The sequence below is a fragment of the Rosa chinensis genome, chromosome 6 (genome assembly GCF_002994745.2).
Source record: "Rosa chinensis cultivar Old Blush chromosome 6, RchiOBHm-V2, whole genome shotgun sequence".
Taxonomy (NCBI): Eukaryota; Viridiplantae; Streptophyta; class Magnoliopsida; order Rosales; family Rosaceae; genus Rosa; species Rosa chinensis.
This window is the reverse complement of record NC_037093.1, coordinates 46,629,307-46,700,886: the sequence shown is the minus strand read 5'-3', so window position 1 is coordinate 46,700,886 and position 71,580 is coordinate 46,629,307. Positions and strand designations below refer to the sequence as shown.

The following is a 71,580-nucleotide window of genomic DNA, read 5'->3' as shown; positions in this document are numbered from 1 at the left end:
GAAAATATTTTTTATCTTTATTTTTCAAGTTTTCAAAAGTATATAAGTCGCCGAAAGCATTTTCACCTTATTTTCATTTTCTAAAATAAAAATATAGGCATGAAAATGTTAGGGTGTGTCCTGTATCGTTTATGAAACTATTTTTGTAATACTAGATTGTAGAATGAAAAAGGGAATTAAACTAGAAGTTTTTAAGAAGTAAATACATTTTCGGCACAAGTATTTCAAAATTTGAAATATTAAAAACATATCTATCATTTAAAACAAACAAAAAAACTGTAGCACTGAGTTTATACAATCTGAAACTCTATTTTTTTTCCTCAAAGAGAAAAAATCATTTTTTATTTTTCCTTAGTAATCATGAAAGATTGACTATTTTGTTTGTATTGATCATAAATCCTTTATTGGTTGTTATGAGAAAAGAAACAGAGTATTGTGAAGGAGATTGAACAAGAAGAACCAAATCCCTCAATTTTGTTTATAAAATATATCATATGAAATTGCAAGCTCTTGAATCTTTAGTTCAAAATTATAATTCAATCAAATGTCTCAACCTTAGTTATTAATTCCAGCCCATGAGATGATCCAACTATATTGAAGCATAAAATGCCGAAGCTTTCACCCTAAATCATCCATATAAATTAGATCTGACACATGAAAGAGGAAGTTTCTAAATTCTTCATTCTTCTCCACTGCATGATTCTGTAAGTTTCAATTGATTGAGAAACACGGGAGAGAAGAAAGTTAAAACAGCAGATAAAGTAGATGAGATCATGAGAAGAGAGGATAAGTCTCAATGGAAATTGTGGGAGAGGAAGAGTTTGTGGATCTATGTGCTTAAAAGTAAAAAAATAAAAATAAATCATTTTCTCTAATTGTAGGGCGGGTTATTTTCATGAAACAAGGAAAACGTCATTTCCCATATTTATTTATGGTTCCTGAATTGTTTCTTAAAATTTGTTTTCCCTGTTTTTAAAATTTAATGCACCGAACTCAAATTACATAAGTTTTTGAATTCGTAAAATAAAAAGCAGTATCACAAAATGATACCCCTTACATCTCTTATTCAACAACTTGATCCTTTCATTGGCCAAAATAAAATATCCTTTCCAGTTGAGGGTTTTTGTTTTTTGTTTTTTAAGCAATCAAAGTATTTGATGCAATTTTAAGTTTTAGGTTATATATATGTGAATCATTTTCGCGTTTCAACTAAACTGGAATTGTTGAGAGACTTGATTTCGATCAAATATGAACCATTTAAATTTTTTGGCTCGGTTTATAATTACAAGGTGTAGCTTTTCACTTTTACCAAGCTAAATCAAAGGATATTGAGTAGTTCCATGCAAATTTTGAGTTTGCATGTATCTAAAACAAAATAAAATACAACTCATTAGAATCTTGTTTTTTTTCCTTCACATAGAGTAGTTGAAATTACAGGATGGATATGTATTTCTCAAACTTAAGGAACTAAGTCGATGTGCCAACAACAACTTCAAGGTTCAGTTTCAGGAGTACAGGCTTGTTTGAATCTTGATTGAAACTGCTGATATCAATATCCTTGGAAACATTGTGATTTACTTCTATTTTTTCAAACGACACATAAGCAAATTCATCACACACATAGCACAAAATCTGTTGACTCAGTAAAACTCTCTAAAGAGGTAAACAATTGTGGGCACTATGTCCGTGAACAATCCATTATGAATATGAAAGTACATAAAGTTCTCACACAACTCATCTTCTAGAACCAATCTAGTGGGTAACGGTGTCTCCTCGTCTTTGCTGCTTCCAGATCAATGAACTTGTTCTCTTTTATCAATCTTGAGATGGCACAACTCTCACCTCGGTTGTCAATCACCTTAAGGCACAAATCATGCATGTTCTACCAACATATATGAAGCATAAAATCAGGAAACTTTTTGATAGAAAAAGTTTTTAATTTTGATAATCCTTCAAGAGCTAAACAAGGAAACAACTCATGAAGAATTCTCACATAAAATTTTAGCTCAATGCTTTCTGAAGATATAGGCGTAAAGCTCTTTACAAACACCGCAATGATATATTCTTCATTATGGTGTACAACCTGAACAATGTGAAACTACATATTTATAAGAGATGAATGAACTAGCATATGCTTAGGGATGGCAATGGGGCGGGTTGGGGATGGGGATCACAATACCATCCCCATCCCCGGGGTCATTCTCTACCCCCATCCCCGCCCCAATCCCCAATAAAATTATATTGGGGATTCCCCATCCCCATCCCCACTGGGGACTAAACCTCCAAACCCGCCCCAAATCCCCAATAAAAATTTAATAAATAAAATATTTTTTTCTCATATTGCCTTTTTTAAAATCAAAATCTACAACAAATAAATTTAAAACATGATTAAATTCATAAATCATAATTCATTGAGTGCAAAAGTCAAAACACCATTAAAGTAAAAGTGTAGGCATTAAAGTAAAGTAGTAAATGTATATAATTATGATTTATATTATAAAAAATAAATTAATATATATATAGTTAAATATATGTATATATTATTGGGGTGGGTTTGGGGATGGGGATCTCAATACCATCCCCGCCCCATCCCCAATCTTAGATAGCGGGGATTGGGGATCCCCATCCCCATTCCCCATTTGTCCTCGAATTCTCCCCCCATCAGGGGCGGGTATCCAATGGAGCTCCGCCCCTCTGGGGATTTTTGCCATCCCTACATATGCTAGGACTTTTGCTACGGAAAGGCTTTTTAAAACAAGCTTATATCCATGAATAAAACAAATTAAAAGAAAAGCCCACAAACCATTTTATGAGACAATTAATTTTTTTGGATAAAACCTTCTAAAAATTCGCAGATCAACACATTAATTAGGACTGAAAAGATGTTCACATCTTACAATAGAATTTAAAGACAAGTTCAGTCATAAACATTTGACAAGCATGCACATGTAAGTAAGACGTACCTAATTGATGAAAGTTGTGCATGAAGCTTAAAACATGCCATTCTTTTAAGAATCGAAGAGTATAAATTAAATTATTACACGAAAACATGACTCTTAATTGTTGCGCTATAAGATGTCAACCATATAAATATTACATTAATAGTAGTAGTCGATATTATAATAAAATGAATGCGAAGAAAAAAGAAAATGGACGAGTTGTTCACATGATCATAACACCAAACCTGTACTGTATACAATGCACGCGCTTTAGCTTTTTCACTGATATTTCTATAAGAAATTCCGAAAGTTGGAAACAACTTTTTCAAGTTTCCCAATTGATGCATGCAATTATGTGATAGTACATTTCTCCCACTAGGAAGCTATCTCGACAACTTTATATCTGGTCGATCGTACCTCGACACTTTCTAGTCGACCTTCACTTCAAGGCTTTAAACCCAGCCATCTAGCATAATTTCAATTCATCGGACACAGCCAATCAAAAAATGGGAGCTCCCAAATTAAGGAGAACCATTGCTTGCTAATAGTCTAATACAATTAGCCAACAGTTTTACAAATCACAGATAAAGAGAGATCCACTTTAACAAACGTACTAATCAAATCATTCAACAGAAAGACAATAATTTGGAAATCCTACGGTTTAGAGTCTTTAGACATTGAAGGATTGTATTCGCACTTACTGATGAAAGCATAAGAGAATTGTGAATTGAGACCCATCACTTGAGCAGAGAAAGGGAGATAAGACCAAGCATAGAGACGAGAGGAGTCGACATCCTCTATTTTTTCGTTTTTAATGAACTGAGAATGTGTTTCTGTAATGTAATCAACATCGTCTTCTGAGGGTTTGGAAATGAGAGATGGAGAGAGATATAGGTAGGCCTGGGTTCGGTTCAGGCCGGGCCTGAAATTTAGTAAAATCGAGACCGAGCCCGAAATAATCAGTTCAGATTTTTTTGAAAATGGAAACCGACAAAAACCGATCCCAAATGGGCCGGTTCGGTCTTCAGGCTTTTTGGGCCCAATATGCAAATTATACAAAAACTCAATAAGAGGCGAGGTTCAAACCCCCGACCTCTTACACCAAATCCTTGCTCCCAACCACTGGAGCATAAGATGCTATGGGAACATTATGTTCAATGTTTATATTTATTTGTCCTAAGCGGTAGAAATAAAACAAAACAAAAGGCTCTGCCCTCTTTTACTTTCTATTCTCTCTTTCTTTTCTGGTCTTCTTCGACACTTTCTTCTTCTTCTTCTTCTGCAGTTCTATACTTCTATTCATATATTCTTCTTCTTTTTTCTTCCTCCCTCTTTCTTTTCTAGTCTTCTTCGACACTTCTTATTCTTCTTCTTCTGCAATTCTATTCATATATAAATAAATATATATATATATATATTTTCTTCCTCCTCAATCCCCATTATGCAGTTCGTCGGTGGCACGTTGGATGGAGGGGAGAGTGAAGACGAGTTCGGTTAGGAGGAGTGAGGATTGGGCTGGGTTGACCCGAGGACTTGGGTGAAGAGGTGCCCAGATCTCTAGATCTAACTATTCTGTTGTCAATTGGGTACCGCCGCCGCCGGAGCCCAAAGATGGAGTTGCTAACAGGTTTGGAGTTTTAGGCTTTCAGCCAAGATTGCTAACAGGTCTGGGGTTGAATTGTTGATAATGGGGCTGGGTTTTCAGAAATTGGGGAAGAACAAGGGCTGACTGGCTGAGATGGTTTCGAAACTGCGGTGATGCACGCTTCTTTGGCTGAGGAGCTGAGTGCGACAACTGATGAGGAAGAAGCTAGAGAGGATAAAATTAGATAAGAGAGAACAGAGAAGATGCTTAAAGAAAGGGATGCAATGCTGGATTTGCAGATGAAGCCATGAACGGGTTGACTGGCTGAGATGTTGTCAAGAGAGACAGAGGCTGAGATCGTCAAAATGGAGGAAAATCGAGCCAGATCGGGCTTTCGATCTCCAAATATGTGAAGCCCGAGACCGAACCGAAAAAATATATTTAGGTCGGACTCTAAACCGAACCGAATCGGGCTTTTTTGCTCTGTTCGGGTCGGGTCTTCGGTTTTTCGGGTCCTGACGCCCAACCCTAGATATAGGGACTTAGGTTGTCTTTCAGTCAAAAGTGCAAGGATAAAATAGGTCTTGACGAAAGTTTTATTAAACCTCCGTTACAGTAATTTGGAAGCATGCAGCCTAAATAATATACCTCTTCAGGCCCTTTTCAAAATTGCTAACCCAGACCCGTAGCTTCTTGAATAGGCTGATCGATCTGTGGAATAGACGAGTTCAACCCCATTTCTTCTACAGAAAGAGCTTTAGTTAAATGCTAAATGACAGGACCCGCCCCGGATTTCACCCCGAAATCTGGAGTGGCCCTGCGGGGCCCACCTTAGTGATAACTCTACCGAGAACTGGTCGAGTCACCCCTAAAGTGGACTACCCAAAACAGTAACCCACAATAGATCAGAGCCAAACAAAGAAGTGCGGAAGCTATTCGTCAACTATGCCTCGAACCACGTACGCACGACCTCAACTAATAACGCCTGCAAACTGGGCATTAGAAACCGAAAGGCCCAGGGGAAAGTAGATGAAAAACGTTAGCGTGAGTGGACAAAAATAAACAAATTAACAAGAAAAAGATTTCATACTTCCCCACATTTATTTCTTAAAAAAATTCCCGATGCATGCAACATTTATAAAACGTATGTCTTTAAAACTCGGAGTCTCGTGAAAACATACCAGTCCCCGCTGGCTAAAAGAATCGGACTAGCCCCGCTAGTCAAGTAACAAATAGTAGAATATGGGGAAGGGACGTCACCATACGGGTAAAGGAGCCCCTTAGGCTCAACCTACCCTCGACTACCACTCACACATAGATTGTGTGAGGAGGAGAACTAATAACCTCGACTGCCACCCACGTGAGGAGGAGAATAAATCACCTCGACTGCCACTCACAAACACAAAGTAAGTGAGGAGGAGAATAAGCTACCTCAACTGCCACTCACAAACGCAAAGTAAGTGAGGAGGAGACCTAATCGAATGACCCGAGTATGGTGAGGAAATCATTCAAAATCCATAAAATCCGAAAGGCTTTCCCAATATCTCACGAGAAAACAAATAAATATTCCAATGACGTGACCCCGCACGCCAAATACTATCAATTTCAGAACCAAACCCGGAAATTAGTACGAGCCCAAATTCCTTCGGAAAAAAATCTCATTTCCAATAATATTCCAGAATATCTCTAACTTGACTACTAAATATAATATGTAATCCAAAAATCATCTCGGTAAAATAAGTCGTCGAAAAATCTCGTAAATCATATTTCCAAATAATAATCATATATTCCAAAACCAATTCCGAAAGTCATACCGAAATAAATCATAATTAAATTCCAAAAATCAATTCATATGCTCGGAAAGTGATAGGTTAATTAAATAGAACGTACTTTAGTAAATGCATGCATCACTTATTTAAAAAAAAACAAAAGTCCACTCACAGTACTATTGGGCGACCACGCAAACGAGTTCCTTCATCGAGCAATAGCTCGGTACGTCGTCATGTACACAATTATGTTTCCGTAAACGGCAATCCGATAAAATAAATACGAACCTAAACGAAACTCGAAAATCCCTATCTCCATTACTTCTCAAATTCCACCCAAATCTCTTCCACAACACTACTTCCTCAATTTACATATTCCACAATGAAAACGAGGGAAATCCGACGGCCGGATTTCACACAATTCCATCACAAAACTTCAAACTTCGGAAATTCACCAACAATTCCAAACTCCTCCAAAATTCACCAAACTTCACATACAAGCTCTACAACAATATACACTTTAATGGGCTAAAAACTGAAATTAAAACACTGCCATATAAGCCTCCACGCGCCACCAACAGTGGCAGCGCGTGGGCCCCAAGCGCCGGCGGCCACCACCTCCAATGGCCACCAAACTCCGGCACTAGCATCAACACAACAAGCCCAACCAACTTCCAAACTACAACATCATCCAATTTTACCTCAAAGTGGCTGAATCAAGCTGGTGAAGGAAAGCCCCGAAGCCTCAAGAACCCTAGAAATGAAAAATCATCAATTCGATATCTACACTGCAAATTGGATTGAACAACCTTAGGGGAAATGATCACCATCAAAAACCGAACCTTCGATGCTAACCTAGTGGCCGGAGGTGGCTGGAAATCGGCGAAACCCCAAAACTGCAACCGGAGCAAACCTTGCTTCGATCCGAGCTTTTCCGGCCAAATCGTCGAAAACTAAGGGCACCAGCGTGACCAGAGGGAGGAGGCGATCCTGTGGTGGCCGGCTTTCTGCCGGGTGATGGCCGGACGGCGGCCAATCGAAGGGAAGAAGAAGAATCCGAAAGGGAAAGAAGAGAGGTCGGGGGAGAGGAGAGAGAAGGTAGATTTCCGGAAATGGAAATCTACCACAGTAACTTTCTATATATATAGAAAGTTACCATGAACAGTAACATTCACATTTCCGCTTATAACTTTCGCATACGAGCTCTGATTTTTACGTACCACATATGCACGCGCTCGGTTTAACGTTCTCTACAACTTTCATGAAGAACATTTTCTCAAATTTTGACCCGAACAAAAAGTCAACTTTTAGGGCCACTAAAAGTATCGAAACAAAGTAAAAAGTGAAAGTAATTGTCGTTTACCGTCCAAATGACTAGTAAACTGGTAAATTGAGGTACGGGACGTTACACTAAACCCTCCCAAACGCACCATAAGCTAACTGAGTTAGGTTTGGTTTAAGGAAAACTATCAACGTTTGACTATCACCTGAAATTAATGCTACTGTAATGAAAAATATATGATTGGTTTCATTATGAATATTCTTTAATTCTCAAGAATATTGAATCAATGTAGCATTAGTTTAATATAAGTGTGTAGAGTACGTCATAAATGATATTGGTCTAACAATTTAAATTTCAATATTAAGAAATATTATAAAATTTTCAGTTTTTGTTCAGTATATGATAATTCATGTCAACAGAGTGTCGAAATCATGTTGACATCCATCTTTTTGGCCCCCGATTAATACTATGATTGACGTCTACACTCCTCTATCGTATTCATTGATGTAGGCCATGATCTTCAAATGCCAAGTTCAAACAGACAATCATCTCTAAATATTCTTCTACATGGGTTTCTCAAAAAAAAAAAAAAAAAAGTTCAACATGCACACTACCAAAAAAATTAATGCATGCAAACCAACATTGAACAATACTAACTCGTGAACTTTAGGTGAGATAGTTAATGTTTAGGGTTTACAATTTATGATACAAAAATTAAAGTCGAAAATGGGGTGAACTTTATAATAATGATTATATGAAGACTTTTAAATGAACGGTTGGATGAGTGTTTTCAACTTTAATTGATATTCTAAAATTTCAACTTACATGTTATTCAACTGTTCATTTAAAAGTCATTACTTGGTCATTATTATAAATTTCACATTAGAAGATTTCTCAAATAAAATGTACTCAACGTTTCAACTTTCGTACCAAGCTGCTAGAAGGTTTTCAATTTTTACTATAATCTTTACCTGTTGGAAATGAGAATAGATCCAGTTTTGATAAGAACTGATAACGCACGAAATTTTTCTCTAACAATCTAGTTGAACTGTTACTACGTACTAGAGGTGGCAAACTGGCCGGCCCGGCCCATTTTAAGCAGGTCTAGTCATGCTTCGTGTCGTGCTTGGGCCGGCCAATATACTTAAACATTAAGCCCGATCCGGCCCATGGCCCGATCCCATATCATGCAGGGCTGTGCTCGTGTCAGGTCAATAAATGGGCCGTGCTCGTGCCTACCCACTATAAAGCACAATTTTAAAATCTTAATTTGAACAAATAAAAATTAATTTTATTTAACTATTTAGAAAATTTAAAAAAATTAAGTTCTACAACGTTTTTCTTAATTTTAGCTTTTTAAGATTAATTTTCTAATAATTTTTTATATTCCACTATAAGAAATAAAGAAAGAAAAAAATAACTCAAAATATATTGTTTTTAGTATATTATTGTGAGATTAATTTTTATTAATATAATGAAGATTTAGTATCATATTATTATTTCCTTCATTCTATAGTTGTATTATTAAGAGATTAGTCTTTACTAATAAACATATATTTAATATTTAGAAAATACTTATGTCAAAACAAGGATATAATGTTGTATTTTAATATTTTGACAACATACAAGAAATAACATTGGTGAAATTGTCATGAGATTTTAAATAAAGAGGTCTAATATTCAAATCTCATCATTGTAGTTTTTTAATATTTTTAAAAATAAAATAAAATTTTGTGTTTATAACGGGCCGGTGCACAATATGTCGTGATCGGGCCGTGCCAGGCCCATTACTGGCTTGGACCAGGCCGGGCCGGGCCAATATTTCCAGTCCCGACCTGACTCGTTATTCTAACATACTCGAGTAGTGCCGAGCTGCTTTTAAGCGTGTCGAGTTCGTGCCGTGCTCGTGCATAGCAGCCCATTTGTCACCTCTACAACGTACTCATTTTGGAAGTAGTAGAACTGAAAATTTAGGGTTCCCATAAGCATAAAACAGAGAGCATGCACAGTTAAAGATAATCCAATTGGAAATATTAAACCCCAGCTTCGTAATATAATTAATCCTCAACCTTTCCTCTCACCCAAGAGGCAGTACATGTGTTTCAAGTGGATTGACTATAACCGTCTCTCCAGTGTACTCTTTCAGGCAAAACCAGCTTCTAAAAATATTCATCACAGAACCCCCACTTGAAGAAAAAAGAAAAAATAAACATGCATCTAGCCCTTATTCTCTTTATTCATGGATTATTTATGAGATAATTAATCAGAGTTCGTTAAAGAATTACAACCAAACTCATCAATCATTCCCCCAATCAGAGTTCCTTAAAGAAGAGCAACTCGTCAATCTCTTGAGAAGAAGCCGAAGGTATCGTCCTTCAAAGTCCAAAACCATACCTCTCCCTCTCCCAGTCTCCCTGATATCTTTTAGTTTCATCATAATCCAGTTGATAAAAAAAAAAAAAAAAAAAACTCCAAATTACGTATTACCTACTACACTTTCACCCTTATCCACGGGCCAGCGGTTTAAGAGTAGCCGGGCCCAGCGGCCCATGACTCATCAAACACGTGCCAGTCCCGTGCGCGAACAACCCTTCCCGTACGAATGGCGTGAGCCAGATGAGATTTTAAGAGTAGTGACTGGTACTTCAACCGGTCAAGACCCACCGCGTCACATACTGGAATAAGCCCAGCATATGCTTCCACGTGTACAGTCTCCCTCGCATATCCTCTTCCTAATTCTCTCTCTCTGTTTTTTTTTTTTTGGTCAAACTCCAGGGGACTCTAACCCTCACAGTTTTTAATCTTCCCAAGGAAAGCAAACAAAAAACCAGAATTTTTATAACAAAAAACAGCACCAGCTTTTGAAAAACCGAATATTCCCAAATTAAATTCCCTCAGTTATCCTCTCAACAACAGCACAACTGTAGGGCACAAACCCTTCTATATAAAGCCTCCCCCACTCCTCCCCTTCTTCCTCAAACCGCTCTAATCACAGGACCATCACTACAAGCTTCTTCAAATCCTCCAAAAGAGAGATCACAATTTACAGTCTATCAATGGCTGGTCTCGTCAGAACCAGAACCAAGAGAGTCACTTACCCGCTCGACGACAAGGTCAAGGCACGACTCGTCGGCCGGGAGAGCTACGTCAGCAGCGGCAGCGAGCACTCCGGCGGCGACGTCTCTCCTTGTCTGTCCGAGCTCGTTCACAGCTTTCTCGAGGAGGAGGAGGAGGAGGAGGAAGAATCGTCGACCTCGTCGTCGGAGCCGCGGTCGCCGGACAACCGCGACTACGACTCGGACCGAGTCGACTCGGTCTCCGATCGTTCCGGCGCGGTGGAGTGCATTTTGAGATATTCGGCGAATGCGGACGCCTACGCCAAGGTGCTGCTCGCTGACATGGCGGAGGCGGTGGAGGCGTTCTCGTGTCTGAGATCGGACAAGTCGGCCCTACAGAGGAGCGTCATGTCGTTTCTGAGGGGGAAGGGGCACAATGCGGCGATCTGCAAGACCAAGTGGAGCTCCGCCGGCAGCATCACCGCCGGGCACTACGAATTCATCGACGTGGTAGCCGCCAACTCGTCCGCCACGTGGCGGCAGCAGCAGCAGAGCAGCAGGTACTTCGTGGACGTGGACTTCGCCGCCGAGTTCGAGATCGCGCGGCCGTCGGGCCAGTACTCGCGGCTGTCGCAGTCGCTGCCACGTCACTTCGTCGGCGGCTCCGACGACCTGAAAAAGATCGTCCGGGTCATGTGCGACGCGGCGAAGAAGTCGCTGAGGAGCCGAGAGCTGTCAGTGCCACCGTGGCGGAAAAACCGTTACATGCAGAACAAGTGGTTCGGGCCGTACAAGCGGACGGTTAATCCGTTACCGGAGAATCCGCTCACGCGGACCTCGCCTCTGTTCCCACAGGTGTCTGGCGCCAAATGCCGTTGGGTCGGGTTCGACGACGTCGTTTCTGAGACCAGCGCCGTCACCGGCCGCGTCTATATCCGTACTTAGATGAGAGTGATTATCCATCCAATGGAATAAAGATAAATTACATTTTGCGCTTTTGTTTACTTATGGTGTAACGCGGCAAACGCACATTGTTGTACATGACGGCGGATTAAATTTTTGACTTATTATATTTGACCAACACTTAAATCGGACGGTTGTGGGATGAGGGGTCACCGGAACACCGTGGGGATTGGAGTGGGGAATTTTAATTATTCTGGAAGGGATATCGATGAGGATGACAGGGCACCGTTTTCCTAGTGTTGCTTTCAGGTCCGGTGATGGTGTCGATGAAAATGATGTTGGGTCGCTTGGATTGTAGCGGGGAGTCGACGTGGTGCGACAGATGAGTGAGGTGGTAGGACAGGAAAAGACAGTAGTTTTGTTTTGAAGATTTGGATAAGATTGTTTAGTAATATAATTTGGGAAAGTGATTCAGATGGCTATGATTGTCAATTTGTCATGTCTATCACTAGAGACCTTTCTTTAAACATCAAAATATCGAGTATCGAAGTCTGAAAAATGAAAAATTCGGCAAAAATATTGAGGAAATATAGATATCGATAATTTTCGAAAGAAATGGTGAAAATTGAGAGAAGATTATTAAAATTTTAAGTGAAATTTTGTGAGCTACTTATTTGTTCTATTATCTATTATATTTGAAAAAAAAAATAGTGAACAACCTTCATTTCATAGTGAATTATTGTAATTTAGAGTTCGTATGCCATTGCCAGTAAAATATATAGTACAAATTATAATTAGAGATTTAGTAAAGTTGTAGAACTATTCAATCAAGTACAAACAAATTAATATTACTAAAACGGGGCAAAAGTATTTTAGAGATCTTGTAAAGCATTAAATTATTTAGAAATGTTAGAGTCAACAAATTAAAAATACAAAATTGCTAGAAATTATATTTTAGAAGTTTAAATTAACGGTAAAAAAAAATGGTAATCTTTTCCTTGAAAAATACATTCTAATATAAAAAATAGTATATTAGAACTAAAACCAACTGTCAGTCGAGTCGGTTGGGGGCTTGAGGCGTTCCCTGCCTCCCTTTTGGTAGGGGTCTAGGGGACAAGTTCGAAACCTGTCAATGTTCAAGGTTTGGTTGGTTTTTCTTTGGGAATATTCCCTAAATTTCGAAAAATATCGCACATTTCAGTAAATATCAAGATATTTCGCGAGATTTCGTAAATATCTCGCGATATTAAGGTGATAGGTGACGAAAATTTCAGGGACTAAAAAAAATGATATTATCGTCGAAATATCGGTGAAAATATCGATATTTTAGTTCTTGCTTCCTTGTAAGGGAGGGACATAAATGGAAAGTGGAGCAATGATAGCTATGATGGTCATGATTATCACTAGAAGATCATGGACTGAAAAACTATTGGGAATTATTAGCAAGTAAAACAAATTTTTTCGTTAAAAGGTTTGAAAACCTTGTACTCAAATCTAACTCAGCTTAGAGCATCTTTAGCAATGCTAGCCATTTTTTAGTCAAATTTTAGCTAAAGGAGCTAAAAAGTCATTTTGGCTAGTCACTTTAGAAATACGTCTGCATCAGTGCTCTCCATTATAGTTAGTAGGAAGGTTAAATAGTTTAAATGTATTTAAAAATTACATAAAATAACTCAAAAAGAATATTATAAATTATAGAGAGCTTCATATCGCTCTCTATATTTATGAGCGAGATAGCTAAAAGTTATAATGAAGAGCCGCTTAATTAGGAGGTTGGTGCGGCTGTTAAAATATATAAAAAGTTAAACATGCTCTCCAAAATAGCTAAGGAGCCAAAATAGAGAGTCTACTAAAGATGCTCTTATCTATTAAATCAAGTGGCCCAGTGATTGAGCGTCTTGGTTGAGAACTTTATATCCGTGTTTAATTTACGAAATTGTCAAAGTCATCAGACACTGTGTTGTATGTACAATTGAAGCATTAGCATTTCACACCGTCAATGTATTAGTTCTTTTTTATTTTTTTTTTATTTTATTTTTTTTATATATATATCTAGGAAGCCTTTAGTATACATTCCTTGATACCCTAAAAAAAAAAATCTATGGTTGCCTTTTTTTTTTTCTGGACACTGTAAAAAATAATCCATTAAACCGTATTTCTTTAGATGACATGTAGCCCCACGTGTATTTTGATGGTTGAATATGAATGTACAATTGTTGTTCTTGTCCCCTCTTTGATTGCTAATGAATGAACGAGCAATGTGATTGAGTGAGATTTGACGGTCTCTTATTTCTATTCACATGGTTGTTGACTTGTTCAGGAAAATTTAGTTGTAACGTAAATTGGGGCTGGGTTCGGATCGGTCCGGTCTGAAAAAGTTGAAAACTGAGACCGAAACTGACAGTGTCGGTTAGGTCCAGATCGGTCTTTTAAGCAGGTTAAAACCAATGAGAAACCGACCCGAACACAATCGGTCTGGTCTTCGGTTTTTCGGGCAAAAAAAACACTGTTTTTCCAAATTTCAGTGTTTAGGCAACCTACTTCCAATTTTCAAAATTTCAAATGACAATGATGACATTTTTAGTTGCACAACACAAGTGAAAATCTACAAAACTATGCAAATTGCAGAATTGCGTTTTCAATTATTCAAAGACTGCCAAGTGCAAACTGCAAACTATGCAAACTAAAGTAGTAAAGCCATCCAATCTAACTATGCAAACTTAAGTAATTAAGTCATCCAAATCTGCACTGAAACCAAAGCTATAAACAGATAAACTCAAGTAACTCAACATGCTAAACTCAAGACATAAACTAAAGCCATAAACAATCACTAAAAATCTACAATGCAGTTGACGATGTCATCGTAGATGGAGCTGTTGCAGAAGATGATTGGTTTGATGCAGTTGCAGGGATGACAACATTCTCGGCAACTTCGGTGTTAGAATCAGAATTGGGGTTTGCATTATTCAAATCGGAATTTGAATTGGGTTCATACTGGGATTGGGATTCGGTACGTTTATGGTGTGTTTCCAGTGGAGGAATCCATGGGTGAATGGGTGATTGATCGAGAAACAGAGTGAAGAAGAACAAAAGAAGTGAAAGTGATCGATAAAATGAACTGAAGAAGACGGCTTCGTTAGGGTTCTTTAGATCGAATGAAATTGGGTGATTGCTTGCACCCAAGTTCAGGGTATTCTCTATAAGCTTGACTGAGAGCCAATTAACAGGCGACACATATACAAGTACAAATATCGGTCTGGATTAGTCCTAATCGGTTATGCGAATATTGAAGCGAGACCGAACCGAAGGACATGGGAATCGGTTCAGTTTAGCCTGAACCGAGGATTTTAGCTTTCAAACCTAACCCGAATGGTCAGTTTCGCTCCGAATCGAGGCGGTTTCTCGGTCTCTCGGGTCAAAACGCCCAGCCCTGTCATAAATTACTGCAAAAGAGTGTACAATTGTTGTTGTTGTTTTGTCTTTTAATAGCTAATGAATGAACGAGCAAGTGAAATTTGACACTCTTTTATTTCTCATCACATGGTTGTTGACTCATTCTAGAAATTTCAGTTGTAACATGAATTACTACAACATTATGTTACGTTCAACAGATTTAACTGTCTTTTAAATCATTGAAAATCAATCAAGCACTAAAATCCAATCTAAACGCTGAAGTGTTTGTCTAGGTTGGAACTTGTTTTTCTTCTTAAAAACTACAACAAATGACTTATGAGTCCTCCACTCAACCCCACTTACAAGTTACAACAACAACAATCCTCATTAAATCATCTACCAAAAGCTTGCGTTAATAATTTTAACAAAGATATATAGGATCAGTTTAAGACTGGATGGAATATTCATTTTGTTATTGTCACAAGAGATGGTGATAAGTTCTGGCTCGATCATGAGGTTTATACCACATATTCACACGACACATCAATTTAAGCCAAGCTGCCGTGCCATCTCGAATGTCAGAGTTCTTGTAAAATACAACTAAGTGATTACCGAAAGAAAGATAAATTAGTGAAGTTAGGAAATTAGGAATGCAGGGAGATTAATTAGACTTTCCATTAATTCATTCTCATACAAGAAGATTACTTGAAAATTTACGGTTGCATTTTCGCCCACTTGAAAGTAGCTAGTTTGATATACATTATTAATTTAATCTTTGTTATCTAGTGGATGAGTGATATATTATTAAAACCTAAGAAACAGTGGAACCTAATCCAATCCGCATTATAATTGTTATATTATCTTACAAATAGTGTGTAATTAAGATCTACTTTGCAAACAGGTTGGTCTAGGCCTCTTTTTTATTGTGGCTTTAGTTTTTGTAATTATATATTGAGGGAACTATGCTTTAATCCCCATGTTTTTGTCTGTTGTGCATTGTTTGTTCCATTTAAAGCGACTTCATTTGTGTTGCTATAGAGGTCTTGATTGCTTTTCAATTAATTTTGCAAAATATCTCGTTTATTTTACTATTAAGCAATAGAATACAAGCAAAATGGTGAGGTTATCACATCCTAAGTTGGCATATATCTTTTTGTTCCTTGGGAAGTGAGTTCCGCAGCATCTAATCCAAGGTTCCATTACCACTTGGCAGTGTTATGCTCCCATCACCACCGTCGTTCTTGGTGTTCACACCGATTATTCTTATTCCCCTATCACTATTATAATCTTCTTCTCCATCTGTTTTATACATGACATTGTGAAATTGGACTGCGACAATATTTGGAGGGGGGAGTTCTGGGTAGTCAATCATCATCAGGACTACAAGATGAAGGCTAGAAAAAACAATTCCAACAACATGAACATGATGATGAATGGAAGTCCTCCTCCACCTCCTCCTCCTCAAATTGAAGGCAATGCCTACGCCAACTTCAACCACAACAATCCTTATGTTCAATATTCCCCAGTCCCCACGTCGAATTCACCTACCAAGAGTTAGTATATGTTTCTCTTGCTCGATCTCTCTGTAACTTTCATTCATCTACTTCAGTTTAATTTGCTGTTCCTAGTAACTGATAAGTATGAAGAAGCCACCTTTCCCATGCTTAAAGTTAATTTTGACAGACTCATCATTTGTTTGTGTGCTCATGATGATCTTTAGGAAACCTTAATTTTAAGTAAAGGAAACCTCTTGATAAGTCATGTGATTTAGTTTTACCCGTGTGCTGAAGACGTTTTCCTAATTGTGTAGAATTAACTCAATTAAGAACATTTAATTTCAGTGTTTACATGGTATCGAATACAGACCTTGTATGATGTTGGTTGTTTTCGTTTTTTTTTTTCATTTTGGTCCAGGTCCCATAGATAAGGTGCTTGACACATTGAATCATTGTGGTAAAAGGGTTGAAGGTGCCTCCAGAAGAGCAGACACCATTACAGACAATGTCTGGCATCACTGTGAGTTTCTCTGTTTTAAACTCCTATCTCCCAAGTCCCATACTTAATTGTTAGATGTAAATTAAACATGAAGTTTGTTACTTAAGTTTGCTTCCCACTGGAGCCTGATCATCAGTAGGTATGTAGGTGCATAGTTGCATACATCCAAATGATCCGATCTCCTTAATATCGAATCAGTAGGTGCATACATAGTTGCTCATATGGTAAATTCCATGTTTACAAGAATATAATCTAGGTAGTTTGTTCCGAAATGTGTCACCTGAAATCCTACAGAATTAGCCCACCATTGAATGCCTCTCCTCTATATAAATCTAAGCTTGTTGTAGGACTTGACTTGTATCAACTTTGCAGTAAATTACTTCATAAGCATTTTTCTCACATCTCTTGGAATTTTTGCATTTGAACAGTGAGAATGAGTCCTAGTCTTGCAGACGCGGCAATGGCAAGGCTTACTCACGGGACAAAGGCTCTTACAAGAGGGGATGATAAAGTATTCCAGCAAAAATTTGAGACTGTGATGCTACAAGAGAAGCTCCTGCATTCATATGCTTGCTATCTCTCAACTTCTACTGGACCTGTAATTGGAGTGCTGTATATTTCCAATAAAAGAATAGCCTTTTGTAGTGATTTCTGTCACTATATTTCCCCAGCGCATCCGAACACATATTTTAAGGTACTACCTTTTTTTTTTTCCCTGAATTTTAAGGTACTGCTAATTTTCTGTTGGACATGAAACCAAATTCTAATTCTCTCGTCTGTTTGTGTAACTTAAGACTATAACCTGCATTTTCAAGAGAGCATCTTAATTTATTTATTTTTTGGTTTTGTCACCATTACTAAGATTAAGGGTTGTTACAAGAAGCATAAAAAACAAAGACATCTTTGGGTTTACCCTGAAAATGAATTCTGATGATACACAACTATTTCTGATAAGTAGAACCTGGCAAACTTTTTTCTATGAAAAACAGGGGACGAAATTAAGTTGAGTCTCAAGTGTGATGTGTTTTGTTGGGCAGCCTCTCATAACAACAACCTTTGGACACATTTGATTCCAGCCTCAAAACAATGCCCTTCCGGCCTTCTCTAAGCATTTTAAGGTGTTTACCACAATGTATATGTTGTGACTTGGCATTGTCAACCTTGAATTGTCTACCTAATTGGAGATACGATCTTTGTTTTGACAATTGTTTTACATGCATGTCTTTGTGCTGACCCTGATTTGCACTTAGGTGTGATTGAAATCAAGATCCCTAAATTTGTGAAGTTGGGGCAAAGAGTAATTAAGCATCGACTTGTGCATCTACTACTTGATATCGTTCTTGAATAATTAACCAATATCCGAATATTTGATCAATTTGTTGAATATGTAGGTGGTGGTGCAGCTTGATCAGTTAAGATCAGTGAATCCTTCTGCAAACAGATGGAATCCTTCAGAGAAATACATACAGATAGTAACAAGAGATGGTCATGAGTTCTGGTTCATGGGGTTCATATCATATGACAAGGCCCTCAGTAACCTAACCCAAGCTCTCAACCCTAGTTCTGGTGGAACTCATCTCAACCCTAAATAACTTCAGTTAACTTCTATACATTCGAATGTAATGCAACATATCTTGCATATCCAGAGTTCACCTTGTGTTAAAATTCCAATAATGAGAGTACTTTTCCTTGATCCCATTGTATTTTGATTGTGGAAATGATCAAGATGCATTAAGAGCTTCCCACATGATCCTGGGAGACTTGTACTTTGTTATGCATCTGATGCAGTACTTTGAGTTTTTTTTTCCCCCTAGAGTTGAGCTACATTCGATCCACACATGGCACGTTTGTGGAATAAGGCTTTGCATTACTTGGTTATACGTGTACCGACGTTGTAGTGCAAATTAATAGCGAAAAATAAGATGAGTTGAATATGGTGATTGAGTATGCTAAATTGAAGCTTAACTCCCCTTGTAAGTGTTTTTCTTTAGGCTGCCTTGTGAGATATATATATATATTGTCCAAGAAACTGGAGAGTTGGAAAGCTAAAATTCTGAGTTGTGCAGATAAATAAAGCGGTTGCTCAAACTATGCCGCTTTATGCTATGAATTGTTATCTGTTGCCAAAGACATTTTGTGATGATGTCCATAAGCTTTGTGCTTCTTCTTTTTTGGGGTGACACAAATGAAAAAAAGAAAATTCATTGAAGAAGTTGGGAGAGGCTATGTCTCACAAAACATGAAGGAGGTATGGGCTTCAAAAATTTATATGCGTATAACCTTGCTATGTTGGCTGAACAAGGTTGGCGGTTGGTCACTAATCCTACTTCACTTATTGCAAGACTTTATAAAGCAAAGTACTTTCCCAGTTGTGATTTTTGGCAAGCAGAGCTTAGGGATGCTCCCTCCTTCTCTTGGAGGAGTATTCTTGCAGGAAGACCTGTGTTGAAGGCAGGAACTCGTTGGAGAATTGGTGATGGCACGAAAGTGCACATTTGGCAAGATCATTGGGTTCCCAACTGCTCGATGCTCTTTATACATAGGCCTGCACTTTCTCCGGTTGAGTATGTGGCGGACCTTATTGACTCCCACACTAGGCAGTGGATACCTAACTTGGAACATGCAGTCTTTCACCCTATAGTGGCTACTAAAGTCCTAATTAAGTATCCCTCTTAGTCGACAACATAATCCTGACAAGCAGTTCTGGGGGTTGGAACAAAGAGGTTGGTTCACTGTCAAGAGTGCCTATTGGGTGGCTAGAGAACAAGTCTTAGGCAATGTTCTTGCGTCATCATCTAGTGGTAATCCATTCCGAGAGTTGTGGAGGAGACTTTGGAAGGCTAAAGTTCCTGGCAAAGTGCAAATATGTGTTTGGAGAGCTTGTTCACCTTGTTGTGATTTGTTACCTACAAGAGCGAAACTAATGTCTAAAGGCTATGAGCTAGGGAGAGCTCATTTGTCCTCTATGTAACCATCAGCTGGAAGACACTTCCCATATTTTCTGTAAGTGTCCTATAAGATCTACTCTATTATCTCAGGCTCCTTTCCATCTCCAAAATTCTTTGCTTCCTCAAATAAATTTCAAAGAATGGATGCTGGAACAAGCGTTGAGTCTTAAGTTGGAGACTTTTGAAAAGCTACTGATGCTTATATGGGGACTGTGGACAAATCGTAACTCACAAATGTGGGAGGGTACTACTCAGAGTCCTACATATATTTTACTCAGTTGTATGACTTGGCTAGAGGAATTTCAAAGCTCACGAGCTAGTGATGAAATACCAAAACAAACTCGTACACAACTTTGGAAGCCTACAACTATAGGTACATTAAAGCTGAATCTTGATGGAGCCTTTGTGCCTCAACTAACTAAGGGTGGACTTGGAGGCATTCTCCGAAACTCTAGTGGCCAAGTTATTGCTGCATTTCAGAAAGTTGTCCACTTTGTGAGTTCTGCTCTTCATGTTGAACTTCTGGCTATACAGGCTGGTCTAGAGCTTATCAGGATGAGAAATTACCAGTCTGTGATTATTAAAGCTGACTGTCTGATTGATGTTCAAGACATTTGCAGTTTTTCTCTAGTCCTCACAGAGTATGGGACTTTAATTGAGGACATCCAGGCTACCATCCAAAGCTTGCAGCAGGTCCATGTATGCTTCGCTCCCCGAAGTTGTAACCGAGCAGCGCATTGACTAGCAAGCTTAGCTTTTGAGTCTGATCTATGTTTCAATTGGTTGAACTCAACCCCAGAATGTATTCGTGATATTGTACTAAGGGAGACCCCTCCTACTTAATCCAATAAAATCAGTTCTGTTTTCAATATATATATAATATTGTACTAAGGGAGACCCCTCCTACTTAATCCAATAAAATCAGTTCTGTTTTCAATATATATATATATGTTCAAGGAAAACCTAATTTGTGTTTAGCCCAAACTCTAGGTTACTTGACCTAGTGGTAATAAGATTTTATTAGAAGGATCTAGAATCCTAATCAATGTAGAATTACTTTTCTTGTATGATTGAGATTCTATGTATTGTAATCCTCTATATAAAGAGGCCCCTATTATCAATGAGAATACACAGCGAATTTCTCTTAATTTCTGATTCCCTAAAACACGTTATCAGCACGAAGCCCTAACCCTGAAGCCCTAAATTTGTAGCCATCAAATCCCAGAAACCACCGCCGCTCACCTTGAAGATCTCAACTCCAGCAGTCCAGAACCGGCAGGCAAACCACCGAACCGGCCACCGGAAGTATCAAACGTTCTCCTGCCCGGTTCAAAGTCTTCCTCACCACCTCCTGCAGCCATACTCGACCCCCTGCAGCATCTCCACCCCAGGAACCCGGAACCGGAAATTTCTCCACCGGAACCGGCCTAGAAGCATTCGAACCGGCCACCAGAAAAGGCTGAAACCGAACCGGTAGAAAGAAAGAAAGAAAAAAAAAAGAAGCAGAAGCCGAGCCCAAGCCGCAGCCTGAGGCCCAGCAGCCGGACCCATTTGACGTCATCCTTGCGTCATCTGCCACGCCAGCATCCACGTCAGCTCCAGTCAGCGAGCCACGTCAGCACTCTGGTCAACGTCGGTCAACCACCGCCGACAACTTTTCCGGGCGACTTCCGGTCACTTTTCCAGCGACTTTTCCAGTCAGCTACAGTAACTCCGGCAGCTACAGTAACTTCCGGTGACGACTTTTCCGACCATCTTTTAAGGTAATTTTTCTAAAAGTTCCCGTTTTTGAAATTTTTTTCAATTTCTTCTTCTTTTCTCGGGGACTTCCAACATCCCTTCTTCTACCCCCCTTTCCTATTCATAAGGGAGACCAATAGCCGAACTGTGGGGGTTCGTGCTCACTCCAAGCTTAGAGCTTGTAGAGTCCTCCAAACTTAGAGTTTGTTGAGTAGAAAACGATCGACCACATACATCGTCGTTTCGATCTAATCCAAAACCCCTGTTGGAATCAGATTTTCTTAGAAGCGACTACGCTCAGAAAATCCCTAATTTCTTGGAAGCGACTACGCTCAGAAATTATATAGTTTTTCGTGGTAGCCTTCTTCGCTCCGAAACTAACCCTATTTTCTTGTTGTTTTTCAAGATGAGTAACCTGAACAAGTTGAGCTTCGCTCCACTAGAGACAACAGGCGCAGGATACCACAAGTGGGTCCGTGATATGCGCCAGCATCTTAAGGCTGATGGGATCCTGAGTACGATCCAAGAGCCAAGTCAGGACGTACGTACTCCTCAACAAGCTACTGCTTTTGAAGCAAATAGAGCTACGAGAGAGGCGAATGAAGCTAAAGCCATCATTCTCATGAAAAGGCACATGAATGACGCGCTCCAAAATGAGTACCTTAATGAGGAAGACCCAAGAAAACTATGGGTGGAACTCGAGCAGCGTTTTGGCAACGTCCATGATTCCCTGCTTCCAGACTTAGAAGTGAGATGGCATAGCCTCCGCTTCTGTGATTTCAAATCTGTACTTGACTACAATTCAGAAGCACTTCGTATCAAGTCTATGATGGAATTCTGTGGATAGAACATCACTGATACGATGTTGATCGAGAAGACTCTCTCCACCTTCCCCGTCTCTGCATTGATGATAGCCAAAAACTATCAGATTGATGTCAATGCTAGACGCATCACAAGATTTCATGAGCTAATTGGTGCCATGAATGTAGCTGAAAAGAACGACAACATACTTGTGAAGAACTATAACTCTAGACCCGTGGGAACCAAGTCAATTCCGGAGTCTAATTATAGTCGCGCCCCCAAGGGAGGACGCAAGGAGCGAAACCCTAAGAGTAGGGATAATTCTGGACGTTCTGGTCCATATTCTCGCCCTAAAGAGGAAGGAAATCGCTAAGATAGGCGTGCACGGAACTGTGGAGGTAAAGGTGTGAAGAGAGAGAGAGGTCAAGCCTCCGGTTATGGTGGCAACGCCACCAAAGGCAATAACCGTCTACAAAACGCCCCCAGAGCGCCTCGATCAAGGGAACATGACCATAATGATGCTTGTCTCAGATGTGGATCAAGTGGACATTGGGCAAAGAAGTGTACCGCATCCCAGAATGTTGCAAACGCATACAAGATGTATCGTGAAGCAAGGGAGGCAAATTACATGGAACAAGAAGATCAAGATGGGAATCTCGATCTAAGGGTGGAAGACTACAAAGATCAAGACTCAGAAACTGGCGATTTTGATTAAGTCTTTTTATTTTCCAAGAGATGTAGGCAATTGCCATATTACTTTTGTAATAGATGCCAATGATATTAGTCTTTCTTCAAAGTAGGCGTACTCGATGTAAAAGTGATGTCTAGAAAGGTTTTGAGATAAGTGGTACTTAAGCGAGCTTTGCTCCACCGACATCTCTCTACTTAACTGGTCACATTTACATTGGAATTACCGAAAGAAGTTAGACGACTACCATTGTTTTGCATTAACTAGTTTATTGGATTAGATTTTCTTTGGTTAAGAGAAACGATGATGTAATTCCGTTTGGCTTATTAATAAAAGTTGAGTTCTTTTCTTTATGACTCTTTTTTAATTACGAGCTCTTTCTTTTAGGAATGGATGAAATTCAATGTCTTGCGGATAGTGCGACTACGCACACCATTCTACGACATAGGCAATTATTCTTAGAGATGTTGCCTACCTATTCATCTGTGACTATGATGGCTGGGCCATCAAGTTTAGTTCAAGGACATGGAATGGCCCAATTCCTTTTGCCTAATGGCACCTTGATTAAAGTCACTGAAGCTCTCTACGCTCCTAAGGCGAATCGAACCTTATTGAGTTTTAAAAATATTAGAGCCAACGGATTCCATGCGGAAACGCATAGTGAGAACGGAATAGAATTCCTTTGCATTACCTCTAATGATTGCGGAAGAAAGCGTATCTTAGAAAAGCTTATGTGTCAATCTAGTGGACTTTATGTCACTACAATTTGACCTATTGAATCCAATAATATCATAAGAGAAGATCTCTTGGATTCAGACACATATTGGGTTTGGCATGACCGACTAGGACATCCTGGTCGTGATATGATGCTCCGTATACTAAAGACTTCACACGGACATCCATTCTTCAGAGTGAGAAGAAGCAAGAATCGAAAATTGATTCTAGGACTTAGCAAGACCGCAACAATTGCAGCATCTGGAGCTGTAGCAGTCTTGGGGTGCCATAAGGCCGCCCACGTCCCATGTGATGACACCATGGTTGTTCCTCCTAGTGGCCATGACGCCACACACACCAATTTCCATGGCTCTAATGCCATCATAGGAGATGTAGTCACACACTTTGCTTCTAATAGCGCTACGGACGCTCAGGCCCAACCAAAATCCTCATTGGTTGCTTCTAAGGCCCCTCGCTCTTTCTGCAAAGCCTGTTCCTTGGGGAAATTAGGACCGAGACCATCCTACGCAAAGGATCCCAAAATACTCATTCCGTTCTTACAAAGAATCCAAGGGGATATCTGCGGACCAATTCAACCATCATGCGGACCTTTTAAATACTTTATGGTATTGGTTGATGCGTCGACACACTGGTCACATGTCGCGCTATTGTCCACTCGAAATGCTGCTTATGCTAAACTCCTCGCCCAGATTATTCGTCTACGGGCTCACTACCCTGACCATCCTATTAAGTCCATTCGACTTGATAATGCTGGGGAGTTTACATCGAAAACATTCGATGACTATTGCATGTCACTGGGAATTGATGTAGCAGAAGCCGCTATCAAACGACTACAGATGATAGCACGGACATTGGTTATGCGCACCAATCTCCCTGTTTCTGCCTGGGGATATGCAATATTGCATGCAGCGACGCTAATTCGTCTACGACCCACTACCACCCAATCTTACTCTGCGTTACAGCTAGTGACTGGGTACGAGCCTGATATCTCGCACTTACACATATTTGGGTGTGCCATTTATGTGCCTATTACGCCGCCACAGCGTACTAAGATGGGTCCACAACAACGAATGGGCATTTATGTTGGATATGAATCTCCTACGATCGTCCGCTACCTTGAACCCTTGACAGGCGATCTCTTTACCGCTAGATTTGCGGATTGTCACTTTGATGAGACAGTCTTCCCATCGTTAGGGGGAGATAAGAACACAGATGTTCAACAGGAACGACAGGAATTGTCGTGGTCTGTCCCCACTATGTCTCATCTCGATCCCCGTACCGCACAGTCCGAACTTGAAGTGAGAAGAATAATCGAGCTCCAGAACGTAGCAGACACTCTACCTGATGCGTTTTCTGATGTTGTCAAAGTGACGAGATCACACATACCTTCTGCAAACGTGCCTGCAAGGATCGATGTCCCAAATACTGGACATCACGCCACTCATGTGACATCAGGGGATGGCGCCATTGCCCAACATGGCAATGATGTGGCATCTATGGCCGCAAGTCCCGCAAGGAAGCGCGGTAGACCAATTGGTTCGAAGGATACTCGCCCTAGAAAGAGAGCGAATGAGGCACAAACAAATCCTTTGATCATCGATACTCAAAATCTGTTCTATGAGAATGTTCCGGATTATGGTTATGTCCATGAGACATCATTGGGGGACGCCTCAATGTCAGAACCTATCCCTGGGAACGAGAGATCTCTGTTAATTACACTAGTGTACATGGGACGTGGGAAAGAAACTCCATCATCATTGATGATGTATTCGCGTATTCAGTGGCGCGTGAGATTATTGAGACCGATGACATCGAACCACGCTCCGTTGATGAATGCCAACGTAGAGCTGATTGGTCAAAGTGGAAAGATGCGATCCAGGCAGAACTTGATTCTCTAGCGAAAAGAAAGGTATTCGGACCAGTTGTGCCAATACCGCCTAACACCAAACTAGTTGGTCACAAATGGGTATTCATTAGAAAGCGTAATGAGAAAAACGAGATTGTAAGGTACAAAGCTCGCCTTGTGGCGCAAAGTTTCTCACAACGCCCTGGAATCGACTACGAGGAGACCTATTCTCCCTTAATGGACGTCATAACGTTCCGCTACCTTGTCAGTTTGGTTGTTTCTGAAAAACTGAACATGCAGCTTATGGATGTGGTTACTGCGTATCTATATGGGGATCTAGATACAGAGATATACATGAAGATTCCAAACGGAATTCAGTTACCCAAATCAAGTGGCTCTAAACCACGGAGCGCATTTGCGATTAGATTGAAACACTCACTATATGGATTGAAACAATCTGGACGGATGTGGTATAACCGTCTAAGTGACTACTTGATTGGAAAGGGATATGTCAACAATGAACTATGCCCATGTGTGTTCATAAAAAGGACAAGTTCCGGATTTGCAATAGTAGCGGTTTATGTTGATGACATGAACATAATTGGCACCCTTAAAGAGTTAAGGGAAACCGCTGAACACTTGAAATCCGAGTTTGAGATGAAAGATCTTGGGAAAACACGGTTTTGCCAAGATTTAGAACTCGAGCACCGTAGAGATGGTATCCTGATTCATCAATCAGCTTATACCCAAAAGATGCTTAGGCGTTTTAACACTGATAAGATTAAGCCTTCAAGCACCCCAATGGTCGTCCGTAGTCTTGATCTAAAGAAGGATCAATTTCGTCCAAAAGATGACGATGAAGATGTGCTAGAGGCAGAAGTGCCCTACCTAAGTGCAATAGGCGCATTATTGTACTTAGCACAATGCACAAGACCGGATATCTCATTCGCTATGAACTTGCTAACTAGATATAGCTCTGCGCCTACACGACGCCATTGGACTGGTGTTAAAGATATCTTTCGATACCTAAGTGGTACGATCGATATGGGCTTGTTCTATCCCTACAGAGAGAAGATGGATTCGGACCCATCAAGTGCCAGGGACTCCACACATGGTGGACTGTATTCCCTCTCCCCGTCCCAAAACGATATAAGTGTTTTGGAAGGTTTTGCTGATGTTGGGTACCTCTCCGACCCACACAAAGGTCGCCCCCAAACTAGTTATGTTTTCACCATGGGAAAGACCGCGATATCTTGGAGGTCTACAAAGCAGACCTTAGTCGCTACCTCTTCGAATCATGCAGAGATTATTGCTCTTCACGAAGCAGTTCGTGAATGTATATGGCTTCGATCCATAGTTACGCATGTTCGAAGCAATTGTGGTTTGAAGTCTACCACAGATGAGCCAACGAGCATTTATGAGGATAATGCTGCTTGCATTGAACAAATGAAGCAGGACTACATCAAAGGCGACAACTCCAAGCATATATCACCCAAATTCTTCTACAATCAGCAACAACAGAAGTGCCTCAAGATCAAAGTGAACCAGGTTAGATCTGAGGACAATGCGGCAGACTTGTTTACTAAGTCATTGCCTAAATCCATGTTCGAGAAACATGTGGTAAGAATTGACTTGCGGAAATTATCTGAACTCCCATGATCGTAGTCGTCAAAGGGAGGCGTAGACATCAGGGGGAGATGTCTACATGTTCGTCTCGAATTGTGAACGGTGTGTTGTGCTCTTTTTCCCCTTCGACCGAGATTATTTTTGTCCCACTAGGTTTTTGTTACTCGGCAAGGTTTTTAACGAGGCAACGAGAGAAGCACCACGTTTGGGCAACACAAGGGGGAGTGTTTAAGGAAAACCTAATTTGTGTTTAGCCCAAACTCTAGGTTACTTGACCTAGTGGTAATAGGATTTTATTAGAAGGATCTAGAATCCTAATCAATGTAGAATTACTTTCCTTGTATAATTGAGATTCTATGTATTGTAATCCTCTATATAAAGAGGCCCCTATTATCAATGAGAATACACAGCAAATTTCTCTCAATTTCTGATTCCCTAAAACAATATATATATATATATATATATATACAGATCCTATCCAGAGCGAGGCATCGCTTTGAAATTTCAGAGCGAGGTTAGGGTTTAGGGTCACTTTTCGGTCGCATATCCACATCTCAACCGTTCAGTTTCTAGGTACTAATGTATAGATCATCTCTACAAAATTTCAGCCAAATTGATGGTCGTTAAGGCATTGATAACGGCCTTAAAGCTAGTACAGTTCAGGTTGGACAGATTCAGTTCGTCCATTGGTTTAAGCGAGTTAGATACCTTAAAGACCATCAATTTAGCTGAAATTTTGTAGAGATGATCTATACATTAGTACCTAAAAACTGAACGGTTGAGATGTGGATATGCGACCGAAAAGTGACCCTAAACCCTAACCTCGCTCTGAAATTTCAAAGCGATGTCTCGCTCTGGATAGGATCTGTATATATATATATATATATATATATATATATATATATATATATATATATGCGCGCGCTTATTTGAATTGATAAAATCAGTTATGAACATGTGGAATGAATTTTTGTTACAAGGGATCGTTAAATAAATGTATCCTTGATCCACCAAGATAAGGGCGGGTTTACATTTGGACCAACATAATCCTAATTATCGATCTATTATGTAATGTGTCTTGAAAGTGTTCAAGTAAACCAAATTCTATACACTCATCCGAACTCCAAACCTTCTAGAAACGAAGATAGAGCACCTATAACTTATAGCTCAATCATGAAGTTTAACCTTATTGATTAAAACAAAGGTAAAACCGTAAAACCAACAATTAGAATTTAGGAGGCGAAGTAAATTCAAAAAACACGTACAGACATGGTAGAGAACACAGAAAAAACACAAAGATGAATAGATAGAGTATATAAGATAGAGTTGATGTCAAGACAAAGATATTGCTGTCCATGGTGTGGATTTACAAGTTCATCGTATTGCTAGTGGTGAGCATTATTGGTTTGGGTTCGCCTGATTTGGGCATTTGGAGTCTGCGGTTGGGTTGGCTAGATTTGGATTTTACTTATTTTCTTGTACTCTGTTTTACAACTTTTATTCGGCCCTTACGTTGGGTCTTTTTTTCGGTGTGCGTTTGCAACCAGTGGGCTGGCTTTTGGAATGGTGTTTTTGCGTCTGGGCCAACAATATATTTTTTTCTCTTTAACCTGCAGGGAAGAATTCATTACTGCCCTGGGGAACGGAAGGCTCTACTGAATAATTGAGAAATTGAAGAATTTTTTTTCTTGTTTGGTCGGACAAGGGAACAAATGAAGACCTCAGGGTCCTCAGCAGCTACAAGAACCAAAATTAGGAAGTGTTAAATAAAAAAACTGTCCTTGTGTCTTTGGGCCAGGTGTAGTAATTATGGAGCTCATTATTGAAGTAATTACCATATGTCTATAATGTATAAAAATGATATAAGAAATTCAAGTCCGCAGTGTATAAGCTGATATACATTTGGTAATGATATATCATCTTTCTGAGAAATTTTTATCCAAATTTTTTTTTTCTCGGAAATTCAGCTGCATTTCTTGTTGCTGAATTACTTTTGATATTCTTATGCTTCTATTCCAGCTGAATTTGGACTTGAGGTTCATTTTTGGGTTGGAGTACCCAACACAAGTTGTGTTTTACTTGAGGTAGATTCTACATCAAGCAGAGTGGAAAGCTATATATTTGATGGTGTGCTTCAAATTTAGCGAACGAGCATTGTACGCCATAGAAATTCCAGATGGTTTCATTCATATTAATTTAATGTTGTCACTGTCATGCACCATATATATGAAAGTCTAGAGTTCCATAATATTTACATGTCAGCTCAAAATCAAAGTCAGCAGCTCCAGATCATTTCCAGCTATCATGTTAGCAACAGAAAGCTGTTGGTCCGAATTGCCGTACAGCAAACTTTTTTTTTTCCCCATTCCCTCTGCTATTCTTCCATAACAGACTCAATTTTCTCTCTGGTTCACGGTTTTCAATCTCTGTGTACTTGCGACAAGAAATGAATTCTAATTTTAGAACGATAGACCTTTTTAATCCAGTCCATATTGTTGTGCTCACAGCACCAAATAACAACTAAACAGAAAGACTAGAGAACCGCTGCGTGGAAAATCTCATAGTGACCAAATATATGCAAGAACGATAGACTAAAGAACACAAAAGATTGTTAACGCGGTTCGGAGAAAGCCTACGTCCGCAGAGCAGCAGAGGGAAAGATATTCACTATTAAATGAGAGTTTACAAAACAGCTCTCAAACATTTTGACCAGTGGCGGATTTAGGATTTGAAAATGGGGTGCGCTACATTTTTAGATCTCTTTCTTTGGGAGAAACCCAAATTTTTTTTTTTGAATACAACTATACACAAGTGTAGGAGTTGAGTATGTATCATTGAAATGGGCATAACAATCACAATCCCAACAACTAGTGCAGAAAGAGTAGGGTTGATTAATGTGTGTATATTGTGGAAATGGTAGAAGAGTAGGGTTGATTTGTCTTCTCAACCATACTTCATTTCCACCACTACGTTAAAACTTCATACCAAATTACTCATTTTTGCTCCATCTAAACCAACCCAGATGAAGAACAAAGAAAACGGAAGATGAAGGCTGATTCACACATAATTTTTTTCTTTTCTCGAAGTAACTTGATTTTACTTGGTATGGGACTGCGCTATAGGTATACTTAAGAGATTTTGGATCGAAACTTGGGTTGGGCTATACCCTTGACTTAGTTACGCCCCTGGGTTTGACTGCAGCTCTAACTCAGACAACAACAACTCTCTTACTTGAGAAACCTTATTGCTATCTTTTTATAATCTTATAATAGCTTTTACAAGAATGCCCTTAAACCAATAAAAAAAAAAAAACATATAGGACACTAACAAATTAAGCCACTAAACTACACATTGATGTTGTTTTCGGAGTAAACATAGTGACTTAAGCCATGCTATGAATCCTACATTCTTGTTCTTCTTCATATTTTTACTTAAATGTTTTCGGAGTAAACATAGTGACTTAAGCCTTGCTATGAATAATGAATGTGTGTGTGACCAAAAACTAGACACGTTTCTTTAGCCAAATTAACATAACCAAAGCTTTCTTAGTGGTCAGGACTGGAATTGATCAACTAGCTAGCTAGGGCATGTATAGGGAAGGAGGTGGTTCAAACCTGAAAGAGGTAATTTATTGACTACTAGAAACGACTACAATATATCAAGCGACGACACCAAAATGAAACCCAAAACATGAGTCAACCACTCATCATGAATGTCAAAATTACAAATAATATGAGGCTATTTGCCTTACGAGGCGTATGATGAACCGATAACCGCAACAAGTCTCCTAGACGAACTTTGACAATTAATACTATCAATAATGTTGCCCAAACTGAAACCAATGGCCTAGCCTGCCCCCGCGCGCAAGCAAGTAGTCGTAGTTGTAGTCATTGGTAGCTAGCTTCATGCACCCCCAAGGCCCCAACACTATATTCATATCTATTTGTAGTCAACCCCCCTCTCTAAGATGCAGATTTTTTTTATATATATAGCTTCAAGTAGCCCATGGGCATATGTCTAGCAACTACCAAATCCGTGCACTATAGATCACATTTATGCCTCAAGTAGTCAAGTCATGTAACAGTCTCAGGCTGATGAACTGGCTTATCCGCCTATATAAGCCTCAACCAGCTCCCTGCCCATTAATCCAGCTTCATAACAATGTCTTTTCCCAAGCTTTTGAAGGCTGTGTTCGGAGCCTTCTTTTCTTACGTATTCCACTTCTTGTGGAATTGAAATCAAGACTGTAACTGATCGAGTCTTGAGTCCTCCATTGGCTTACTACTTAATTTCTTCTGTGAAATGTAATTAACCGTAATTTGATTGTTTTGATTGAATATGTAGGTACCGGTGGGCAGCTTAATCAATTAAGAACAGTAAATCCTTTCGTAAACAGACGGAAAATCCTTTAGAGAAGTCCATACTTCACAAGAGAGTCATGAGTACTGCTCGGGAATCTAGCTAGTACTACTGGAACTCATTCTCAGCAGTAAATATATAACTGCAGTTAATTTCGACATAATGCAGTACGTAACACAATATATATGCGTATACATTTAGAGTATTTAACCTTGTCTTAGAAGTTCAATAATGAGAGTATGAAACTATTACTTATCCTATCATGGTTTTTGGTTGTGGAAGTGAATCAAGTGATTGAGAGGCCATTAAGAAGCTTGAGTCGAGTTTCACATATGCGTCTGTTTGGGGTTGTGCATTATTTGTGGTGTTAATGAAAATGACAGAGAGTTCTGGGGACAGTTGGAGAAGGCGGGCATCACAACATGCAATTCACAAATGAGGAACAGGTAGGCAAAGTTTGTAGCGAGGTTGAGTCCCCTGTTTGGCATATCGCTGTTATGTGCCTCCTCATAGCTCTCCAGGCACTGAGAGCGACGGCTGGGCATGCATAATAATAAACAGAGCCCGCCGAAAACTAATGCAATCATTGATGTGACAGATGAATGGTGACAAACGTTGTGTCGCTTCTCTGGGTTCCACGTACATCTGTCCTCATTGCCTAGCAATGGCTTACTAATTCGTTTTCTTTTGGTAACTGACCCGATCAGTTATCAAGTACAGCAAAGAAAGTGAGTATACATCGAAGCTGAATTTGGAGTTGAGGTACGTAACATACATTCTTAGGCTGGAGTCCCCAACGCAAGTTGTGTTTCACTTTTGTATCGATTCAACATGAAGCAAACTGAAAAGTTATGGCGTCTAGGTATTGGGGAGATATATATAGATCTTACGTACTCATGCATGTTCCCACTTTGTTTCATGGTGACGCTCCCACTCTAACTCGTTATAGTTACTTTAATGTGTATATTAATGGTGTTTCTAATTAATCGAGGAACCTCCTAATATTTTTGGGGATATTCTTATATATAGTATTTGTAAAAAAAAATATTGGAATGGGGCTGGCTAACATAGTTTTTTGTTCTAGAGTCTGATGGATCATAGATAGCTGCAAATAGTTACAGTGATATATACTTGTTCAAACAAATTGAAACTAAAATTAATCATAGAGTTGAGACCACTTGGATCGGGATGTACAAGTTGAAATGTTGAATACTGTGTCCTTTGATATCGTAAACATTAGACATTATTGGCGTAGGTCCTTTGATCTATCGTCTTTTGACATATATATACAGGGGGAAAGCATTATTCTTTGCTTGATTCATAAACAATAACATTACTCCAGAAATGAAAAACAAAAAATATCCAACCGAAATTCGTAAATGGTTGGTTTGACTTTAAAGTGGAGCCTTCATCTATACTCTTCAACAAATTTTTATGAGTTCTAATAAATAGTCGACTGGTGAAAAGCATTGTGCATTATAAATCTCTCAAAATTCATGCGGGTTTATTGAAAATTAATTTAATGCTGTCACAGTCACACACATAAGATATTTGACTAAAACTTGACACAATTCTTCGCCAAACGTAAGCAAAGCAAAGGTTGAATTCTTTTTCAAGTTTAAGCCACTCCTTCCCTATGCCCTAGTTGCTCGATTAATTCCACCAAGATGTATAGGAGTTGGTGGTTCTTGTCCACTAAGTAAGCTTCTTGGAAAAGTGTAATCGAGACCTCTAAACTAGGCTTTACCAGCTAATTAGGGAAAATATCATCAACTTAATTAATCCTCCATTTGGAAAAGAGACCACCAAATGAACTTGCTTTTGCTTGCTCTGTTTCCCATTCACACTCTAGCGCTAACTATACATTGCATTCAAAATTTGCCAAACAGTTCACATTGGATAATTAAGAAGGAAAAGAAAATCAACATGTAGTTCACATTTGTAGTGCATGACTTTCTATACAAGAAACACTTTCTAGCTTTCTTACTCTAGAAGTTGCTTGGGGTAATCAGTTAGAGACAAAAAAATCACGTTAGAAAAGTGATAAAAAAATAATATAACTTATAAGTAGGTGACTCACACCTAATTACATCAAGGCATTTTGTGTTAAAATCTCACACCTAATGGATAGTTAGATTGAGACAATATCATTACAATGATGGACCACGGCCACGCGCTGTTAAACATAATCTAACTAGCTTTTCATGGGGTATTTCATCTTTCAACTTGCTTATACTATGATCGAGGACTTTCAAGAAATTTCTTGACCTTAAACATCGATAACCGTCAAAATGACATTGTTGAAACTTGCTTGAACATAAATAATTCTATTTAGTATTCTACATGCATTCTTACGTGAACTAATACGTCGATTTCTACATCAATTAATTCTAAACTCTCATGGTAACTTCGTCACATATATTGCCTTTTTTTTTATTATTAATTATGAATTATGAGTTATGAATATATGCAGTAAAACCTCGAGAAATAAATGTCCAATAAATTAATAAACTCGATTGAATAATAAATTTCTCTAGTCTCAATTCAGGACCAGTGTATATTACAAAAAATCTAGCTAAATGCATAAGATAATAATTTTTTTAGACATCCTTAAGGACCCACTGAATATATAAAGTGATAAGAAATATTGTAAAAAATATTAATAATTGGTGAAATACATTAAAAAAAAAGTATATAAAAATTCAAAATACATAATAAGTAAAGAACTTTTAACAATTTATATTTTCTCAATTTAACTAATTCTCAAATATTCTTTTATAGTCCTTTACTTTTTCCTTGTGTTTTAGCCGAATTGAACTTCATCCTTAATTTATTGCAATGCATGCACCAGATTTAGTATATTATTTTTTATTTTGTAGCAAATAGATTTAAAGTTATCACCGCTTGAATGTCTCATTCGAATAAAATTTTGGTATAACGTAATTGTCATTTGGATCTTGATTATCTTCGATAGACAACCTAATTAAATTATACTATGTTATATAATTCAACTATGAATAATATAAAACTTTCTCTAAAGTAATAAATATTCATTTATCAACAAATAGATAAATTATTAATTTATTAATAATATAATAATTCATTTTTAGATTTTTCATGGTCCCAAATTTATTTATAGATGTTTGACTGCATGTTATTAGTTTTGATTGATAATTTAATATCATAACAGTTAACTGGTATATAAGTGGCAAAAAACCATGTACATGTGTATGTACCTAAATGAAACACGAGTCCCCGGAGGGAATTAAACGACTGACATGATAGTTTGATTTGATAGTGAATGTTGAATTGTTGATGTCGTTGGTTTTCTTTTCTCGATCCTCAAGTTCCATGCATCTCTCAAGGGCTCGAGCTCGTTGAAATTGATCAAAGCTAGAGAATTTGAATTGAAGTTGTTGTCTTATTCATGAATGATGGTCTATGGGAATGACACGTTTCGAAACACATCACACATGTCCTCCAAACTTTTCTCACATGTAATGATGCAATTTCCCATAACAACTTTCGTGCCCTGGACCCAAATAAATAATCAAGCAACTAAGGTCAAATCACTAATCCGATCTACTCTACTAAAATCGTTGAGGTAATTTTTTTTTTTTCGATGACCGAAAAAAAGACAAGAATAAAAACACAAAACCTCTACATTCCCTCTCTCAACTAATCCAGATAGAATGTTGGAGACACAGATAGGGGTAAACAGAAAAACTGTATAGAAGTGTTCTGAGAGCTATGAGCTAGTGCAGTTAAATGATCTGCTACAAAATTAGCTTCTTGATATATATGCCGGAAAATAATGGAGTTGAAATGTTGAGCCAAAAGTTTGATATCATGTACGAGGATCCGAATTCTCCATGGAATCTCACATCTTCCTTGAATATAATCAATCAGCAGCTAGGAGTCACCTTCAGCTATCACATTAACATGATGATGAAGCATGGCAATGTATAATGCATCCCTTAAGGCAGTTGCTTCCGCCATGAGAGTATTAGTGCTACCTAATTTCTTATGTGTAGCAAACAGAGGATTACCATCTGCATTTCTAATAACATAGCTAATAGTAGCAATGACATTTCGAACCGAGCCATCAAAATTAACTTTACCCTAATTTGAATTAGAAAGCTGTCATTTAATATGAAAGTATTTAGAAAGTTTTGGAGTAGAAAACTTCGAATTTGCCCTAGCATAATTCAAACCGAGCACCACAGCTTGAAAAAAACATTGGTGAGGAGAGAAATGGAGATTTGAAAAATGGATTTATTTCTTGAATGCCAAATGGACCATATATGCAATCATTAATATAACAGGGAGATGTTTTCTATTTTGAGAATCATGTGATATATGATCAAGCCAAGCAATGAACGAACTACTCCAATTAAAAGGCTTAGGAGTAAACGATGTAGACCAAACATTGGATGAAAATTGACAGTGCATAAATAAATGGTCAACAGATTCCACATCTGAGGAACAAAAATAATACAATGGAGAAACATGTTGATTATAGTGAGCAATTTTCTCTTTAGTTTTAAGGCCGTTTCTATCAAAGTCCAAGCAAAAATTTAAACTTTAGGAGGAAGGTTTAGTTTCCACAATTGAGTTAAAAGCGAAGTTCTAGAATGTTCAAGAATTGATTGAGTTTGAATCGAAGAAGCACTCTTGATAGAAAACGTACTTGATCCCGAAGGACCCCAAACCAATCAATGTTAGCTCTTTGATCTTCTGGAATAATTGAAAACAAAGAAAATGACATAATCCAATTAAAGGACTAGAATAAAATCGAATGGCCATCACCAACAATCCATCTCATTCCTTGAGTAAGAATGTCTCTAGCATCGAGAATGTCTTTCCAAGCCAAGGAGTTTGCAAAAGAAAATGATTATGCTTAAGATATTTTTTTGTGACCATATGTGTTCTTAAATTTCTTTATTATAGTTGAAGTTGCACAATTTCTTTTTTTTTTTTGTTAAACCAATGTATCCCCCACCCGTAGGTAATGACTATTCTCTCTCGAGCCGGGTCGGACCCCATTTAGGGGGGAAGCTCTCCCAATACTGGCTGCTCCATTCACAAGGCTCGAACTCGAGACCTTGTTTAAGGGGAACAAACTCCTTACCACTTGAACCACCAAGCATTGGTAAAGTTGCACAATTTCGCTAGAATAGAACTTGAAACTTTTTAGTTACAAAAAAAGATTAATAATTTTAATTGAACCACCTTTTTGAATACTACCCACATCTTACTTTATGTGGTAACTGATATGGCAGAGCTACGTCATTAATTGAAATACTGTGATAGGTTAGATTTTCTGACACATCAGTTGCTACACATATTAGGATACATGTCGTATCCAAAAAGGTAGTTCAGCTAGTATTACTAAAAAAAGATTAATATTTTTCGGATAATTAGCAATGAGGTTTTGACATGTTGACTTTGAAATTGCTTGCATATTTTGTTTCCTTTGTTCTTTTCTATAAACATATAAAATTGAAATTGTGTTTGCTTTCATCATTGAAATGATTAAAGTGATAAAGTTGAAGTTTGTGTAAAATCATAAAATGCGCTAATCTGCAAGTTTCTGTGTGGAAAAAAAAAAATCTCAACATATGGGAGAACAGCCGTGAGAGATTGGCTACGACAACCTAATAAAACATATTATTCGAAGGTTTTAGAATAATTGTTTATTTGATTAAAAATGATTGTGTGTTGAATAAGTATAAGATATTTTAGACATATTCATTTTGCTGTCACATAAATTTTCTCTGTCTTCTTCCTTTGTCCATATTGAATTCAAGCATGTCTTTAACGGTGCATATTTTTAAAATTTTTTTATGACAATATAAGATAGAAAATTTGAATTGCATAGTCTTGATTCATAATCGTTTTCGTTTACGCTTACGTTATATTTTGACCATATAAAGTAGCAAATGTTTTGCCTTAAAAAAAAAAAGGAACAAAAGATAAAAAAAAAAAAAAAAAAAACCAGAAACTTTTCCATTACAAAACTAGCTAGCTAGTGTGGCATTCTACACCCTTCACTTCGAATACTTTGAAAATTTTTTCTCTAGTGGAAGTTGGGCCAGACTAAGTGCATCATCTACTATTTTACTTGGAGAATAAGCAAGAAGAACAGGGGAACCATGTGAATAAATATATTAAACCAGCTATAGCTAGCTGCATTGAATGTGTATATATATCGTATCCCCCAAGCTTTTCCTTTTTTCTGGTCGAAGCAGCCCCAAGTTCATAGGCATCTATCTGTTGCTACTGTTACCCATGAAAGACTGATCGAGATCGATCCAGAGCCTCTGGCTTACACTATACTCTATGCACAGTAATAGTAAAACACACAGTGACTATGGAGAGTGAGTCGGTCCGAGTTGGTTAGTTTCTGGTTGACGCGTCATTCCAGCTGGTTAGGCCATGGATTCCGTGACAGCAGACATATATATGCATGCATGAATAAGATCGATCATCATGGGCCATCTGATTCTGATCTGATGGTCCCATTGATCAAAAACACAGTTCTCGGCATGTCTAATTGAGGTCATAAGCCTACCAACATTGATCACATTATATTATTATAGGCAAATGTGATTTAGTTACATCATCTTTATCGAATTTTCTATTATAATCTGAAACTCATCTGGCTTGTAGAAAGGAAGGCTCTACAAGTGTAATACTAGATCTCAAAAAATATCATAGATCTTAATGGTTTCCTATTTTGTTTTTTTTGGGTGAATAGTGGTTCTCTACAATAATTGGCCAGACCCAACATTTTATTATTAGGGGAATGCAATATTGGATCATTGTTGAACTACTTGTAAACAAATCCATTTTTAATGTTGCCAAGTTGCAAAAAATCCATAAGCCTTTGAAATTTGAGAGTTTCTATTGGGACCTCTAAATCTGCTCACTTGACCTCACTCTATTATAAATTATTAAATGACATATATAACCTGCTATAAAATGACTATTAAGGACAATAATTATACCAAAAAAATTGTTATATTTATTTTCTCTAGACTTTCCAATTCAATAATATTATATTGTATTCTTTATTATTTTCCCTATCTATTTTCATTTTCAATTTCACTACATACTCATTAAAGCATTCATATATATATATATATATATATATTTAATAAGAAATAAAACTATGATTAAGATAAAAATGTATGATATGCATATTGAACGCATATTGGTCAGGGAGAACAAAATAAATTGTATTATGACCTAAATCTAAATCTATCCATTATATTTGCAAAAAGAAGAAAAAAAATAGAGCTAGCAAATAAAAATAAATAAATAAAAATTTAAATAATTAATCATGAGGTACAGAAAATAGAGAAACATTAAGTAAAAATGATTAATCTTTTTTTTTTTTTTGCACAGCTAAAAAAGAAAAAGTAAATAAAAAAATCACATACTAGTTCATGTTATTTTATTTTTATTAATTTTTAAAACTCAATACCTTGTGTTTGATTTTTTTTTATTGGATAAGAGATTTATGTTGTCTGATTAAGGAATAGAGATGTAATTAAGATTTATAGAGTAATTAAATCATTGAAATGACTAAGTTTTTTATTATAAAGATCTTAGTTTGTATGTAAATTATATGTGTGAGGTTATTTGAGAAACTTTAATGAGTAAATTTAGTATTTAAAAATTTGATAGGAGGTGTAAAAAGCATAGAGGTCAAGTGAGTAAATTTGGAGATTCCAATAGAAAAGCTCTTGAAATTTAGCACAAATTTCAAACTTTAAGTTCTAAATAATATTACAATGTTTCATTTGTTAAAAGAGGAATGCTGAAAATAGTACGTTTTACTAACATTGCATTCTTGGAAGATTAATTCCATAACAGGATCGAAAAGTATGCGACTAATTATTCAAAAAAATATGACGATGTTCCATTTGTTAATTTATAAATTTTTCTAATATTCTGCTTAATAATCTAAAAGTATGTGACGATATTTATAACTTGAGTTAGAGTTATTCAAAAAGATATGACGATTTTTCATTTGCTAATTTATAAATTTTCTTAATATTCTGCTTAATAATCTAACTTAAAAGTGCTTCTTTTATTTGATCAGTAGTGCTAGATAGCTAGGGGGCAGAAACCACATATTACACGGAAACCCTAGACTCTAAGGAGGAAAACAAAAAACAAACGGCGAGCGTGCTCTCTCCTGGCCCGGGAGAGGATGGTGTTTCTGAGTAGTGGAGGAGTCTCAAGGCAGCGGCGTGGCTCTGGGAGAGAGGATGGGTCGTTGTTTCCAGTATGAGCGGATGGAGGGCGACGACAGCGGAGGTGCAGCGACGGAACTCGGAGTTCCGATGGTGGATTCGAAAGTCAACGTCCCTGCTTTTTGGGCTGTGGCTGATCAGATCTGAACGTAGTGATGCCGAACTCAGAAGGGATTTATTGCGGTCTCGGATGAATGGGTGAAAACAGTTCATCTTAATGTTGGTGGCGGGTTGGTATCGTTATACATAGGTCTGGTTATAGGTTAAATTAGGTTGGGGTTGAGCTTTTTTAGCTCATGTAAGTCTCTGACGGTCCGGAACTTTGGATATGATGATTTGTAACTTGTTTAGTTATTAATGGATTGTTTATTCTCTCAAAAAAAAAAAAAAGATAGCTAGGGGAGGTTGAACTTTCTGATATCATCCTCTTGGTGCTTCTTCAATTAAAAGTTCCCACCTAGGTTACCAACCATATTTTTTTCTTTATAACGAATATCTTTGAAAAGATTCTAAACGATATCACTCAAATTAGAAATTTTTAACTCGAATAATAAAGTATTTATCGTTAACATGGCTACAATATTCGATTCTTGATCACCCTCTCATTGCAGGGAAAGTAAATAAATTTATGGCACCTGCAAATCCTCAGAAACATTTTCATTTATTACTGGGTCAAATAATAAGTAAAAAAAGCTGCTTAAACTTAAATACCATTTATTTCATTTCCCAAGTCGTACCAAAGAGAATTGGTTTTGAAATTTTTTACCATTTTAACAGGTGGTGTTTTGTGGTTACTTGCTAGTTTTCAGTTTTTTAAACGTGTTGACGAGGCAAACACCGAGTAAAAAAAAAGGGGGATATGAGGATAAAAATCACAAAGTGACGAAACCGTAAAAAAGAAGTTGCAGACTTCTATAGATTAGGAGAAGAAGAGAAGAAGGATTGCGTGTGTGTTGTGTGTGTGTCTCTGGCTTTTGGTATTTGACTATTTGTGGCTTCCCTCAGTTTTGCTCAAACTTTCATACACAGTTTTTGAGTTTTCGAGTTTTCTTTCCTCCTCGTTTTTAATTTTACTGAGAATAAACAGAACACCAAAAAAGAAAAGAGCACAAGGACAATGGCACACCCCATTCCCACTTTGCTTTGTTTCTCCATTCTCAGAAACAAAGATTGAATTTTGAGTCCGACCCAGAATCCAAAACGGAAGACCCAGAAAGAGGAACCAACCCAATGGCGAAGACGGGCGTGTTTGATTCTGATCCGGCGGTGGTGGCCAAAGCAACAGAGTTGAAGAAGGAGTTGCAGAGACTGGTGAGGTCTATTGTGGACGATGAGGATTGCAGCGCCCAAACTATTGATCAGGCCAACGAGACTCTTGGTGCTCTCAAGGAATTGAAGCTGCGGAAGAGATCGCTGTCTCTGAAGCTCAAGGACATTCTGGCTTGCCCTGAGGAATTTAGGTGCCCAATTTCAAAGGAGTTGATGAGAGACCCTGTGATTGTCTCTACAGGACAGGTTTGTTTCACAATTTGGTTTTGGAAATCTTGGATACCAGTTTTGCAAATGCAAGAAAAGATTGGTTCTATAGTACCAATTTTGAGTCTTCTCTTTTTGTACAATTTTCTTTCTTCCTCTGGAGTTGGCCTAAGAAAATGTGAGGAAGAGAAGTGGGAATTGGAAGATGAAATTTTGGTTTTTCTTTTGTTTTCTTTCACTTTCTCAGCAACCAAACTGAGTTCTTGAGGTTTTCTGGTCTGCTTCCTTGGTTTGAATTCATTACTGTTGACAGTAATTTTGATTTATGGTGGTTAAAATATGGATTTGAGTACCGTGTTGTTGATGCTAAAACTGAATGACTGTTTGATTGGCCAAAATTTTGAGAATCTTTTATTTCAAGCTTTGGTAGATGAAGCTTATTGTATGAACCAAGTTTTTGTTATGTAAGAGAGTGGTGGAATTTCTGTATATCACCTATGCTTCTGGTTTAATCCGTACTCCATATTTTCAATTAGCTGTAATGTTTTTTGTTTTAAATGACAGACGTATGACAGACCATTCATCCAGAAACAGCTAAAATCAGGCAACAGGATATGCCCTCAAACCCAACAAGTACTTTCGCACACAATCCTTACTCCTAATAACTTGGTTCGCGGAATGATTTCACAATGGTGTAAAGATCGAGGGATTCAGTTATCGGATCCTGCTCTCCTTGTCAATGAGGATGGGATAACAGCATCAGATAGAGACCATTTGCTTTCTTTGCTCCAGAAGATGTCTTCCGCATTGCCTGAGCAGAAAGAAGCTGCAAAGGAGCTTCGGTTGTTAACAAAGAGGATCCCTTCTTTCCGGGCACTTTTTGGTGAGTCTCTAGATGCCATCCCTCGATTGCTCAGTCCCCTTTCCGAAGGCAAGTTCGAAGGTAGTGTTCACTCGGAACTCCAAGAAGATGTGATCACGACGTTATTGAATCTTTCAATCCATGACAACAACAAGAAGCTTGTGGCAGAAACTCCGATGGTAATGCCACTACTAATCGAAGCATTGCAATCAGGAACCATTCAGACAAGGAGCAATGCAGCTGCAGCACTTTTCACTTTGTCTGCTCTTGATTCCAACAAGGCACTCATTGGGGAATCCGGTGCCCTGAAACCACTCATCGACCTCCTTGACGAGGGGCATCCATTAGCAATGAAAGATGTAGCTTCTGCGATTTTCAATCTATGTGTCACACATGAGAACAAGGCAAGAGCTGTCAGAGCTGGTGCAGTGAAGACAATCCTCAGGAAGATAAAAAACCGTATGCACGTTGATGAGTTGTTGACCATCCTTGCATTGCTCTCAAGCCATCCCAAGGCTGTGGAGGAAATGGGAGATCTCGGTGCTGTTCCTTGCTTGTTAAGCATCATGAGGGACACCATATGTGACCGCAGCAAAGAGAATTGCATCGCCGTCCTTCACATTATCTGTTTCAATGACCCAACCAAATGGAAGGAAATGAGGGAAGAGGAGAAGAATTACAGAACAATATCCGAGCTTGCCAGGAATGGAACCTCAAGGGCTAAGAGGAAAGCTAGTGGCATCCTTGATAGACTGAACAGAGCTGTAAATTTGACCCATACTGCTTGATGGGAGATCACTTTTTTCATTGTCACAGAACACCATAGTTGTATATTCTTCACCTATTTCCAGAGCTCTGGTTGGTTGTATAGTATTCGGGCATCATCGTGTAATATTTCTCCATCCCCCATTTTGTATGTTCTCTTCCTCTTTAAGATTTTCAGTGTCTAGTTCAGAAGCTAGTCATGAAGAAATAAAAGGGCAAGCTTTATATGTTTATATTTACTGAAATCGTACTTCGTTTTGTGGAATGGTTTCCAGTCATTTGTTTCTGCTAATGTCAATTGTTTTACTCTAGCCTACCAAACCAGTAGAACAGAATTTGCTTAGGAATCAACACTACTGATCTGCAGAAGACTGGCAGTTTCTTTATACTCTTTTTTTCTTCAACTACTACACAAAAGTCACCGAAGGTCCCAAACCATGAATGCTTTTGACAGTTCTTGAATCAAGCAATTAACAATTGCATTGAAGATAAATTGGTTCACTACTATCCAATGGGTTCCTTTACTCACTTTTGACCAAGATGGATGGTTCCAAATAATGAAATAGAATCAATGGCTCTGGTGTTGGATGATCAAAACTGTTGAAAGTGCCAAACGAGAAGAATGTGTTCATAATGAATGGTGCAGCGATTTCTGGTGTTGTGGTCCATTGAATTTTAAGATGCTACTCAGCTCCCTCCTCTTTTTGTGAGCAATCGATATTCAATGCAGCAGTTACAAAACCAAGCTGTAACTGTAGCAACGCCAATTTACTCACTTTTGTTCCTTTTTGTCAATAGATATGAACACCTTATCTCCACTGCTACAACATTTCATTTCCATCGTTCCTTTTTAGTTTTTATCTCTGCAAGATTTCTTTGTAGATGGTGATTGAAGTCCTCTTTGATTCCCCCAAGTCCAAGTCATGGGGACTCTATTCTTTGTCCCTTTTACAATTATGGAGCTGTGTATTACCTCTAAAACCCTACAAAACCTAACTTCGGCTTTATCTTTATATAGTTTAATTTCCACTTGGCCCCTATAGTTGGTTTCTGCCAATGAAGCACATCTTGTTTACATGTCATCCTACGGAAAACACATTAAAAAGAGGTCATGTAAACAACATGTGCTTCATAAACAGTAGTGTCCCATTTGGATTAGGATATGTTGCCTACTTGTCCCTATAATCTTCTAATTATTCAAGCAACTAAAGCATCACATATTTCCTAACATCCCTAGCTGATACAAGTATGAATCAGTCTGGTGCCGAATGAACATAATATGATGTATAAACTGAAGCTGGTTGATGAGAATTTAGGGTTTAGGGTATAAACAGAAGCTGGCTTATGAGAGTTGCTGCGAGAGGAGTAAAAAAAAAGGGCTTGAAACAAGCCATCTATACCAGTAATTCACAACTCATATACTCTAGCAATCAAGCAGAAATATAGTGTCTTATATGCCTGTGTATTGAATAATTGAGGTTTGGTCTATTCAAGCCAACCTTACAAAAGATGGGATGGAATAACTGATGAGTGGCTGCAAAGTTAGAATCTTTGGGGATAGCATAAAGAGAAAACTAGCACATTAGGAAAAGCACACACATCTATGTCAGTTGTGAATTATATTGTAGTACCAAGCATGGGACAAACAAACACAAAACATAGCACACTTGTTTTTTAATGACCACCATGATGAGCATGAGCTGATTCAAGATGCAACAGAAAAGCGGGTTAACAATGAAAGTCGCTTTGATGTTAACATGCTCTGGGGCACTATTTCCATTGAGATCTGATTTCAGAGGTTGGTGTCCATCCACACAGTTTCTGCATTCACCATTGGAATCCGCACAGTTCTGGTAGCCAAACTATGAAGTATTTTGCAGGAGAAATAAATACAGTAAAACAGCCCGCAACTTCGCATATGTATGAGCGTTTCTCATTCATAACAATTTGCCATTTTGTAAATGCACTTGAAAGTGCTTACTGAGAAAGCACGTATTAGGTGCTCTTACACTCCATAAGGCACTGTCAGCTCTTACTGGCTAAGCGCTACACAGTAGTGTGCAAGTTCAGGACACAAATCTACATAAAGCATTAAGTCTATGACTCATTGTCAATACAATTTATCTGTACAATTCAGAAGGATAAGACTTTCCACTGCACTCTGCCACACTAGTGTAGTCCATTACATGTTTTAGCACAACTATGGACTATTAGTTCCAAATAGCAAGAAGTCAACCTTTACGACGTTCTATAGGCCCAACCATGTTCTTTTAAATAAGCTTGGACTGCTTCTTTTATGGCAAAGTTTGGTATTAGCTGCGACGGTTCAACTGGCTCACGAGTAACAGGATCAAACTTACCCACCTGAAGTATAGTGCAAAAAAATCATTCAGATATCAATGTGAATAAGACCAAATATGAACAGAATATATCTACCATAGTGAATGCAATATTAAGACCAAACATTACCTTCTCAAGATGGTCCAGGATCACTGATCTCTCATATGTAACACCACTTGGTGTAATTACAGGATCACGAAATATATCAAGTGAGATATTACAACATAAATAATCGGGCACCTGAAATTTTTAACCATCATCATTACTCTTCTTGAAAGAAACAGGAACAAGGTGTATGGAAGTGAGAGGAAAACATGCACTGACCTCACTTGCTGTGTCAGCTTCCGCAGCTTTTTCAAACACTCTTCCTAAAGCCTCTAACTGTTTCATATGGGTAGTACCATCTTCATCCAGAAACCCTTCCATCTGAAAAGCATCATGTGTCTCTCTGAGAGCACTTTCACAAGCTTCTCTGAAACATCAAACAAGTTTTATGAAGCAGCTAATAGCAAAATGAACACCAAAAAGCTATTTAATGTAAGCATTTTCAAACATCATAAGCCTAAACTCAGAATGAAGCCATACTTCAAGCTTTGCAATTCCCATGCACGTTTACTTGATGCCTCTTCCCACTCCCTGTATTTTGCCTTTGCAAGCTCCTGCCATATGTCTTCTACCATATAACCCTTAGGATCAGCAACTCTCCCAAGATCCAAAGCCTGTAAAGGTCACAAAGAGGTCAACAGAATCTGAAGATTTTAATCACCCAAAAGCAACTTAATGTGATGAGCTGTCTATCAAGTATCAAGTAGTAAGGATAAAATGATTACACTAGTAGCATGTAGAAGATTATACTGGTGCCAACTAACTGTTTAAGCTTCAGTGAGTTATAGGATCTTACCCCCACTTTCAATTTGAAACCATATACTTATGTACAAGCAAGACTTCAAAGCTACAAAGTTAGCTTCCAAAAAGTCGTTTTAATAAATCATCATTTGCATTTAACTGTTTGAGCTACAATTGTTATCCAATATCACCCTTATTTTCAATTTGAAACCTTATGCAAGCAAGAGCTTCAAGCTACAAAATAAGCTTCGTAGAGTCATTCTGATGAACAATCAATTTGAGGCAGAATGGCATCGCAACTATAATACAACTTTTCATAAACCTGAACCTCTTCATTCTCGAAAGGCATAGAAAAAGGGTATTAGATTGGGCAATTTTCAACTAAGAATCATGTCTAATTTTTTTTTTTATATATATAATTATTTGCTTCTTTTTCTGAATAGATTATGGAACTCCAACTTCTATATATATATATATATATATATATATATATATATATAGATTTCTAGCAGAAATCTCCTCAATTTTTGGACTTCAATTTTTTCCTCCATCACTGTATTTAGTCAAAAGAAAATTGGAAACAATTTACATATTGGCAACTTAAGCAGGAATTGAACAGTGCATAAATGGTTCTACCAAGGTCATTTCTAATTTAGAGCTACCCATTACCATTCATCCTATAAATGGGTGCATGTGTCTGTGGGAGGATCTACGAAGAAACTTAAAAGAAACAGGATCTGATAATAAGATGTAACTGCCAATACAAAATCAATTAGCATCTAAAGATGGAAATTGTTCTTTCTGATATCCGGAATTCATGTCATATTATGGAAACAGTGAACACCATAAACTAAAGTTTCGCACTCATAAAATCTACTACATTAAACCCTGGCATGTAACATGACCAAACTAGGTACAAATGGCTGTCAAAAACAAAACAAAATGATTCAACAAGAACATTAGTAAAAATAGACTTTGTATGGAACACAGTATGTGCCCAGTATTCATCATTACAGAACAAAAAAGAGTGAGAGAAAAGAAAAGAAAAGGAAAAAAAAAAAAAAGAGAGCCCAAAACAAGTTTTCTAAATGCATATAATACAAACATCCTAGACAGAAAGGAAAAGAACTCACCCTCTCCAATTCCTTAACTCCTTCAGGATATTCTTGCTTCTGCAGTAGTGCAAGCCCCAGATAATAGTGGCCCTGTCATGCAACCAATCTCCAATAAACTATGATGATCCAGTATGAAACAGAAAAAGAAAATGTTTCTAAACCAGTTGAAGACATTTCACAACTTACGACAAAAATACATAGCATATGTAACATAAAGTTATTAAGCAATTTTCAGACTACCCCATGCTTGTCTTGATGGTAGACAGTGAACTAAAAGTTTGCTTCCAAGCAAGAAAAAGATGGCAGGAAAACCTGCTTCTAATATCTAATAAGCAAACTTCCAACCACAGAAGTCAGAGCACCAAAGTATAAAAAAGGAAACCGAACTTTTTAAGCTATCTTCTAGTTGGAGAATTAACACTGCATCTAAGCATAAAAAACAAATGTACTGAATCTATTGCAATAAACTAACCAAACAAATAAGATGAAAAAACTCCTCCACAAGAAGATATCATTCTCCAATCCAAATGTCACATACATTTCAACAATAACCAATTTCTTCAACACAACAAAGTGCACCCTGAAGATGCCCTTAAAACATGGATGAGAAAGTGAAAGAGCTAAACTCGACCACAACCATCGACTTTGAAAACATAGGAAGCACAAAAGCCTGGTGCATCAATCTCGCGCAAAATGGCACCGAACACTCTTAAGTTAATGGCATCATGCATTGCCTTAGAAGTACTCTAAGGAACAAACTAGTGAATTAGATGCACAAGCAAAACACAAATTCCACTCCTCTAATCAATTTTGATGTAACCCGAAACACATTGCACAGAGAGAGCCGAAAATAGAATATTTTTACCTTGACCCAATCACTATCGAGCTGAATAGCTTTCCTGGAATCTTCTTCGACTCTGGTCCAATCCCTGCGTTGGTTTTCCACCATTATCACAACAATCTTGAATGAAAAATTCAAAACAGAGAGGAAGAGCGAGGAGGACTGATTATACATACTTAAGAACGCGATGACACTGAGCACGATTGGTATAATTAACGAGGACTTTAGGGCACAGTGTGATTGCCTTCAAACCCCAAAAACGCAACGCAAATATGCAAAAAATTAGTAACGGAAAAAATTTGCAAAAATTAGAAACAAGTTGCAGTAGATGAGAAAGAAAGAGAATTGAGATTACCTCAGTGTAGGCATCAATGGCGGCCAAGTATTTACCCCTTTTGAAGTAGGTGTTGCCGTCCTTCCGGAGCTTCTCCGCCCTATCCAATGCCCCGGTTTGACCCATCTCTCTCTCTCTCTCTCTCTGTGTGGCTCTCTCCGGCTCAAATTGAGTGAGTGTTAGGGAAGAGGAGGAAGCGCGAAGAGGAGGCTTCGTTTTCAGGAAGCAAGCGCGAAAGGAAGAAGAAATGACCTTAAAAGCGGAGTCAAGCACCAAGACTAGTTTATATATTGGCCTATATTGGCCCCTTTTCAAAAAACCAAAAATAAAAAGAAAAGAAATTGAAGCCTTCCCTAACAAGGTCACATAACATTGGAAGATTCGAGATTTTTTTAAGGGTTCCCTTATTTTTTTGCCCTTTTTTTTCTCTCCTATTTTGCTGTCAAGACTCAAGACGGGGGCTCTCATTGGCCACTTACAAGATAATCCTTTTTAATTTTCTTAACTTTTTTTCTATATTTTGTCAAGAGGAGCTCTCATTGGACAACCTTTTTTTTTTTTTTTTTGAATTTCCCGAACTGCCATCCAGAGATACAAAACTAGAGCTTCTCATATGCAATGCAAGTAGCCAGATGTCCAGAGTCCATTTCTCAACTATGTTTTGCATGTTACAATAGGAAGGGGAGGGAGGGCTCCGAAGGCGAAAACTATAAGCCGGTGTCGCTGATTCTGCGTCCCACAGATGAAACCAGAAATTTGTGCGAGTAATGCTGAATTTGAAGAATTGAAGTAAGGCATAGACATTGTACGGTTTAGATTACAACAGAAATGCAATATGCATCTAGTTTCCGGTAAGACTAGATCCTTCATTTTTGATATCTTTAGAGTTGACTGATAATGATAGTTGCTCTCGAACATGGTCTGCAAGTCGAGATGCTTCCTGGTCTATGTTCAGGGGCCGCCTCCGTAAACTCTATCAAAATGGACATGTTCGTATATGTCTAAGTTTGTATCTCGGAGCCTAGTTTTCACACAAATATAAACATAAATGTGAATAGTGCACATACCTCAGAAGCCCATAGGCAATCAAGGGCCTTGCGCGGAATTATGTGAATATGAGTCTGCATTTACCATGTCACATGGAAATATTAGCATAAGCAATATCATATTCCTAAAGGTAAACAGAAAATTTGAAGATAGAAGAGTAAAATGCTCAAGTTCATGAAGAATAACAACATCTCCCATTGTTCAGTTGCAATGAGACGTGAAATTTTGGTACTGACAACAGATACATCATTTCTCCTGCATACTGCTGCTAATTAAATGCAAATTCAGATGGAAAATATAATGACTCACATGAAATATAACTTGGCCTGCAGCTGTACCGTTGTTAACTAACAAGTTGAATGAATCTGCACAATTAGAACTTCCATGTTAAACTTTTATAACACTAGAGCTTAGGCAGGTGCGCTGGAAAATGCACTTTGGAAACAAAAGGATGTCTTCCAGAGTAAGTACTGAAATAAAGTTCATTATCCTCATAAGGTCAGAACAAAGATGGTCTTCCCAAGTCAATGTAAATTTGCAATGAATCAAATGCAGATAATCAAACAAGTAGCTCCTCTAATGTTTTATCCAGATTTTAATGAACACCCAAGCACAGCATAATTGCTATAGAGCGAGGCAATCAAGTAGATAAACTAAAAGGAAAAGGAAATTGCAATATGGTGACAACAGAAAATGACTTTGAACACATACCAGAACCAGTAGCTTTCATGATTGCACTGCTGATAAAGGGCACTTTTGAACACATTGCAGCCACCACCTGCAGAACAAGTTGATTCAGACTCATGCAAGATTATAGAATCCAGCACCGATACAGAAACATATGCGCACAGTATCATACACCCATACAACTTCTGAGAGATATGCCGAGAAAATCCTAGCACAACTATCATTAATGTAGTCAAGGTGTTCATCAACTGTATGCTTCCCAATGATTCAGAATACCCTTCTACCTTTTACAAGTGCATATATAGGTACTCTATTTCGCCATATTCATATCAAGAAGTTCACCTTATTAATATTTGAATATCATATTATATGTAATATGTCATGATACCCAGCAACAGAACTCACCACATATTATTCTTATGTGAGGTAACTGTATCATATATAGGTACTCTATTTCGCCATATTCATATCAAGAAGTTCACCTTATTAATATTTGAATATCATATTATATGTAATATGTCATGATAACCAGCAACAGAACTCACCACATATTATTCTTATGTGAGGTAACTGTATCATATATAGGTACTCTATTTCGCCATATTCATATCAAGAAGTTCACCTTATTAATATTTGAATATCATATTATATGTAATATGTCATGATACCCAGCAACAGAACTCACCACATATTATTCTTATGTGAGGTAACTGTATCAATAGGATTATACTTACATCTGGAGGTGTTGCTTTCAGTGAAGGAAAATGAGACCTTGGGATGATAAGAGAATGCCTGGGGAACAAAACTATGAAATCGAATAAGTGGAGAACAAAATAAAGTTGAACTAAAGTAGTTAAGTTAACAGCATTTTATTAGTTTTTTATTATTAAGAATTAATGTGATTAATTACAAAATTGAAGTTAATAGGAAGCACTTCACAAACTAAGACACCGTTCAGTCATTCACTGTTTGCGAAGGTTCAGTTGAATTAAGTACTATGGAGAAATTTGACAATCTATTATACAAATCTGAAAAAGAGCAGTGACAGAAATTGCTTCAATCAAATATAACCTCTCAAGGCCTGAAGAGACATATACATGGTGATTAAAGAACTCTAGTACCACAGAAAATATTAGCCACTCTTAAGGAATTTGCTTAACCAATGACATAATCTGGATTAAAGAAATTGAGATACTCTTGTTTGTACATGTGTGGAAGTTTATCCTGAGCCTACCAAATCACCATAAAACTCCAACAGGAAGAAAGTGAAGAGCTGGCAATAAGGAAAAGAATAATTGTATGTTAGATTAATGATACCTTACCCACGACTCAGCGGATGTGTGTCCAATATACATAGGCAAACATCATCCTCGTAAATCTGTAGTTGAAAATGCGAGAAAGAATCAATCATAGCACAACCAAAGGAAAATGAACCACAGAGATTAATTAACCCCATATTATAACAATCTTCACGCTATTGAAATGTAAACTATAACATACATAACGTACACTTAAGCCAGTACAAAATGGGTAACTATTTCATTGCCTTCAACCAGACTCATTCCTTAACATAACCAAAAGTGTTCTTCTTGAGCTAACATACAATAGGAAAATGCATTCAATATAACTATAATTCAAATTAGAAAGCAATCAATGAAACAGCAAACCGAAAATTAAACAAATTCAAAACAGCAAACTTGGCCGAGTTTCTACCTTGAAAGCAGGGGATTCACCGCGTATGATTTTGCAGAAAACGCAGTCGTTTTGGTCACTTCCCTCGTCGGAATCACTAGGTCGCTGGTTAGCATCACAAATGGACCTGGAAACGAGAATCTGTCGGGTCGGGGCGGGACCCGAACCGGGGCGGAGATGGGAACAGAGAATGGAAAGCCTGCGGGACTCCATATATCAAGCAAAACATAAGGATTTTGGGGTTGCCATGTTCTGCGATTCCTGCTATTGAAACAAAAACAGAGAGAGCTGCTGCTGTTTTTGGGTTTTGGACTTTTGGTTTATGAAATTAAGGGGTCAGTGGCGTTGCTTTTTTTTTTTTTTTGAAGGGGTCAGTGGCGTTGCTTATCCACATGAGAATGAGATCATAATAGTAGGCCACGCATTAAGAAGTGGTCGATTTTTGTTCTCTCTGGGGATTACGATTACAGTATGAAAATATGAAATACATCACCTCAATAATTGCGACAGCAAAACAAAAACAAAAAAAGAATCACCATTTTATAAAAGTTTCTATTGCCTGGTCAGATGAGGCATGGGAGCTAAGAAGGAAGGGGAAAAACTCCATGTTTGAACATTTTCACCACCAGGAGCTTATGGTTTGCAAACTTCTTGTTTGGAGAAGGAAATTGCATTGTTGAATTAGAGGAGGTGAAAAAATAGTAAGTATTAATATGCTAGCCTTTACTTTTTTTGGTAATAATGAGAGGAAATTATGTAAAGAAAAATAAAATATTAATCAGGAGAATCTTCATGCATTCACACTCTAAAATACCGACATTTCACATCCATAATATGAAGATATGGTATCTCAAACATTAGCCCCATATATAATGTCATTGTCATTGTCATTGTCCAATGAAAATATACTGACTTATATTCACAAGTTTCTCTCACTCATTAAACACTTAAATGTCTACATTAAGATGGTGGGCATGGTGGCGGCACGGTATGGTAATTTTTTCACCGATCTCTCGGTGGTAAAATTGGTGTGGCTTGCCGCATGGTATCATCGACTTGGGGTGCTCGAGGACAAGGACTTGTGGTGGTGGCTTGCTGGCTGGGTTCTTGATGACAACGAAGAGGAGCACTGCGGCAGCGTTTCTCTTTATTGTTTAGAGTCTTGTTTTTAGTTAGGTTGGCGGTTAGGTTTTTTTGGTCAATAGTTGGTCCCTCCTCTGTTGAGCGACGATTGGGTCAAATTGATGTGCCATGGAGGTGGTGTCTTTCCAGGGGACAAGTTGTTTTATTTTCGGTTTTATCTTATGGCCAATGTGCTGACAAGTGATCCTTGCACGTGGTCTGGTTTCATTGGGACGCGGTGTGGAAGAGGGCGTTGGTTTTATGACGGTTGTCTATGAGGTGTTATCGATATTCTTGGGATTATCTGTAGCCTGTGAGGTTGGGCGACTTTGTTGGTTAGGGGTTGGGCTCTTTTGGCTCATGGAAGTCATTCTTGATGACAGACCCGTAACTGGTTCGGTTTTTAGGGAGGAGAGTGGGGAGTACATGTCTACCACTTGTCATGATTCCCATATGTAATTGTTGGTTTTGTTCAATAAAGGTCTCTTATTTTCTCCAAAAAAAAAAAATGTCTCATTTTCATATAGTAAAAGGGGGCTTTTATGGAACCTAACATCATGGGGCTTACGATATGAATTAATTAAAGATAGGCCATGAATTTGAGTCTTTGGTGACTTAAGGACAACAAACAATTCGTTTTTTCATTTTTGCATCCGAAACTCCATATAATACGAATCAATTTCAATAAATATGAAGTTATTCGGCTGATTACTAAGAAACAAATCACTTCTTTTTTGTTAGAAATGAGTATGAAATTTTATTCAATTAAGATACAAATTACATAGGATATAACAGACCCCTTTCATATTAGGTTTTAGATTGTCATTTTAATTCTCTCGTACTTTTTTTTTTTTTAAAAAAAAAAAAGTAGGAAACAAGAGCCTAATATGAAAGGTAGGAAACAAGAGCCACTACCTAGAGATTGGAAAATGTCTTCACTTCTTTTCAAACCTAAACTAAAGGTGGCGTCGTTAAAACCTTTTTCAGATAAAATGACAAAATTCAAAACCAAGGAGAGAGTACCACTACCTACTAACAACTAAAATAAAATTTCTAATGTACTCCACATGACTAAAATGTACAGCTATGCCAATGAGAATTGGTTCAGTTAGTAAAGGCGGACTTGAGGTGTAAACTCACACAGTTCGATTCCCACTACCAACAATCTCTCATTTGGTGAGCAATCTAGAAAATATGGAGCATAATTCCATACCAATAGACTGGGCTGGGACACTTGCCAGTTTCGTAAGTCATGTTGGGTTGAGGTCGTAGGTTTGCCTTAACCCTGGTAGTGTAGGGAAGCATCCCTCTTACCTAAACTTTTACTTACCAAAAAAAAAAAAAATGTACAGCTATACTCAATAGCAAACAACACAACCACTGAACCTGGACCAGTCATTCGTCATCGAATAAAACACCAAAGAGGCATTCGAATTGAGAGAAAAGGATCAGTGAAATAACTGCTTGTAATCGCCAAGATATATTGAGATGAGGAAATCATCTTATCGCTACAAACCTGACAAACCCACCGCCTCAACTACACCAAGCAATTGCCGTTACACAAACTCCGGTCATTAGAAAGCATTCAATCAATTAGCTCCCAGAGGGATTTTATTGAATAAAGTGAAGGATTTTGTGAGACAAGATTTGGACTCACCTCTTATAATTTTTCTTTATTTTTGTATAGAATCACATATGCCCCTTTAAATGGTAAAGTATCTCTTCAAATTGCACCATTTGACATTAGTCATGTTACTTTACAAAGGTAACCTCTTGAAACTAATGAGAATATATAAATATGTTGCATGAAAATTGATCCGACGATTCCACTCACAGAGCAGGGAGGGGGGTCTAACGCAAGAGAGCCAAGTCAGAAGTAAAACAGTGCGGCCCAAAAAGCCCAGATCCCTCAACCGCCGGGTTTGAACTTTGAACCAAAGCATTCCCTGCTCCGCACGACTTCCAGAAGCACCTCTATTCTCAGGTCATCACACGCGCTGCCCTCTTGCTTTTTCTTTTCCTCTTCTTTTTGAAACAAGTAATCACCTGCGTCATCCTCAACCGCATCCAGGAAATATGGCACGAGTAACCTCTGCTTAAAACAGAGACCCCCCCCACAGGTCTCCGCCACGTCACAAAAACTCCCACGTGTCCGCATCACAACGCACCACTCCACCAAATGCTACATTAAAAGCACCACAACAAACAACCCCACAAGCGCTGGCCCCCACTCTTTGAATCCTTCTTCAGCAAGACTCCCAAGCCAGCTCTGAGAACTTCTCTATAAAACCGCCCACAACTCCAAAACCTCCCAAATTTCTGGCAACCCCAAAATTCGTCCTCCACCATGGATCAAGAAGAACGTCAGCGCGGCGGAGACGACGCCGTTTCGGTACCGAGGTTCAATTTCCAGCGCCTCAAAGTCATCTCGCCGCTCGGCCGCGGAGCCAAGGGCGTCGTGTTTTTGGTGAAAGACCAAGAGACGGAGGAGCTCATGGCCTTGAAGGTAATTTCCAAGGACTTGATCCACCGCAAGGGCAAGGACGGCGGCGACGGCGACGAGTACCGCCGAGTCTGCTTCGAGCAGCAAGTACTACGTCGTTTTGATCACCCGCTCCTCCCGAAACTGCATGGAGTCCTCGACACTGAGAAGCTCGTCGGTTACGCCATAAATTACTGCCCCGGCCGCGATCTCAATTCCCTCCGGAAGAGGCAGACGGAGAGGATGTTCTCCGATGACGTCATCAGGTTAGTTTGTTATAACGGAATTCTGAGATCCGATAATCCTCCGATTGATTTATCAATTTTCTTTGTTTGTTGAGAATTTGAACTGAATTTGTTTTTGTTTGTGGTGGTTGTTCAGGTTTTACGCGGCGGAATTGGTTCTGGCATTGGAGTATTTGCACGGTTTAGGAGTGGTTTACCGGGATTTGAAGCCGGAAAACGTTATGATCCAAGAAAACGGCCACATTATGCTCGTGGATTTCGATCTTTCAACCAAACTCTCGCCGTCGGTCAAGACTCCCCAACCAGCTCCGAGATCGAATTCCGTATCCAAATCCGCTTCCGTCCACAAGAATAACAAGACGAAGAAGAAGCGCTCGTCACTCTTCCACAGCTTCTGCAATTCGGGAATTTCGCCGGACGATTTCAATGCACCGGCCGAAACCGAAACCAGTGCGAAGCCGGATAACAGAACCGATTCGGACACGTCCGGGAAGTCGAACTCGTTCGTCGGAACGGAGGAGTACGTGGCGCCGGAGATCATAACCGCCAAAGGCCACGGCTTCGAAGTCGACTGGTGGTCCCTGGGAGTCTTACTATACGAAATGCTGTACGGTACGACGCCGTTCAGAGGCTCCAACCGGAAGGAGACGTTTTACCGGATACTGACCAAGGCCCCGGAGCTGACGGGCGAAGCGACGCCGTTAAGGGACCTGATCAAGAACCTGCTGGAGAAGGATCCGAAGCAGAGAATCGGTTTGGATGAAATCAAGGGCCACGAGTTTTTCAGAGGAATCCGCGGACGGTGGGATTCGGTGGCGCAACTCCCGAGGCCGCCGTATATCCCCGAGGAGGTGGGCGAGGGTACGGATGGCAATAAGAAAATAGACGTGGAGTCCGTGGTGGAGGGAATATTCGGAAATGGCGGTGGAGAGGAGGAGAATAAGAATAACCATAAATATGAGCAGGAGGAGAATGTGAATAAAAGGGTGTGGAAGGAAGAACCTAATCACCACCACCCCACTCAACCTGATGCCTTCTCTGTTTTCTAACAAATTCTTTTATTTCTTTCTTGGTCTCTTTTTTTTTTTTGTCCATTTTTACCTAATTTTGGGAGAGGCATATATATACATAGTAAGGTATATATATGGTGAAAAATTAATGTGAGATATGAACATATATATTGTAGGGATTTATCTGCATTCTGCAATCATTCTAAGAAAATGTCAACTATGAACAGTTTGTGTAGTGTAAATCAACAAGAGTGTGGGTATCAATTTTCCTAATCGTACTAATGACTACCCGATAATGCTCATGCACTGGTGCATGCACCCTTCCTTCATCTGAAAATTACAGATTTTAGGGCTGGTTTGAGATTGAGATGCTTAAACGACAAGAAACTGTGATCGATCGATTTCTAAGTTACGAAAAGTGAATTGAATTGCACCTTCCATGACCTTGTCAAATAGTCAAAACTGTTTTATTGACTTGGCAATTCAAGTTAGGAACTAGGATAGCTGGTTCAGAAGCAATCGAATTGGGGTTAACTCAAAACCCAGGGAGTTGATGACGGAATTAAGAGAGAATGAAAAGGAAAACTCAAAACCCATTAAACCTCTGCAGTTAATGATTTAGGACCCTCTTTTTGGTCATATGTCATCATAGAAGTTAGATCTGTGCTTTGGTCCTTTACCAATTGCAGAATTATCCGAATCACCGAATTTTGCAGCTGGCCAGCCACATACATACATGCAGGAAATGAATGATAAAAGTGCATGTGCAGCTAGCAAATGATCTAATTTGATCGAGCTCGATCAAGGACCACTCTTCGGCTTTGATTTCCAAAAAACGTGGGGGTCTCTGTAGCATATTTATATTCGGCTAACAATCACCAGGCAGACCAGCTTTTGCAGCTCTGCACATCCTGGAAATGTGTACTTACCTGGCAACACAATTTGCAATGGAGGATTGGAGGTCTTATTCATTGATGGCTTTGGACCCCCTTCCTTTTAAGTTTTTGGTGGGTTAATCACATACATAGCTTCTGGAGTTCTAGGCCAGGAGATCCATGCAATTCTAAAACCATGCAAGACTCAAGAGTGTGGTATGGACCCCATGTGATGAGAAGACAACAGGCCAGGGTTAGATTTCTATGTATCTTGGGTAAGATGATTTTGACATTTTGGCTTCACAAGAAACATGCCACGGAGTTTTTTTATTGCTTTTTGTTTTGGTCATGTTTATGCCACGGAGTTGATCATGATGCACCGCTAGTTTAGAAACGAATATAAAACTATTTGATTGTTAACTTTCTCATCATAATTTATGCGAGCAACGACGGATTCAGAAATTTTTTTTTTTGAGTGGCGTGATAAAATGATCTATAAATTATATTTCAAACTTGTTTAAATGTCTGATTACTTTAATTTTCTTCGGACATGATCAAATACATTGCCCTCTATACTGTGCACCTACCAAGTAGTAGTACGTCTACACTCGAGATTTGGTTGCCGCCCAAAGACCGTTTTAGTTTTGGCCTTAAGCTCATTTAGTCTTTGTAAACCATTATTAAATCCTGCTTAAGAAAATCCGACCATGCACTCTTCTAACTTTAAAACAGAACCATAGAACATCTAATTAATCTATAGACTTGTCGACCACGTATACCTTTTAAAAGTATGTAATCACAGATGCATGTTTAAGATATTTGACTGTTTATTGAAACAGATTTCAAGTCAAGTTTCTCAACGTCGGTACGAATGAGACGGCAATGAAGTTTAATTAAAAATCAGAGAAAGGAGGACCTTCAACAATCAATAATTTAGATGTAACTTCTAACAACCTCATTAGTCATGATCCATTTAATATCAATCAGTTTCTCAATTCTTAACCTCTTAAGTCGTAACCAATTCGATATGTCTATATGATAAGCCAACTATATATGTGATTTCTTCCACATGCAATTGATTTATTGCGTCCTTTACATTAATGGAGCCGAAAGCTTTCTAAGTAAGGTGAGGCGGCTAATTCAATACAATGGGATCACTACCTAATAGCATTAAAGTATCCTCAACTTCTTAAGTACCATATTTTTTTGTGGAGGCTCAACTCTAACAGGAGTTCGGCTACTGCCTCTCTCTTCTTTTGAAGCATGCATGATATCTTTGATCATCGGTTAACAGTATTTGTCGTTAAAATAGTGCCGGTATCAAAATTATTATTATCATCGTTACTGTAGAGGTAATTAAATAGATCGACTCTTGTCATTATCTACCTCAGAAATGAGAGATAGAAAAGCATCCTTGACTGCAATTAACATTTGTCTTTATGACGATCCATGCTCCAGGTGGAAGTTGTTGCTCAAAGCTCTCAAACCTGCATGTGAAAATTTGAAAATAAAACAAAGAAATTAAAAGAAAGTTCGAGGATGTTGAGTGTCTATGGTTAATGACTTTAAGACCTCTTGTTAATATTTGGTCTTGCTTGGCATACTGCCGGCTGAGATCGACCAACTTTAAACTATTAATATTTCAAATCAGCTGCTGATGATTTGTAAGAAATCAGTTTAAAAGATCCCGACTTATTTGATCTGTTCAACATCATTTTGTCGCTCCGGATCCGCCAAAAACAATGGAGCCGAGAAAGATTTCTAGCTGAGGTAGAGCTAGACTGATTGAGTACACCCTTGAGCAAGCAGTAGATAATTAAGTATCCTCACTTATCATATATGATCAATTCGTTACAAATCATCATCATTATTTGGAGGTTTAAATTATGGTTATTCGAGGGTATAGACTATCATTAAACTGTACTACTGGCATTTCGAATTCGTTTGATTGAAGAAAGAACGTTTAAAAACGCGGCTCATTATTATGACAGCCGGCGATGATTAAAGCCCACGAGTTGTTCAAATCCATGAAAACGAAAGTGCAGAGAAACTGACGTACTAGTGAAGTGAAAATAAAATGGTCCGTGAACCACCTTTTGGGGAACCCTTAGAACCCATCTTAAGTGACAGCTGATGTGGTAGATTCATATTATTATCAAAGCATAATTTCTGATTTTTATATTTCTATTTTTTTCTTAATTACAAAAATTCCTTTTCTTTTCTTTTTTACTTTCTTGATTTTATTTTTAAACCCTATTTTTTCTTTGTGATCTGATACGCGAGACGTCTTCTCAGACGTTGTTTTCTTCTCAACTCCTCTCACCCTTCCTTCACCCTCTCACCTCCTCTTCAATTGATCAACGTCTTCTCAATTTGATTTCAGTTTCCTAGCAAGCATCATCAACAAAAGCTCTGCCTAAACGTGGTTAGTTTTTTTTTTCCCCTCAGTATGAAACCAGAATAGCATAACATGTTTGAGATTAGGGTTTAGGGGGAAGTGGATTTGAATTAGGGTTTAGCATGTTTCTTGTGTTCTTTTTTTATCCTAAATTATTTCTAACTAGAACTCTTTTTTCTAACAACTACCGTACAAATATTCCCTAGTTTGCTGCCACTGGAGGCCTTTTCTCTTTGTTTACTGTTGTCATGTTTTTTAATATGTAGAAATTAATATGTGCTCTTCATTCCGTGCTTCAACGTATTTATAGAAATCAATTATCAATTTTTTATTTATTTTATTTTTTTAAAGAAATTAAGTGCAACCACTTAAAAATCTGTGTTTACGTTTAACTTGATTACTATGCTTCAATACATTAAGGGTGACTCCACTAGTTATGGAGTTACTCTTTATCAAGCTGATAACTATCCACCTTTTGGGGACTTGAAGAGATTGATCATATTCATAGCTTTTGCTGCATTTCTTTCTCTATTTGACCCATCTTTCACGTCCAAGGCTATGTCCAGGTTGTGTTAGAACAATTAGTTTGAATCTTCTTTTTCTTATTGATAAAAAAATGGAAGGTTTGGCTTTGATAACTAGACAACGTTCATGCCTTTATTTTAATGTTTTTGTTGTATTTGGAGTTTAGGATTGTTGTACTCATATGTCACTATTTTGTCAGGTGCTTAAGGAATGGAACAATCGTCCAATGAATCGGAGAACATTATTCTCACTAATGATCAAGATATGTTGTTTATATTAAAATTTTCTTGAGATAATTAAGATTTTTGTTTTGCTGGCACATATGTGATGTCAATCCAAAGAGAGTTCGTATAAACAATTTAATGGAAAACTGATGGAAGGTATGTATTCAAAATCTATGTATATATTAAGTTATTTTTGTACGTATTACTTTCTTTGATACTTTAAAATTGATGTGATGTAGGTAAAGCATGTAATGTAGTTCGAGTGTAAATGGTGACCAAGCAGAGCTAACCAATGACTGAAGCTTGATTTCACTTGAATTTACTGGAATGGATATTTTTTATTTATTTTCATATATAACTGATATTCAGTTAAGAGATTTTTATGTTACATTTTAGTAGACAACAATCATTTAGTATAAGCATGTCTCAATTTAGTCAATTATATTCAACAGTTTGTTTAACGTACCTAATGCAATGTTCTTATGACCTTCTTTTTTTTTCTTTTTTTTTGGTTCCAGAACTTTCCTTGTCATAAGAAAAGGTTCTGCATATCCATTTGAACTTTTTCTTATGTAACATGATGACTTTACCTTTTCTTCTCTAATATAAAAAAGATCAATGCAAATATTGAATCAATAGTTCTCGTTAAAGAGAAATTGTTATGATAATTTAAGATCAATGAGTGGATCACATATTATTTAGCCAAACTATTTGTTATGATTACAAGCATTAGAGTCAGATGCACTTAAACAACTTGATCCCATATTGTAATTGTTACAATGTTTTGGAAAAGAAAAGATTGATACAACTCTTGCTTAGCATTAGCAGTAAACGAGACACCGGTCAAATCTCTGTCTTCAAAAGACATCTTGCAAGAGCTCTGCCAACATCTTTTCAACTCTTGCTTACCATTAGCAAGAAACCAAAATCAGATTATCCATCTTTACATTCCTAATTCTCACTGTCAATCAGCTTTACATTCCTTATTTTTTTCATAATTAAGAAAAAAATACAAATATAAAAATCAGAAATTATGCTTTGATGATATGGATCTGCCACATCAGCTGCCACCTAAGGTGGGCTCTAGATGGTTTCCCAAAAGGTGGTTCATTTAGCATTACTCTTAGACGAGAATGCAAGTAGGCAGAAGAACTTCTTGACATTCAACATGACTCAGATTAATAAACTAGCTAGAGTCTAGATCCAATAGTGTACTGAATCGAAAACAAACGTAACATGCTGAATAAGATTTCTTCCAAAATGTCGAAAGTATATTGGAAAATTTGGAAACATACAAAGCAAAATAGCTCCCTCAAACTTCATCCTCCTCCTCACTGCACAATAACCAGGCGACTTTGGTGGTGACAACAAACATTTAACTGCGTTTGCTACTCTCACTAATTTCTTGTTCGGCCGGATGGAGATGTCGTTACTATTCAACCATATATCCAAGACAGACCAGCTTTTGCTACCTCTGCATGCACATCCTGGAAAATGACGTGTACCTACCAACCAGTAATAGTCCTAATTAAGCCATTATACTTGAGAGTTGAGATCAAGATGGGGGTCCATCAACAAATTAGGGTTTGGACCCCCTCCCTCTAATTTGAATAATTTAATGGTATAGCTTCTTGCCCACAAGATTTATTCAAAAGTACTATCCCCATGGAACTGTGGACCTCATACAATGAAGAAGATGAAGTTAAATTTAGTCATATTTTATCACAAGATTTTGACATCTTGGGTCCAAATCTAAGAACCATATGCCATAAAGTTGATTATGATGCACTGGTGATTAGACTACAAAAGAAACAACCATTTGGTTTGGTTGTGACAATATTTAACATTCTAAGTTGTTTAAGTAGCGACGAATTCATAAATTTTTCTTTTTCAAAGTGAGTTGTAAAAACTTCTCAGAATGCTTCTCACTTGTTTGCTCAGATTATGAAATTAAGGAAATTGTTTATTCTCCAGATGATAGAAGGAACTCAAGGAACTCCAACTGGATCAAGCATAGGTACCACTCAATCCTAGCTGGAACTTGCAGCAGCTATGGGAGTTGTTCCATTAGTCTAGCCTGCTTCCACTACTGCTAATACTGCAACATCTGAGCAACCTATAACTAATTCTGCACCCAAAAGGAAGAATAAGAGCATAACATGGAATCACTTCACCAAGCTCATCAATCCTGATGGTTCGAAGATGGATAAGCCTCGAGCAAAATGCAATTACTGTCCCCAGACCTATTATGTGCACTCCAAGTCGAATGGTACTTCAAGAATGAGGAACCACATGTTGTATGGCTGCCAGAAATGTCCCTTGTACATTCAGTTGAAGAAACAGAGGCATCTGGTATTTGATTATGCTGATAATGGAGGTAATATTGTTGCACTTGGATATGAAGAACCAGATCTAGACTGTTTTGTGCTAAAATGGTGATTAGGGATAAGTTACCCTTTAGTTTGGTCAAGGCACTAGGTTTCATTGATTTTTTGAAAGTAACTCGACCTTTATTTAAACCACATTCCCGTAGGCAAGTAGTTAGAGATATCTGATATCTCTACCAAGGTGAGAAGACTAGGATTAAAATATTTTAGTTACCTATTCTCAGGGAGTCTCCCTCACCACTGACACTTAGACTTCGATCCAAAATGTCAATTATATAGTTCTCACAGCCCACCTCATCGATGAAATTTGGGTTTTGCACAAGAGGATCTTGAATTTTATTGTCATTCCTGACCATAAGGGTAAGACTATTGGAAAGCTTGTGAAGTCATGCTTGATAGGATGCGGAATAGAAAAGGTTTTTACCATAGTTGTCGACAATGCTAGCCCTAATAAGGTGGCCCTCAATTATATGAAGGACAAGATAGGAAATTGGAAGTAGTTGGTCTTATGGTCAGTTTTTGCACATGAGGTGCTACTGCCATATCCTTAACTTAATTGTTAAGGAAGGCATAGAGGAGTTGGATTCATCTATTGATACCATTAGAAACTGTGTCAAATATATCAGGTCTTCTCCCGCAAGATTGGAGAATTTTAGAAAGTGTGCTTCGCAAGAAAAAGTTGATTCCAATGTGTTGATAGTTCCATTGGATGTTTGTACTAGGTGGAACATCACTTATTTTAAGTTGGATATTGCTGTTAAGTTCATAAAGGCATTTTTAAGATTTGAGGATGAGGATTCTCAATTTGAAGGTTATTTTCAAGAAAGGGTTGGTGGCAAGAAGAGGGGTGGGCCCCAATGGTTGCTGATTGGGATAAGGCAGCAAGGTTGGTGAAGTTTCGAAAAAAAAATTTATGATCCAACACTGCAGTTTAGTGGAACCAAGGTTGTCATAGCAAATCAGCCCATGTTGTGGTTGTGAGCCATTGTCGGAGAGCTTGACAAATGCATTAGCAACGATGATCAGCTATTAGTAAGCATTGGGACATCCATGAAAAGGAAGTTCGACAAGTATTGGAGGGAAATGGAAGACATGAACAAGGTTCTCATGATTGCTGTTATCTTGGATCCTTGATACAAGCTGCTTTATCTTCAATATTTCTTCCCCAAGCTTCAGCAAGACAAAGAGATGGTTGCAATGATGGTGTTGAGATCAAAAGCCTCTTTTTGGACATGTTTCAAGAGTATTTGGAGGCTGATCCAGAAGCTGCCCAAGCTTCTGTTCATGCAACCATTCCCAAATTTGACAATGCAGCTGTGGATGTTTCTGAACAGGACAACCATGCTCAAACCAAGGATGAGTTTATGGTGTTATGACAAGAGAAAGATGTTGTGGAGATTAAAAATGAGGTTGACAAGTATCTGCTGAGGCTTCCGAGGACCCTTCAAATAAGAATTTTTAGTTATTGGACTGGTGGAAAGAGAATGCATCAAGGTACCCTATTCTGTCCCAAATGGCTAGAGATGTGTTTGGAATTCCAACTTCAACAGTGGTATCCGAGAGTGCTTTCAGCCTTAGCAAAAGGGTTATCGATCCTTTTAGGGCTAGCTTGACACCAAAGATGGTTGAATGTTTTGTTTGCTATAGTGACTGGTTAAGGGCTAATGGTGTGGCTCTATTATATCAAGAACCTACTAGAATTGAGTTGGAGATGTATGGTGAGCTGGAAAAGTTTGAATCAGGTAAAAGTTTGTTTAATTTCAGACATTATATGTATTTGCCTTTGTTTCTAGGTTTTTTAGTTGTTTTATCTAATATATTTTCTTTTATCTGTTTTCTTTTTCTTGAACTAGAATCGAGGGTTACTACTCAGGTCACCACATATAAGGAATCAACTGCTTGAGTGCTTGTGACGATGGCATGATGAAGTGAGCTACTGGCAACAAGTCTATGTTTGTTATTATTATTATTTTTTCGCAATGCTGTGCTACTTTCTTTTTCTGCTGAACTGTGGTAGTGTTGAGACTGTGGGCAGCATTGCAGCAAGACTTAATTAGCTATTTGGTTTGTAATAATTTATTTAGCTTCATTGCTTTGAACTTAATTGTGAGACTATTGTTGGACACTTGAACTGCTTAGTGATGTATAAAATTATAGGTTTGATAATTTGCAGGTTTGAATTGCTTAGTTTTGCTGCAGGTTTGTATGATTACAATGATGCATTTGCTTGGATTTGTACTGTTGGATTTGCTGCAGGTTTAAACTATTAGATATGCTGCAGGTTTGAAATGCTTAGATGTTAAGAGTTGCTGCAGGTTTGAAATGCTTAGATGCAAGAAATGCTGCAGGTTTGAAATGGCAGAAATGCTTAGATATTAGATTTGCTGTAGGTCTGAATTTTGAAATGCCTAGATGTTAGATTTGATGCAGGTTTGTACTGTTAGGATGATGCATTTGCAAGTTTGAATGCTTGGATTTGAATATTCTTGTTTGTAATGTTACGCACTTGGATGTTGTAAACTTGTAATGTTGAAAATGGACTGAAAAAGTCCAATTGGGCTGATAATAGTAACCAGAAATGTTGGGCTTGAAAATAAAAAATTTGGGCCCATAATACAACCGAAACCGACCCGCCCCAATTCAAGAATTCGGCCCAACTGAAAATTCGGCCAAAGCCAGCAAGAATATGGTGTTCGGTTCTAGAAATGAGATTTCTGATTCTTTCAGTGAGTGTTCGGTTTGGGCCTGATGACTGACTCGGCCCAACTGTGCCCAGGCCTACTGCTGAGTACTTTAAATTTGAGGAATTTGGTCACCCCCAAAATAGTGTTCGAGCTTAGGCCTTAAGCTCCACATTCTTAGTCTATGAATTGTTTCAAGTCAATTAACCAATTTTCTGTTTCTCTTAAGAAAGTCAGACCACGCATGCTTCTTACTTCAACATGAACGAAACAGGAACATAAAACATCTTACACCTCTTATCGCCTTCTTTTCCTCTTAAAGTATAATTTAATTATCACAAGGTGTTTCAGAAATTTGACTGTCATAGTATGAACGTTGCCATTCTTAATTACAGAAACAGATAACCAATTACAATCGACTGGACCAGTTCATGAATTCTTAAAGAAAAGAGATCGACAAGAAACAGATATGAGATAGAGATACTACCTTCAGATTCAATAGATGGATACAACGGCTAACAACTTCCTCGGTCATAATAAACACTTAACAAAGCTTCTTACGGATCGAATATGTTGATATGCATATGAGAACCGGACAATGTGATTTGCTCCACCTGCAAATGGCTATTGTGTCCCCTTCAAAATCAATGGAGCCGAAAGCTTTTCTCAGAAAGCTGACATTGCTAGTTCAATACAATAAATAACTAATACCCAATAGCAGAAAGATATCATGTTAACATGCATGTTATGATTGGTTTCTTGCTGATTACAATTCAAAGAGGAAGGCATGTCCTTCCTGATCTGCAATGGACATTTGTCTTTGTGATGATGCTGTTGGAAGTTGTCAATCAAAGCCTCAAAACCCACGTGTGAAACTTGAAAGAAGTTGGGGGATATTCAGTGGCCATAGTTGACACTCGACAGCTTGTAATATTGGTCTTACTTTGACATATGTACTAGGTAGAGACTAAATTAACTTGTATTTATTTTATTTATTTTTTTTGAGTAGAAACGATAATTGTATTGAATAAAATGATAGTATTACAAGAGACCTGTCATAGTCGTGATCCTCAAAAAATAAGAACTCATAACAACAGTACAATATTACAAGAAAGTTCAGAAAAATGCTAAAAAATGAACGAGTGCAAATAAGTAAAAAAAGTAAAATGTCAGTCAACCTTCATATTCAATTTGAGCAACTCTAACAGCTTCCCCATATTTTGATTTTTCTCTACTTTAGGGAAAAATAAGCCTCTTTTGCTCCAACAAATTCCCTATAATTATCCCTATTTTAAAGAAAGTGAGGAAAGAGAAAACCAAATTCCCTATATTTACAGCAATCTCTAAAATTTAAGGAAGAATATGGAGATTTTAGAGATTGCTGTAAAATAGAGAATCTGTTGGAGTTGGAGAAAAAAAAGATGCTAAAACTTTGACTTTTGCTTCCCTGTTATACAAAAATTATAGGGAAGCTGTTGGAATTACTCTAACTGCGTGGTCATCATTACTACATCAAAATTTCAGAATGAGTTTCTTGACTTTCTTCATCTAGGCGATCTAACAAAGCCTTCTTCCAGAATCATCACCCTCTGGATTTGTTTCTCGTAAGGGATGATTTCTTCCATACAAAAGAAACCTTACCTTTATGTCCAAAAAAAAATAAAAAAATAAAACTTACTCTTCATCTTGAACATACGTTTCGGGAAAAATCCATCGACATCGTATTTCATTCAACAATGCATTTCTAATTTTCTATGAGTTTTTTTTCTTCATCTTTTTGAAATTTAGGAGGTGTATAAAATATAAATTTTTAACAATTTATTTGCAATAAATAACAAATTTTTAATTTTAAAAAGACAAAAATAAAAACACTTTGAATAACTTTTTACGATTCGTCAATATCATTTTTCTAAAACAAGTTATGGCCAATTTAGTACAGAAATGTCATGTTGCGCGTGAATCTGACTTTTGACCAAAATTTCTATTTTAAAGCCCAAACCACATCAGAAAACCCATGAACGAGTTTGTACTTCATATTTCAAATAAGGGCTATTTCCCGTTTACCCAGATTTCTCAGGTATTTTTCCCAAATGCACACGTATTTATGTATCTTACTATTCTTTCGTGAAAAGACTAAAATGGGTAGTTCTTATGCTATCCTGAGCTTTAGGGTGTTTGTCTACCCTTTAAAAAACTTCATAAAAAAAAACAAAAACGAAAACAAGACTAGCCTTCAACATGCCCAAGTTTTTCTCCTAACGGCTCCCTGCCTAACGGATACTTTAACAGGCGGAATCATTGCTGCTTGTCTTAATTTTAGTTTTTAAAACTGGTTTTTCTTTTGATAGGCAAAGACCTTTCAAACTTCAGAATAATTCTAAGAACTAGATAGTGATGGTTCTGGATGAAATGCAGGATTAAGAAACAGATAGCGATAGATGGAATAGAATATGCAACACAGATTAAAAAGATATATACTAATGCTTCTTTTTGACAAAATAGGTGGGTGTCCTTTATTTATTCAATAGACATACATGCTAGAAAATTCAGAGCCTCATCCTCAGGTAAACAGCAAAAGGCTGTTTAGCTATCCATGAGAATGAGAATGGACACTTACTTGTAATGAAAGCACACTACTGCTTACTCAACAGGTAGGAAAAGCACACTGCTACTATGGTTTTCTTACTTCTTGAGAGAAGACTCTTCTACTCAATTTTCTGATGCCTTACAAATGAAACTTAAAGTTCCTTATATAGAGGGCGGAACTCAAACTGGAATTCAAAACATAAAAATGTACAGGACAGCTCCGTGAACTTTTGCTTTTCTGAGTGCTCCTGCTGGTGGAGGTCGGATAGGGAAAAACAAAAGCAGGAAGGTGAAATGTTTCTTCTGGTAGGTGAAGTGTTTCTTCTTTTTGAAAGCAAAAGTAGCTTTTAACTTTTAAAAGGTCAAAAGTACTACAGTTACTTATTTGGAATTTTTCTTCCTTCACCTGTATCTTCACCCGCGATGCTACATATTCTCGTCTGTTTCTGAATGATAGCCAAAGACAAAGGAGCTGTTGTCTGCCTGGGCCATTCTAACAGTGGTAGCATTATCTTCGACATCTGTATCGACATACATTTTATAGTGGTTGTCATTTTCAAGCTTTTCCACCCAGTGCATGCATGCCATAGTCGAATCTATCTCTTTTCTGGTGAGAGATAGGAATAGGTCACTGCTGATTACGTCAGGATGATCGTATGCAGTGATAATTATTTTTTCTCCTGCTGCCAGGAAGGTATTGCTGATGTCTTCAGAGATGATCTTCTTCATGTATTCCAGAGCCATAGCCTTCATCCAAGGTATGCTTGAATTTGGTTGACCATTGTATGCTACACAGGCTGGTTGAAGATATTTCCTTTGAATGATTCTGACATAATGATATGGAGGAATATATTCAACTTCACCGTTTGTCTTCTGACTCCATTCTGGAGGAGTAGATCTGAACTTCAGACGAAGTGTACAGTCATTCTTCCTGATGTTTTTGACTGTGTTGACAATAATGGGTGGCAAACCTTTCAGATCATCATTAGTTTTAGTCCATAGATTATGGACAAAACCATTTTCAACAAGCCAAAGCTTGTGTTCTTGGGGATGTTCACTCTGAACATTTACCAGGTATCTTCCAACATATGGTCCTGAGACAATGAAGAGGGTTGGAGGAATCAGGTCTTCTGAATTGTGCCTTCCTATCAGATTGTGGAATTCATGCCAATCTGATTCATTGAGTGCCATGATAGGGACCTTAGCACTTTCTGGACTTTCAAGGAAGGAAATTTTTTCTTTTCTTACAGCACTCTGCTGTATATGGATTTCTTCAGCCTGTGGTCTGGCATTTTCATAAAGTTCTTCAGCTAAAGCAAAGAGTGCCGGGAACATTAGACCACTGCTTCTTTCCTGGAAGGCGAATAGGAGATTGTCTAGGATTGCCTTCTGGTGATAAGCTGATCTCCTGCCAGTTCTGAACACAGGAGTATCAAAAGTTCTTAATTCATAATTAAAAATATTTATAACTCCGCTAGGAGTTGGTCTGCTTTTTGGCAAAGCAGCAGCCGTCAACGGTCTTGATGAGCCTTTACCGTCTGCCGTTTGAGACGGGCTAGCCAATCCTTTGCCCTGGGATTGATCAGTTGAGGCCAAGCCTTTTGAGCTTAGCAGAAACCTTTTAAGGATTTTTTCTTTGGTTTCTTTTGGATCCTCTTCAGGTTCCTGTTCTTTCCCAGCTCTTCTGCTTCTGGGATTACGACCTTCGTCGTCTTCTCTTTGGCTGAACATTGCCATCTCTCTGGTCAATGTGTCTGGAAGATAGTTCTTGTTTCCTGCAATTAATTCAACAGTATAATCATATTGGTTAAGAAACAATTGCCAGTTTGCTAATCTTCCTCTATCAGCAGCTTTGTCAAGTTTAAAATTTTTAAAATTCTTTACTCTGGCACAATCGGTGCGGACAGTAAAGGTTTTTCCAAGATAAGCTGGAGAATTTAAAATTGTTTTCTTGACAACTAGAATTTCTTTTTCCCCTGTGGGATAATTCAGTTCTGCAGGGCTGAACTTGCCACTACAAAATTTGCAGATCTTTTCAATGTTAGTTCCAGGCGCTCTCGCCAGAACCACACCGGACCAGTAATTATCACTCGCATCTGTCTGGAGGATAATTTCATCATTCTCTTCTGGTTGTTGGAGAGGAGGGAGGTTTTTGCAGAGATTTTTTATCTGCTTCACGATCTTTTCATCATCTTCAGTGAAGCTCCATTTTCTTTTGGAACTTGTCTTAGGAGATAACATTGCTGTTAGCCCTGAAATTTTTGGGATGAAATCTCTCCCGTAATTTATGACACCAAGGAATCTCTCTAGACTCTTAGCATCAGGAATTCTGTCTGGGAATTTCCAGATCTTTTCAAGGATATGTGGTTGGAGCTTTATGACTCCATTCTTGATGTTTATCCCTAGGAAATCAACTTCATCAAGGATAAAGAAGATTTTCTTCTCACCTAGGATAATTCCATGCTGAACTATCAGCTTTACTACCTCATGGAGGTGTTTCATGTGTTCTTCTCTGTTTTTGGAGAAGACCAGGATGTCATCTATGTAGACGACGCAGAACTCCGCTACATGCTTGAAGATGTTGTCCATCTTTCTCTGGAAGATTGAGGGAGCTTGCTTCAGACCAAAAGGCATTACCAACCATTCGTAATGACCTTGAGGCGTTCCAAATGCAGTGAGAGGAATGCTCTCAGGATGCATCTTGACCTGCCAGAAACCCGACTTTGCATCGAATTTCGAAAAGACTTTAGCTCCTCTGAGCTGGTTGATCAGTACTCTAACCTGAGCAATCTGATAGCCGTCTTTGACAATCTTTTTATTGACATCTCTGTAGTCAATAACCATTCTAGCTTTCTCGTAGATTTTCTGCATGATTTCTCACGTAGAAAGCTGGAGCATGATGAGGGCTAGTGGAAGGTTGAATTAATCTCTTCTTCAGGAGATCTTCAATATCACTTCTGAATTCTTTTTTATCTTCCTCTTTGTACTGAGGAATGGCTTTGACATGGCAGATAGCGTTCATGTCGTGCAATCTTAATTCACAGACCACTGGGTCTTTTTCCCAAAACTTCTGAGGATTTGTATCTACATTCTGCTCAAGTAGTTTCTTGATTT

The 71,580-nt window shown here is 38.1% G+C and overlaps 6 protein-coding genes and 1 long non-coding RNA gene across 7 annotated transcripts; 5 read left to right on the top strand and 2 right to left on the bottom strand.

Annotated features, from left to right (window-relative positions):
- The first annotated feature begins 10,513 nt into the window (after positions 1–10,513).
- Positions 10,514–12,030, top strand: LOC112174054. The gene has a single exon (XM_024311754.2). The coding sequence runs from the start codon at positions 10,629–10,631 to the stop codon at positions 11,571–11,573; it is 945 nt and encodes a 314-aa protein (XP_024167522.1). The 5' UTR covers positions 10,514–10,628; the 3' UTR covers positions 11,574–12,030.
- A 4,024-nt stretch (positions 12,031–16,054) lies between these two features.
- Positions 16,055–18,693, top strand: LOC112169162 (GEM-like protein 2). Its single transcript, XM_024306145.2, has 4 exons — positions 16,055–16,477; positions 16,839–16,940; positions 17,348–17,613; positions 18,311–18,693. Exons 1-4 carry the CDS (start codon positions 16,312–16,314, stop codon positions 18,509–18,511), a joined length of 735 nt encoding a protein of 244 aa, XP_024161913.1. The 5' UTR covers positions 16,055–16,311; the 3' UTR covers positions 18,512–18,693.
- Positions 18,694–40,853: 22,160 nt separating this feature from the next.
- On the top strand, positions 40,854–43,268 carry LOC112174456 (U-box domain-containing protein 9). The gene is made up of 2 exons (XM_024312233.2): positions 40,854–41,441; positions 41,967–43,268. Exons 1-2 carry the CDS (start codon positions 41,157–41,159, stop codon positions 43,050–43,052), a joined length of 1,371 nt encoding a protein of 456 aa, XP_024168001.1. The 5' UTR covers positions 40,854–41,156; the 3' UTR covers positions 43,053–43,268.
- Positions 43,269–44,883: 1,615 nt separating this feature from the next.
- On the bottom strand, positions 44,884–49,118 carry LOC112174454 (E3 ubiquitin-protein ligase CHIP). Its single transcript, XM_024312230.2, has 8 exons — positions 48,527–49,118; positions 48,348–48,415; positions 48,196–48,259; positions 47,349–47,420; positions 45,955–46,088; positions 45,694–45,841; positions 45,499–45,609; positions 44,884–45,393 (listed from the first exon to the last, which is right to left on the bottom strand). Exons 1-8 carry the CDS (start codon positions 48,971–48,973, stop codon positions 45,268–45,270), a joined length of 1,170 nt encoding a protein of 389 aa, XP_024167998.2. The 5' UTR covers positions 48,974–49,118; the 3' UTR covers positions 44,884–45,267.
- On the bottom strand, positions 49,118–52,462 carry LOC121048752 (adenylylsulfatase HINT3). The gene is made up of 7 exons (XM_024312232.2): positions 51,953–52,462; positions 51,562–51,617; positions 50,974–51,031; positions 50,264–50,330; positions 49,862–49,917; positions 49,573–49,626; positions 49,118–49,478 (listed from the first exon to the last, which is right to left on the bottom strand). Exons 1-7 carry the CDS (start codon positions 52,142–52,144, stop codon positions 49,347–49,349), a joined length of 615 nt encoding a protein of 204 aa, XP_024168000.1. The 5' UTR covers positions 52,145–52,462; the 3' UTR covers positions 49,118–49,346.
- A 2,832-nt stretch (positions 52,463–55,294) lies between these two features.
- LOC112173072 (serine/threonine-protein kinase OXI1) lies at positions 55,295–57,019 on the top strand. Its single transcript, XM_024310618.2, has 2 exons — positions 55,295–55,801; positions 55,917–57,019. Exons 1-2 carry the CDS (start codon positions 55,401–55,403, stop codon positions 56,827–56,829), a joined length of 1,314 nt encoding a protein of 437 aa, XP_024166386.1. The 5' UTR covers positions 55,295–55,400; the 3' UTR covers positions 56,830–57,019.
- A 2,790-nt stretch (positions 57,020–59,809) lies between these two features.
- LOC121049879 lies at positions 59,810–61,150 on the top strand. Its single transcript, XR_005801508.1, has 3 exons — positions 59,810–60,090; positions 60,788–60,968; positions 61,052–61,150. It is a non-coding gene; the product is annotated as an uncharacterized LOC121049879 (long non-coding RNA).
- The last annotated feature ends 10,430 nt before the right edge of the window (positions 61,151–71,580 follow it).

Bases quoted from the DNA above. Each gene is read 5' to 3' on its own strand.
- LOC112174054 (XM_024311754.2), top strand. From the start codon at position 10,629: ATGGCTGGTCTCGTCAGAACCAGAACCAAGAGAGTCACTTACCCGCTC.
- LOC112169162 (XM_024306145.2), top strand. From the start codon at position 16,312: ATGAAGGCTAGAAAAAACAATTCCAACAACATGAACATGATGATGAAT. The intron at 16,941-17,347 runs GTGAGTTTCTCT...GCATTTGAACAG, and splicing joins AGACAATGTCTGGCATCACT to TGAGAATGAGTCCTAGTCTT. The intron at 17,614-18,310 runs GTACTACCTTTT...TTGAATATGTAG, and splicing joins ATCCGAACACATATTTTAAG to GTGGTGGTGCAGCTTGATCA.
- LOC121048752 (XM_024312232.2), bottom strand. From the start codon at position 52,144: ATGGAGTCCCGCAGGCTTTCCATTCTCTGTTCCCATCTCCGCCCCGGT. The intron at 51,032-51,561 runs GTAAGGTATCAT...TTTGTTCCCCAG, and splicing joins ACACATCCGCTGAGTCGTGG to GCATTCTCTTATCATCCCAA. The intron at 49,627-49,861 runs GTGAGTCATTAT...TGGTAAATGCAG, and splicing joins CAGGCCAAGTTATATTTCAT to ACTCATATTCACATAATTCC.
- LOC112174456 (XM_024312233.2), top strand. From the start codon at position 41,157: ATGGCGAAGACGGGCGTGTTTGATTCTGATCCGGCGGTGGTGGCCAAA. The intron at 41,442-41,966 runs GTTTGTTTCACA...TTTAAATGACAG, and splicing joins TGATTGTCTCTACAGGACAG to ACGTATGACAGACCATTCAT.
- LOC112174454 (XM_024312230.2), bottom strand. From the start codon at position 48,973: ATGAGAGCCCCCGTCTTGAGTCTTGACAGCAAAATAGGAGAGAAAAAA. The intron at 45,610-45,693 runs GTCAGTGCATGT...TAAAAATTTCAG, and splicing joins AAGCTGACACAGCAAGTGAG to GTGCCCGATTATTTATGTTG. The intron at 45,394-45,498 runs GTAATGTTTGGT...ACTATACTTCAG, and splicing joins TCCTGGACCATCTTGAGAAG to GTGGGTAAGTTTGATCCTGT.
- LOC112173072 (XM_024310618.2), top strand. From the start codon at position 55,401: ATGGATCAAGAAGAACGTCAGCGCGGCGGAGACGACGCCGTTTCGGTA. The intron at 55,802-55,916 runs GTTAGTTTGTTA...GTGGTTGTTCAG, and splicing joins TTCTCCGATGACGTCATCAG to GTTTTACGCGGCGGAATTGG.